Source organism: Vitis riparia, chromosome 1 (assembly GCF_004353265.1).
Source record: "Vitis riparia cultivar Riparia Gloire de Montpellier isolate 1030 chromosome 1, EGFV_Vit.rip_1.0, whole genome shotgun sequence".
NCBI lineage: Eukaryota > Viridiplantae > Streptophyta > Magnoliopsida > Vitales > Vitaceae > Vitis > Vitis riparia.
The window spans coordinates 8,182,415-8,253,268 of record NC_048431.1 but is presented as its reverse complement, the minus strand read 5'-3'; the positions used below and the strand labels follow the sequence as shown (position 1 = coordinate 8,253,268).

Below are 70,854 nucleotides of genomic sequence, written 5' to 3'. Positions count from 1 at the left end.
GAGCTTCTCCATGGTGTTCCCAGAAGGAGAAGGAATCCATGGGGGATGGTTCATAGTGGCTGAGAATTTAAGGGTGCTCAGGGTGGTTCCTTTTTCGGAGAAAAATGTGGAGCCACAGGCTGTGTTTGGGAACAGCCGGAAGGCTGATAGTGGGAAGAATGGAAGTGAGAGGATGTCATATGCAAGTGTTGTAAAAAAGAATGAATGTTTGGAGGAGGAGACTATTTGGTTGCAGATTGGAGAAGGAGCTGTGCAAGGCAGAGAAGAAAAGCTTAGGAGGTGTTTGGTTGGGAAGATGGAGGAGGGACCTTTTTTAGTTTCAGAGGTTCAGGTGTTAGAGTTGTGGGCAAGGAGCACTTGGTAGTTGAGATGTGGCATGCAGGTGCATATTTTTGGGGGGTCTTTAATCCTTTTTGAGTTTGAGGATGTCTTGGAGGCAAAAAGGGTGTTGATGAGAGGAGCTAGAAGATTCAGGGAGAGACTTATCAGTTTGGATAGATGGCATCATGAGACTGGGTGCTTGGTACAGGAGGAGGCTTACAAGGAGTCGTGGGTGAGAGTATTGGGTCTCCCTTTGCATTTGTGGAGCCGTGAAGTCCTCATTAAAATCGGGGACTGCTGTGGGGGATTCGTAGAAGTGGACGAAGGTTCGGAGAATTCGGTCCAAATGCAGTGGGCTAGGATCCTAGTGAGATCGAGCGGGAGAAGACTTCCCGGCTCTTTGCAGCTAGTGATCGGGTCTATATGCTACTCAATCCAGTTGTGGCGGGAAGTCCTCCCGAAATTTTCAATGGTTGTTCCGAGAAGTTTCAGTGAAGGGTCGCCTGAGTCGAAGGTTAAAGGTGACGGTGGTGGTGATCCACGCGCGAGCAAGGGAGTGGAGAAAGACCCTGGCCAGGAGCAGACTGGTAGAGAAGACGTGTCAAGCTCTGGAGGGAAGAGTGGTTGTTTCGGTGAAAGATTGGACAGCCATCTCCAAAAGGGAGTTGCAGGCGGGGTCGTTTTTGGAGGCGGTGGCAGGAGGGCCTGTTTGGAGATGACAGGGGTCTCTAAGGGGGCAAGCGGGCCGGTGGGGGAAAGCCCAGTTGAGAGGCAACAAGATAAAAGGGGAGATGGGCCTGTGTTTGAAGTAAGGGGAGGATTGGGCCTGGCCCATTTCGGGGGCCCTTCTCTTTTAAGTGAGGGGGGCAGCGTGGGGGTGGAGAACCCGCTAGGGCTCATCGCGGGGGACGATCGCGCAGCAGCGACTGTCCCGCTTGAGTGGTTCGAGCCGCCGGATGCTTGGAACTCAGGCGCCGACGAGGTTCTCCAGGCTGAAGCGTCAAGGTACTCCTCTTCTCCCTCTCCTTTGGTGTCTCGGGGGGTGCGGGCATTCTCTTCTTCTTCTATTTCTTGTCGGAAAAGAGCGGTGAAAGGGTCTAGGGGGGTGCAGGCCCTCTCTTCTTCTTCTCTTTCCTGTCGGAAAAGAGCGGCGAATGGGTTTCGAAGACGCAGCTGTGGATCGGCGACGGAAATGGTTGGAGTGGAGGGGGACATTAGCCCCCTGAACATGGTATTGGCTGACGGAAGGGATGAGGCGGTCTGTTCCGGGGAGGAAATGGCCATGGTTTTGGTCGGAGAGACGAGTTTTGATGAAAGAAACTCTTTGAGGCAGACTGTGGGTGGAACGGAGTCAGTTGAGGAATGGAAATCCTCGTCTTGTTCAGTTTAGTGATTTTCTGGGCATGCCAACCACGGGATGTGAAGAGGAAATTTTAAATATGCTCAAGAAATGGATCATGAGGAAAGACCAGAAGAATCAGAGGAATGGGACTAAAAGGGTCAAGGTTGAAACCTCAAAGTCTGTAAGGGAACTTAAAAGGTTGGAGTGCTCCATTAATTTTAAAAGTTCAAGGCATGGAAGAGCTCTATTTAGAGAGAGTGGGGGGTCAGTCTCTGAGGGTAAATGAAGTTAAGAATTATCTCCTGGAAAGTGAGAGGGGCAAATGATAGAGATAAACGAAGGCTCATCAAATCTCTAATCAAGACTCAGAAAGCGGATTTGGTTTGTTCGTAGGAGACCAAAATCCAAAGAATGTCGTCTAGTCTGGTTCGGTCCTTGGGGGTGGGAAGATCATTGGAGTGGGGAGCTCTTGATTCTCGGGGTATGGCAGGGAGAGTGTTAGTTTTTTGGGATACTAGAGTTCTAGAGCTATTGGAAATGGAAATTGGGAATTTTTCGGTTTCTTGCCGATTTAAAAATGTGGAGGATGGTTTCTGTTGGGTCTTTACAGGGGTGTATGGCCCTGCTATTGGGAGGTTGAGGGAGGATTTCTGGGAGGAATTGGGGACAATCAGGGGTTTGTGGCAGGACCCGTGGTGTTTAGGGGGTGATTTTAATGTTATTAGATTTTTGGGAGAAAGGAATAGGATATCAAGACTGTCGTCTGCAATGAGAAGATTTTCGGAGATCATTGACGACTTGGAGTTAAGGGATTTCCCTTTGCAAAGGGGGTCTTTCACGTGGAGGGGTGGGTTGAATAATCAGACTCAGTCAAGGCTGGACAGATTTTTAGTTTCAGAGGATTGGGAATGTTATTTCAGTGGGGCAATTCAAAGTCTGTTACCTAGAATTGTCTCTGACCACTGCCCAATTTTGCTGGACTGTGGAGGAACGAGGAAGGGGTCTTCCCCATTTAGGTTTGAGAATATGTGGCTGAAGGAAGAAGGTTTTAAGGATTTACTTAGGAATTGGTGGGTGGGATTCAGATTCAGAGGTTCCTTTAGTTTCATGCTGTCTGAAAAGCTGAAAGCGCTTAAGGCCTGCTTGAAGGTGTGGAATAGAGAAGTGTTTGGGAACGTGAATGCTAGAAAAGAATCAGCTTTGAAGCAGATGATGTTTTGGGATTCAATAGAAGGGGATAGGGTGTTGAATACTGAAGAGCAAAATTCCAGAAAGCAGGCTTTGGAGGAGTATGAGAAGTGGGTGTTAATGGAAGAGACAGCTTGGAGGCAAAAGTCGAGAGAGCTATGGCTGAGGGAGGGAGACAAAAACACTGGATACTTTCATAAAATGGCCAATGCTCACAAGAGGGTCAATTCCATGGTGAAGATCAAGATAAATGGGACGTGGGTTTCTGAAGAGAATGACATTAAGGAGGGTGTGGTTCAGGCTTTCCACTCTCTATTGTCAAAAACAGCTGAGTGGAGGCCAAGGTGCAATGGGCTGCAGGTTGGGGTCTTGGAAGGGGAAACTGCAACTATGTTAGAAGCTCCTTTTTCTGAGGAAGAGGTTCTTGGTGCTCTATCGGATCTCAATGGGGATAAAGCTCCTGGTCCTGATGGTTTCACAATGGCGTTTTGGCAATTCAGTTGGAGCTTTTTGAAGGAGGAAGTGATGGGGTTTTTCAGGGACTTCATGATCAGGGCAAGTTCGTCAAGAGCATAAATGCATCTTTTCTGGTTCTAATTCCTAAGAAAGGAGGAGCTGAAGACCTCAAGGACTTTAGACCTATAAGCTTGGTGGGAAGTCTTTATAAGTTGTTAGCAAAGGTGTTAGCTAATAGGCTTAAAAAGGTGATGGGTAAGCTAGTGTCCAAGTTCCAAAATGCTTTTGTGGAGGGAAGGCAAATCTTGGATGCCTCGTTGATTGCGAATGAGGCAATTCATTCAATGCAGAAAAGTGGGGGAGGGGGCATCCTTTGCAAGCTAGATATTGAAAAAGCATACGACCATGTGAATTGGAGTTTTCTATTTTGGTTGATGGAAAGGATGGGATTTGGAGCTAAGTGGATCAGCTGGATTTAGTGGTGTATTGGGACTGTCAGTTTCTCTGTCCTGATTAATGGAACTTCCTCAGGTTTTTTCAAAAGTTCTAGGGGTTTTGAGACGGGGGGTGGGGGGGAGATCACTCACTTGTTGTTTGCGGATGACACCTTAGTTTTTTGTGAGCCTTCCACTAATCAGGTGTCCTATTTGAGTTGACTACTTATGTGGTTTGAAGCAATGTCAAGGTTGAAGGTAAATTTAGACAAAAGTGAGATCATCGCGGTGGGAAGAGTGGAGAATGTAGAGGAGGTGGCCCTTGAGTTTGGATGCAAGGTCAGCAAGCTTCCTTCTACCTATTTGGGTCTTCCTTTGGGGGCTCGCTTCAAGGAGGTGGCTACTTGGGACGGAGTTGAGGAAAGGTTGAGGAAGAGGCTTTCTATTTGGAAAAGGCAGTATATCTCCAAGGGGGGCAGAATGACCTTGATCAGGAGCACTCTGTCCAGCATGCCTATCTATTGTATGTCCCTGGTTCAGATGCCAAGAAGCGTGAGTTCAAGATTGGAGCGAATCCAAAGGGATTTTCTTTGGGGTGGTGGGGCATTGGAAAGGAAGCCTCATTTAGTGGAATGGTCTATTATTTGCTCAGATAAACGAAAGGGCGGTTTGGGTGTGAGAAGCTTGGCGTTGCTAAATAAGGCTCTCCTATGTAAGTGGAGTTGGCGTTTTGAGGTGGAAAGGGAAGCTTTATGGAGGCAAGTCATAAGTGCAAAGTACGGGGAAGAAAAGGGTGGTTGGAGGTCTTGTGTTGTGAGAGGAAGTTATGGGGTTGGGTTGTGGAAAGCGATTAGGAGAGGGTGGGAAGCAGTAGGTAACAATTTGGTCTATTCTGTGGGAAATGGTAGGAGGATTAGATTCTGGGAGGAAAAGTGGTGTGGAGATGATAAGTTGTGTTCTCTTTTTCCTTCTCTATATGCTATATCCTTGGATAAGGAGGATTGGGTAACGGATGTATGGAGTCATTCTGGAGGGGGGGTGTGGGCTCCTAGGTTCTCTAAGAGAATTAATGATTGGGAGGTGATCGAGGTGGAACGCCTTCTCTTGAGGTTGCAAGGGAGGAGGGTTTACAGTGATGTGGAAGATGAAGTAATTTGGACTAAGGCAAAGGACGGAAGATTCTCAGTTAAGTCTCTTTACAAGGATTTGGAGCCGGAAAGACGTGAAGAATTTCCTGCAAACATCATTTGGAATTCTTTGGTGCCTCCAAGGGTAAGTTTTTTTGCTTGGGAGGCCACGTGGAAAAAGTCCGTAACATTGGATCGTCTTCAGAAAAGAGGGTTCTCCTTGGCTAATAGATGCTTTTTGTGTTTGGTAGAGGAAGAATCTATTGATCACATTCTCTTGCATTGTGGGTTGGCCAGAAATTTATGGAGCTTACTTTTCTCTCTCTTTGGAGTTTCGTGGGTGCTCCCCTCTTCAACAAGAGAGGCGTTATTGGGGTGGTCAGGGCCTTGTGTGGGAAAGGAAAGGAGGAAAGTGTGGCATTCAGCACCCTTGTGCCTTTTTTGGACTGTTTGGAAGGAAAGAAACAGTAGGGCTTTTGATAATGTAGAGCATTCGATTCAGGGGTGTAAATCGGTTTTACTTTGTAATCTGTGGGTGTGGTCCAGGGGTTTTTTTGTTTCTGGCCCCACTTCCGTTGTAGATTTTGTTGATTGGTTAGGCCATGGGTAAAGGTTTTTCTTTGTATACTTCCTGTATACGGTGGGGTGCTTCATTGAAGTGCCTCTTTTTATTAATATACTGTCTCTTTATTCATCAAAAAAAAAAAAAAAGGAGATTAGCTTTTTGTTCCTTTTTTTCTCTTCCACCTTTAACTAAACACTAATGATGATCAACTAACAGAAGTACCTCCTGTTCAAAGTTAACTCGCACACATATGTTTCCTAATTAACAACCATCAATATAAATTCCTCTCAACTACTATTTTACACCACCTTCTAAAACTTGTGATGGTGTTCTTTCACCATAGACCAGATGATCATCTCTGTTCATACTAAAGAAATTCTTGTGTGCATGATCATGAGAAGGAAAAAAAAATTATGTTGCTCTGGTTTAAAAAACAACAGCCCTAAAACCCATAACCTTGTTTCCATGGACTATTTAAATGACAAGAAACTGAAGTTCCTAAGCATTATGTTTAAAAATTGAAGATCAAGTACAGAAGAGAAGCAATGAATTTTAGTGGGTGAAAAATTTAAACATCAAATTTCTTGAAGTAAACAGTTGTCAGGTACCATAAAAAATTTTACAACTGAAATGAATCAAACTATTTAGTAAGTAAAGAATTTAAAATCTGCAATTAATAAATGATACCAAATTAACTGATAAAGATACAGAACTTATAACTACCATAATAAACCTAAACTAAAGACAGGAACAGTACATCACTGAATATCTATTTCTTACCCTTTCCAAGTGGGGGTTAAATCATTAGACTTGATTCCTGCAAGAGACTCCTAGTAACCATCCCCGACTCCTAGTAACCTCTTATAACAAATAATTCAATAATATGCATATACATAACCCTAGGTGAGGATTCTTTGATTGGAAGGTTTAGTTGTAATATCTGAATAATGCACTATCTGAAAAATTTTACTGTCAATTGAATGAGTGAGAAAACTATAGTTAGAGTACATGTGTCCATTTCAGATTGGGTGATTTGCTAGATTTTTCGTCAACTAATTTGAGTTGAATTTGCAACATGTCATCACAATTTTAGATTAAATATATAAGGCATTGAGACTTTGCATGTGGGATTAATGAATTCATGAATGAATGATGTTAGTTCTTTTTTTCATTGGAGTAAGAGAAGTAATGGGCATAAAGGTGGCACATGCACCTAATTGGAAGAGAGAGAGAGAGAGAGGAGGGCAAAGAGAGATAGTCTCCTCCTCTTTTGCAAAGTGGTTTTGAAAAAATAAAATAAAAGCATAAGTTGCTAAGCTCACATGGGTTTCTCAAAGTGAAAGACAACAACTTTGAAAGACAACAAAGAGAGATAGTCTCCTCCTTTGCAAAGTGGTTTTGAAAAAATAAAATAAAAGCATAAGCTGCTAAGATCATGTGGGTTTCTCAAAGTGAAAGACAACAACTTTGAAAGTGTATCCTGCTTGGGTTCTTGTGAAATTTTGAGAGAATACTTATCTCAACACAAGGAACATAGTGGTGAACTTTGTTTTTGAAACTAATTATCCAATATTCGGGTTTGGGAAAGTGGCTTGGGCTTGAAGTGTTAGTGGTTTTATGGGAACTTCTATTTTTTGCCTTTGTTATCTTGTACTCCTTATTCTTCCATGTAAGATATAAGTTGGTTTTGTTTTAGATTTTATCAATGTGATATTATAGTTTTATCAATGTGATATTATAGTTGTTACAAAGACTAATTTTCAGAATAAGCGTCTTGGGATTTTGTTCATAAACATTCTATTTTATGGAATAACTTGTTGAGTTAGAATTGTTGTGAATAAAATAAATTGGTATTGTAGAATTGATTGTTGAGATGTCAATGTTGAACGTAAAATAATATATTGTGTGAATCGGAAATGAAAATAAAAGAAATTGAGAAAATGAAAAGATCCTATAGAGGGTTAATTAAGAAGAGAGAGGGATCTTTGGTGTGAAAGACACAAAAATTTACCTCAAGAAGACTAAGTGAGGAGTGCATTTGGATATAGACATACAATTTGGTGAAAGCTTGAGAATTACGGTGCATTGTGTGAGTGCATGTGTTCATTTTCATTTGCATTTTTAGCAATGATATATATGTTATATGTTAAATTGACACTGAAATATTTATTTATGCATGCTTAGGTTATTTCATTTTATTTCTTTAGGTATGATTATTTATTTTTTATACCCCTGAAATGCAAGGAACCCTATTGAGCAATGTGGAAATGCTCACCTCCCTGTTCCCTAAATTTGTAGATGTAGATGTTAAGATGGTGAGCAACAATGTAAGAAGGGATAGAAAATGCAATCATAGGAAGTTTGGTATGGATTCAATTGAGGACAAGATAAAGAGAGGTTGTAACAGAAGGTTCATCAAGATGGTGAAGAAAAAAATGATTGCCAAGGATTATGTCAACGGCTAGGTGAGTAACATATAGTTGAATCTAGGTCTAGGCCTTTTTCCATGTTGAGCATAGCTTGTGAATCTGCTTCCATGAATTTAGAAAGAAAGTCTACTGGCAGAACATCCACATAAACCTACAGATCATGGCTACTCAAATGCACATAAACAAAGCAACGATTTCGGCATAACACAAAATAAAGGATGAAGGATAGAGATAAAAACTCACGTATTTTTTATGGATAGAACTTCCTCCGTTTGCCTGCCTTTCACCCATTCCGTGGCTGGAAGTGAGACCCAAAAACAAAAATCAGTACATTTCCCAAAGAAGAATCTCCTGGCTTTCAAAAATGTAATAATAAGAGCAAATTACAAATCAACATTACAGATGTGTTAATTATATATATAGCCCGATCAAACATAACCCTAATCAATCAATTCAACCAAAGAAAAGGGGGGAAATTTAACACTTTATAAGGAGAACCATTTCCGTTATCAGGAAATTGATCTCACCCGAGGGAGGGGGAACATTTTTCCTTACATCTGAATTCACCTTTTCTCCATAAACATTTTTTCCTCATGAAAATTTGCCGTAAATAAATAAATAAATAATGGAAAACAACACAAAGACCAAATTGATCGAGATAGAACTACAAAAATAATAATAATAATAATAAAGTAAAATAAAAAAATAAAAAAAAAATGAAATGAGTAACATAAAACCCACCAACCGAAACCATGAAATTCCAAAGAAACCGACCTAAAGAAGAAGAATCAATCCAACAAAATAAAATAACAAAACAACTCCACTTGGATGGACACAGAGACGGAGAAAAACAAAGAAAAAATTTCCGGCACTCAAATTAAGGGCACCGGTTGTATAATTCAGAAAATCCCAATTTCCTTTATTTCATTTTGATTTCACATAAGAAAAAGAAAAAGAAATAAATAAATACGGACCAACAGAGGAAGAGGCGATGGCGGATCCACAACCGAAGGTCTTGAAGCAAGCATCGACGATCTTTCCGGTTTGATCATCGACCTTGATTTGAAGCTTCATGACATCACCGCAAGCTGGAGCGCCAACGAGGCCAGTGCCGACGTCGGGATCGTTCTTGTCGAAGGATCCCACGTTGCGGGGGTTATTGTAATGGTCCACCACCCTCTCATGATAGAAACGAAGAAGGGCCTGCGATTGTGGCTGCTTGCCCTGTTGCCCTAACCCTAGAATCCTGCTGCAGCCGCTCCTAAGCATTTTCGCAGCTCTCAATCCTTTTGATTTGATTAATGGATTGATACCCTCTGTTATCTCTTTTTTCTCTTTAAATAGATAAACACCCTTCTGCCGACTTGGGACTTGAGAGAGGCGGTTTGGGGCTTATGCTTTGTGTGTGGATGACAAATGTCCAATGCTATCGCCTATCGGAGCCTTACAAATGTGATTTTGCCCATGTTAGGAAGATACTTTGCGCAACCACGCCAAGGGTTTAATTACAATTTATGTTTGGGAACTGATACTTTTTTAATAACATTTTTTTTTTATATTTTTCGGAAGTAAAATTACATTTAAAAACTGAATTATAAAAAACAATTTTTTTATTTTTATAAACAAAAAAATTGTTTAGATGAATTAGTATTACACAGTTTTATAAAGCAATTTTTAAAAAAAGTTGTATTTTCTTTTATCAATTTTGAGCTCATTTGATAATATTTTTAAATATATATATATATTTATAGAAAAATCAGATATTTAATAAAATTTAAGAAATATTTTAAAAATTTTTAAAAATATAAAAAATTACTTTTACTATTTTTTTTAGAGAAATACTTGATACTAAAAACACATCTTATAAAAGCACTTGAAGTGAAAATAGTATTAAACATACTCAAATATTATAAATATAAATAACTTTTAAATAATAAAAAATTATATACATTTTTAAAAATAATTTTCATAAATTTTAAATTAATAAATTTATATCCATTTTTAAATAAAGAAATTATTTTTTATTCTTTTTTTCTTGTCTTTTTTAAAACATTTTTCACTCCTCACCCTCAATCCTACTTCCTTTTGGGCTTATTATTCTTCCTTTTCTAAGATATCTTTCTTCCTTTTTTCTTCTTCTTATCACCTTCATTTCTCCATTCTCTCTCTCTCTTTCTCTTTCCCACATATTTTCTCATTAAACATAATTCACAATGGTACCCTTCTCCATAGGAATGGCAACGGGGCGGGTTCGGGACGGGTCGCCCCTATCCCAACCCCGCCCCGTTTAGCAAAATCAATTCCCATCCCCGTCCCATTAAAAAAAATAAACGGGGCGGGGCGGGGCGGGGCGGGTATGGGAAATTCCCATACCCGCCCCGCCCCGCCCCGTTTAGCTTTTTTTTTTTTTTTTTTTTTTACTTTAAAATTTTTAAATTACATTAAAATAAATATATTTTATAAATAATAAAATTATTATATTTTTTATAACTTATTTTTTAAAAAAATTTATTATTATCTATATATTAAAAATATTAAAATTAAATTTTAAATTAAATTAATTTTAAAATTAAATTAAATTAAATTTTAAAAATAATTTTATATGTAAACGGGGCGGGGCGGGGCGGGGTGGGGCAATACCCGAACCCGCCCCGAACCCGCCCCGAGTTAAAAAAAAAAATCCCAAACCCGTCCCAAACCCGTTTAATAAATTTTAACCCCGTCCCATTAGGGGCGGGGCGGGGCGGGTACCCGAAAAAACCCGCCCCGTTGCCATCCCTACTTCTCCATACCCACCTCAGTTGCCCATCTTGTTGACGCGAGGTCAACTGAGATAGATCATCCTTGTGTTATGTCTCTTAGAACTTCCATTTAACAATAGAGAATGAATAAGTCAGTTTAAGCACGCGTACTTGGGTTATGCTTCAGAAGGGCTTTTTATCGTACTCAAGAAAAAGTCACTGTAGTGTTGAATAGACACTTTGACCTTTTCAGTAATGATGGCTACCCTGTAGGTGGCAGGGCAATCATTACAATTTTAGGTGGCCAACATGTGCCATCAGAAGTTGTGACATGATGCAATTGTACGTCATTTCAACTTGCTGGAGGTATGGGGCAATATGTGATAATCCATTGACATGGACGTAAGGATTATTGAAGGTCCCATTAGCCACTTCCATGCCAAATGGAAATGATTACACGTAGTAAAGGGGACTTGAAGGTTGGCCGGAAAATGTTGCTTGCTTAAGGGGCTTAGTGTTATTTGCCGCATGTTTGTATGGTCCAAATGGAAGGCTACGAACACTATAGTAGTTATCCGAGCAGTACTGAAGGAAGTGACACATGGACTGACATGTGAAGGGGAGCCCCCCACAAGTTCAAATCATAGTGCTACCACCATCCTCCACAACCACCACTACAGGAAGTTTATTCCCTCATTTGGAGAAGGAAAAAGGAAAAAAAAAATTACCTTTTTCTAAGTAGTCCATCATCTTCAATAATGTTTAAAGTTTAGATATATAATTTTAATTACCTTTCGTATTATTTTCACTTTTTTGAACTTAGAAATATGTGGTATGAAAGAAAAGAATGAGAAAAATATTTTAAATATATAAAAAATACTTAGATAAATGTATTAAGAAATTTTATGTTTTAGGTTGGGTATGAAAATAAAGTAGATACATAGAGAAATTAAGTGTGTATATATAAGATTAAAAAAAAAAGTATTAACTACTTACCTTATTTTCTTAAAAATTATTTTTAAAAAAAATCAAATTTAAGGTAATAAAATTTTTTTTAATACTTTAATTTTTTTAAATATAAGTCATTAAAATTTTCTGTATCTTATAAAAAAGTTAGTATTATTTTTTATTTAAAAAAAAAAAAAAAGATAGCAACAAATGATTCCTAAAAAACCAATTTCCAATTATAAGAAAGGTGGTTCAAGGATTTTTTTTTTTCTTTTTTTTTTCAATGTTGGGTCTTTTTCTCTTACTTTAGGCACCAATGAAAATGGTCACCTTCTCACACTCAAATAAAGAAAAATATTTTTCAAAAAATATTTACATGTTACATTGCCATGTGGTAAATCTAAAGTATAGATGAATAGAAAAAAACTTCTAAGTTTAAGTTGCAAATATTTAGTAATCAAAATATCATTATGAATTATTGAATGATAAAATAAATAGAAATCCGTAATTTGAATGGATTGTTCTTAAAGGTATGAAAAATCCTTATCTAGAATTAGGGATCCTATTTCATTGATTTTTTTTTTTATCACTTAATTACATCATTGAATGAACAATCATGTATCTTAATAATTTTGTTGAAAATTTATTAAATTGTTAGTTTTCAATTTATTATTTTTTGGAATTAAAATTTAGAAAAATTCCTAAATATCACATCTAGTGACATGTGCTTACTTTTTATTTTTAAAAGAGAGAATTACCAATAAGGTGGATTAAGGTGAAAATGAATAAAAAAGGGTTACCTAATTTGATAATTCTTATCTTATACATTTTATCATACTGATTTGCCCTTTGACTATAATAAAATTATAACTTTTTGAAAAAAGAAAGAAAACAAAAAAGGGAAAAAAGTCATTTGCACTTTTGTCGTTATGGTGCTCCACCCAAGCCTTTCATTTCTCCTCCCAAGCCTTTTGTTTCTCCTCAACATTAGGTTGTCTTTACGGGCGTAAAAGTCATATTTTTCACTTCTGTTTCGCCCTCTTAAACCTTTCTTCATTGGGGTGTCTCTATTGTCGATGTTGTGTCCTCAACAACATTTTCATCCTCGTAGTTTTTTATCGTATGTCACTTATAATTTTTCCATTTAAATTTGAGAAATCTTATTTTATGTGATTTCACTTTCTAGGGTTTATTTTGAATACTTGTTTGTACCAATTTGAATTTCTAGGGTTTTGACCCACTAACGTTAAGTTGTGTTATGGTTTACGGTCAAATGATTGTCAATATTGGATTAGCATTATTCAACAATAATCATGGAAAGACATTTTTGTAGTATGTTCAACAAGTTTAAAACTTCAAACTAAGGCTTTAATTTAAAGTATACGGGTTCAGAATATTAAGAATTGATGGAAGTTTACAAAAATTTTCAAATGTTTAAAAAAAGAATAGTTATTTGGAAGTGTGGTTGTGGAAGTGCTAAGTTAGTGTTGGATTAAGGTAAGGGGAAATTATCATTAGAGGTTTAGGAAGTAATTATGAAAGGGTTTGATGGGTTTGTCAAACATTTGGGTTTCAATGTTTTCTCATATCTCGATTTTCTAGGGTTTCATTAAACAAATAAAGTAACAAAGTTACGTATCCCGATTACAAATACTCCAACAAGGATTGATATCCTTATAGGATAGTTAACAAATGAATCTAAGACACACTTAAATATGATAAACTCGTTAAGCTTAAAGGTTTTAATCCCTAAAAGAAAAAAACACAAGAAACACTCGATATTCTTGAAGAAGCCACAAAAAATGATGATTAGTCTAAAATTGATGAACCTATAGCTCTTGAAGAGATACAAATGAAATAGATAGTCCTTCGAGAGGCTAGCTCATAAAAATGTAAAAAATGAATGAGTAACCCATAAAAAGGTACAAATGCCCAAAACTAGTAAAATCTATATGAGATGTACATATGAGAGAAAAATGGGATTGAAAGAATGTTATTAATAATATTTTTGTTTTCCAAATAGCCTTTGACATTAAAAAAAAATGATGAGATCTCACAATGGAAGAATGTCAACACAGAGTGATTAGTCAAAATGGAAAAAAAATCATTCATATAGAATTGAACTTGTTAATAAAACAAGAAGTATTTGGACTTATAATTCAAACAATTGGATACCAATACGTATTTGTTTGAAAGTGTAATGAGAAAAATGCTACCATGATTAATAGTAAAAAGTTTATCTTAATGATTTGGTTGATTGAGAAATGTTGTAGGTCACCAACTGAAATCAATCTTCTGCATTTTATTTTGTACAATTTGCAAATTTATCCAATTTTAGATTTGAAAAAATAATAAAATTACAAAATAAACAACCAAACTAATATTGATAAACTGGAAGGATAATTATTCAATGTTCTATTATTTTTGGTACTATTATCAATTTATATAATCCTACAAAATTTTGTATCCTTTTTTAGAAGAACTATTCTTAAATTTATTTTGTCAAACATATTTTTAAACAAAAAATTCAATAACAATTACCCAAAATGCTTAACCATTTTAAAATAAGTTGTTTGCTTGAGAACAAACAATTGTTTTTCAATCAAACATGTCCATGCTTTTGAGAACCGTTTTGGTATAATATGATTTCATGCCAATCATCCTTTCAACATTTTCTCATCTACAGGGTTGACTACTTTTCAGTATTCCATCAATTGCTTATAGGAATTAGATTCATTTTATAAACAAACATGTCCTTAAATGAAGATTAAAAGAAAGTAACAATCATAAGAAAAAGGGTAATTCAACATTTCTTAGTTTTGTAAAATATTCATAAAATAGGTTAAATAATCATTAAATGACAAGCAGGATTTCTGAACAGCTTCTCAAATTTGACTATCCAAATATATTTATAATTTTGAAAAAGCATGTAGAATTGCTTAGAATATTGGAGGAGGAATTTGACAATAGAGGGCATTTCCAACAAAATTAAACATTGGCGAGGTATACAATACACTGAAGGAGTCTCAAAATAAAATAAAATAAAAAACCATCCCATGCATTTGAGAGATCATTGAAATAACTGCATGCAATGAATACCTGCGGATTATCTCATCTATCATGCCAACAATTGAAAATTATGGAATTAAAAGAAAACAACGCCTATAATATTATAAAAATCCATTTCAAAATGGGATGTACACCAAATTAGTTTCGGTACCAGCTACAAGTGTGACATCCACAGCCCCCACAAAAACTTGTTAAGTATATGTATATCCAACCAACCATTCTTCTATTACAAATATGTTGTTCTAAATAAACGCTTCCTCATGAAAAAAGCATTACCACAAGCCAACTGTCTCAAGGGAAAATATAAAAAGAAAAGGAAAAAAAAAAACGAATAAAAACGAAGATGACTAGATAATATTCACCCCTGCATCCAGGACCGCCCATCCACAGGAACAGACTCCACAGTTGCCTCAAGCCTGCAACCGTAGGGGAAAATATCATGAGGAGAATGGGGGAAGAAAATAATAGAAACATAAGTCACCACCTCAAGGTTCATCTTTATAAAGTTTTCTCTTGGAAATAGCACTGATAGTTGGTTCAATCTAAGTGAACTTGAGCATCAAAAGGTAGCGGACAGTAATTAATGATGGAAGAGTCCAATAATTAGATGGTTAAATTGAAGTCTCATATTCTGGTCCTAAAACTTTGTTTATAGGACGGAAAGAATTTTTGAATTCATACCTTGTTAGCAATATTGTTGGAGAGCCAATCCAATCCCTCGTAAAGCCCTTCACCAGAGGTTGCACAGGTGCTCTGGATGTACCTGGAAAGACCATATAAGCAACATTAGAAACCAGCTAGCAGTAGGACTTTTAAGACAAGATAGAGACTATAAAATAATAAACTATTAGATGGCAGTACGGCCAGAAAATTTACCAGTGACGCTGCCGGAGAGAGTGGAGGCCAAGCTTATCAGTTATCTCAGCAGCATTCATAGCATTAGGGAGATCTTGTTTGTTAGCAAATACAAGCAGCACAGCCTCACGGAGCTCATCCTGAAATCAGAAATCATTTAACATTATTCTTTTGGTTCCCACTTTATTTTAAGTTTTCGATATGTAACTGAAAACTGGAATGGTCAAATAAATGTTTCTGTTGCCTCCTCCCACTAACAAAGACATGAAAAAAATGGCAGCCATGCAACAAAAAAAAAAAAAAAAGCTTTAGAAATAGTGTATTGCAAGTAAATGATGCCACAAAAAGCCTTTCCTAGTTCCATGCTCTTCTTAACAAGTAATAACACAAACAAATTGCTGTCTAGCACCTGCTTATGCAGCCAGCACAACATCATGGACTGGTCAAAGATTTCATTGGCCAAATCCTCTTGGCCATCTTTTAGCTAAACTACAATCTCTGCACAAACCCCAATATGCACATCATAAGGCATCTGCCACTTGTTTTTGGCCAGATTAAATTAACCAGCATTATTATTATTACTAATGGGTATAATTCAGGTCCTTTTCATTACTTCGTTGTAGAAAAATCAATATGACTCAACAGAATACCATCCAGTAACATGCTCAAGTGATGCTGCAAAAATGCCATTTGCTCTTGCTTCAATTTAATTCCTTCATCCAATATACCCCAATATTCATCAACAGCATATCATGCAACATAACATGTTTCATAAGGTGCTACCATGCTAACAAGAAAATTAAGATGGACCCTAACCATAAAATTGCTACTGTAACCTATTTTGAGAGAGCAAACAGTTATAGCAAACCTCTCCCAGACAAGCCTTTCCAGCTAGCTATATTGCCTTCCAAAATGACAATAATATTTAAAAGTTAATTGAAATTAGTAATTCAAAGATTATTTCAGAAAGCAACAAGCACCTCAAATGGTATTTGAGGTGCAATTTTTCAAATCAAAATTCTGTCTCTGCAATCATTTGCTTTCTAAAAGATAAATACTTCATACTGCCATAGTTCAATGGAGTGACTGACAGATTAACTAATGCTCCTGGCCTCTTGGCTGGCCTGAACATCAGTTCTTGTCTGATGACTATGAATGCTATACACAGATAGATTTTACTAAAAAGTAAGATACCTCATTCAGCATCCTGTGCAACTCATCCCTGGCCTCGACAACTCGATCTCTGTCATTGCTATCCACCACAAATATAAGACCCTGAGTGTTTTGGAAGTAGTGCCTCCACAATGGACGAATCTGTATAAGAATCAAACTGCATTTTTTAGCCATTATATGGATAAAGATTTTAGCAGTAACTTTGTCAATAAGATATGGCATGACAGAAAGAAAGAGAGACAGTAACAATCTTACAGAAATAATGGCTATAAATAAATATATTCTGAAATATGAAATGAATAGCAGAATATGGTTGATAGACAAATATTAATACCTTATCCTGACCCCCGACATCCCACACGGTGAAGCTAATGTTCTTGTATTCCACGGTCTCCACATTGAATCCTGTAAATAATTATGAATATTTGCTCAACCATAGTGATCATATTGTTGAAAAAACCAAAATAGAAAATAACAAATCAGAAACTAAAATATGAGGAAAAAAAATGATTTTTTTTTATAGATAAGGAAAAGTTGTATATAAAGAAAAGCGGGGACACCAAAAACAGTGCCTTCAGAGTATACAAGAAGTATACAAAAGAAGCCAAAAGGCTCAAACCAAAGGGGGAAGGATAGAAACAAAAAACATCATCTGCCCTTACTTAAAACCTAACCAATCAATAAAGCTTACAAGCGAAAAAGGGCTCAAATCTATAGACATCCTTAACCCAAGACCATAGGTTACATACAAAAGAATTTTTCAATCTTTGGAGCGAAAGCTCCTCATTACCGAACGCTAGCAAATTCCTTTCCTTCCATACTATCCAAAATATACATTAGGGGGCCGTTTGCCAAGCCTTTTTACGAGCTTTACCCACAAACGACCCATGCCACCCAAGAAGAGTTTCCTTCACTGAACAAGAAAGAATCCAAGACACACCAAAGAGGGAGAAAAGAAGATTCCAAAGAACCCGAGTCTTTGCACAATGAAGAAGAAGGTGATCAACCGTCTCTACTTCAGAGAGACAAAGAAAACACTTATTTGCCAAGAAGTGCCCCCTCCTTTGAAGTTGGTCCAAAGTTAAGACTTTCCCTCAAGAAGCCTCCCAAGCAAAGAAAGCCACCTTAGGAGGTGCACTCAATCTCCAAATACTACCACTAGGGAACAAAGGAGAAGAAAAAATCAATTCCACCACCTACACCAATTCAGATATTTTCTTTAGCTTCATGCTTTCCAGGGAAAACAAAAATAAACCTCCAGAATTATTGCACAGAATTGTTCCAAGTTTATTATTACTGTTATCATCAGCTACTTTTCAGCAGAACCAGCTTTTCTAAACTTATGGATTATGTTAGTTTCAATTTCCTAACAAAAAACTAGAATGTTGATTGTTTTTGGTTGGCACATTCATTTATGAGTGGTTCTCCAGCCACCCATGTATGCATTATAGCTAGTGCTATCTAATCCTTCATCTACTTTGCAGTACACAAATTCAAAGATGTGCCTGAGCCATATATGCTATGCACCTAATTTAACTAACAAGCCATCATAATCTATTGGGGAAATAAGAGAACTTAACATACTCTTAGTGCTTGAACCAGCTGCTCCTCACTTTCAAACACTGTTCAATTCCTTTCCTTCCAATTGTCCAAAATAATGCATAGAGGGGTGTAAATCTTTCTATGAGCTTTCCCTCACGTTTATTCTTTGATTCCCTCAAGTCTTTTCTCGATGAGCTTTCTATAAGCTTTCTCAACCTTGCATGCCTCTCCTGTTTTGCCCCCTTTTGCTCCTGCTAAGGTAATATGGAACTCAAAAGCTCCACCAAAAGTTAACGTTTTTGCTTGGCTTGTGGTTAATAAGATGGTTAATACCAATGACTTGCTTCAATTGAGGAAGCCCTACAAAACACTTTGCCTAGATCAATGAATTATATGTTTTGAAGAGTAGTGAATCAGCTAATCATATTTTTCTTAACTGTCCCACTGCACTACAACATTGGCATAGACCATTCAGCATAGCCAATCTTGAATGGACTCCTCTTGGAGGCTTAGCCAAAGATGTTGGGAATCTCCCTTAAAGGCTTTGGCAGCCTACCTAGAGATAAGATTCTTTGACAGATGGCTGTTTTATCCTTGATTTGGTTAGAAAGGAAAGCAAGGATATTTGAAGACAAATGGAGATTTGTAGGTGCCATTTGAGATTTGATTTACCTTTTTTTTTTCTCCCTATGGACCTTAGTCACAAAACCTTTTGCAGGTTTTCCTTTATATATGTCATTGCCAGATTAGAAGAATCCTTGCTGCTCAAACAGGTCAAAGAGGAAAGTAATGATAGATTGGTCACCCCTCCAATGGGTTGATAAAGTTAAATTTTGACAAATGTTCTCCAGGCAATCCTACACAATTGGGTATAGGAGGAGTTACTAGATATCATTCAAGTAGTGTTGAGAGTTTACTCTAAGCATGCAAAACAAGGGTTGGCTATTGAGGCAGAGATATTAGCATTATTTAAGGGTTTACACTAGGCTAAAACTTTGTCTATCCAAGCTATTTGTGGAAAGAGATTCTACTATCGTAATATCTTGGGTGTCGAAAAGGGAGAAAGGTTCATGGAAGTTTGCCAACTAGATGCGAAAAATCATAGATATAGCTAGTGATTTGGGTTGCTCTTTTTTCTTGGGTTCCTTGTTAAGCTAATTAAGTTGCTTACCAGTTCACTAAACAAGAAGCAATGCACTTGGCTTCTTTTTTTGGAGACTTTCTTTCCCCTTGAGTGTATATTGTTCTTCCATCCAGAGGGTTTTACCCCTTCTGAGAAGGAAATGATTTTGTTGTAGTGTTGGTTTCTTTTTAACCAACTTTTGTACATCTTTGAAGGTGATAACTGGTGTTTGTTATTGATTGTGGCTAATAGAATGCTGCCTGGACCCATGTCTACAAAAAGTGTTAGCCAAAGTAACCAGGCCCAGCATACTGACTGGCAGCAAAATATCTATCAGTAAAACCAATTGCAACAGGCATTCTGAAAATAGAATGCTCTTGAAAACTTATATTCTACACCAATCGTAGAGGGAGGAACAGTTTTACCGCAAGAGGTATGCTAATGTCACTTAGATGCATGGTTAGTGGGACAAACAAGGATCAAAATATCAGGACCCTTTGGAAACATGGAATATCAGATGATATTTTGATAAAATATTAATTTATAAATTTAGACATACTAATAGAACTTATCATCACCGAATGGAGACTTGAATAGAATCTCAAGGAATGTTACTACATTCAATAATGTATCAATTAAATTCAAACATTATCAGATAATGCTTTCATAATAACTCTGATTCAATAATAATAAATATTTAATACATGGTATCACTAATAATAATAATAATAATAATAATAATAACAACAACAACAACAACAACCACCATAGATTATTATATTAAATCTTCTCTTTCTTGGGTACCTCTTTTTTTTGTCACATGTGAAATATATTAGATAACACGTTTATACCATCTTATCGACACTTTTTTTACAAGTAAATTTTTTTTTGGGAACTTTCTATAAGTAACATTTTAGCATGAAAACAGTTTTGTACTTTCATAACAAGAATATTTTTTTAGCAAAATATTTTTTTTTGGCAAATAACATTTTAGTATGAAGACATTTTTACATCTTCATACTAAAAATTAAAAAATAAATAAATAAATACCAAATCAATAACAAATTTACAAATCAATAATTTTTGTTAGGAGTAAAATTTAGTTATCAAATGAAGAGTCAATAGTAGGGAGAAAAATTATCTAAAGGATAAATCTTATTTAGAATCCTTATTCTTATAACTGAAAAGGATTGCATTAGGTATTTGAGTTGGGTGAGAGACTCAAATCACAAGGATCAGATGCCTCCATGATACCATGTCACCATGTTGACGTGGTATCACCTTGCATTCATGTTGTGTCATCTTCAAACAAGCTAGGGGATTGTAAAAATGAAAAGAAAAATTAGAAAGCTATCTCATTAAGGGAAAAATAATAATCATTTTGAACTAAAAAGGATTTTCTAAACATTCAAAACCCACACAAATTTCACTGTATGCTCTTGAAAAATCTCTAATTTCCCTCTTCCCTCTTTGGTAGTATAAGTTCCTTGGAATTAAAAATCCTACACCTTTAACAAGAACTAGTTATAAGATCAATATTATGCTGATATAGTAATAGACAATATAAATCCTTTGAATAAAAAAGCTTATTTAAAACTTATATTAAACCTTGAAATCGGATCAACTTATTTTAATTGAATGTATTGATGAAGATCTTTGTTGCACAATCCTATAACTCAAATGAGTATTGGTGTTTAATTTATTGGTTTTTTTTCTGTTCCTTTCAAAGTTGGTAATAGTGGTTGACAATTTGTAATAACTTCAATTGAATTCTCCTGCTTTTCTTGATCTACTTCTTTCATTATTTCACAAGTTCATTATTCCACATGCTTTTTGACGCTTGTGGGCTAGCTTAAACAAAAGTTTGCCTCAAAGGATTTACAAGAAAGATTTGTAGAGTGAGCTGTGAAGAATAATAAAGTAAGGGAAAACAGTCATTTGAGTTGAGAATCTTTAAGGAAACTGATAGCTGTTAAGGCAAAGGTTTAGTTTTCCTTCAACAATAAACACTTCCCAATTTTTCATTTTTGGCATCCAACTCCTAGTGTTGATGTGAGATGGCATGAATGGCAAGGTTTAGTTTTAGTAGAACAATAAATACTTTACCAATTTTTTATTTTTGACATCCAACTCCTAGTGTTGAAGTGGTTCCAGATAAAACAGAGGCACTGAATATTTTCTCATCAAGAAAGAAATGCAAAAAAGTTCATTTAATTTTATTTATTTTAGTTTAGTTTTTACAGGAGAGGTACAAATAGGAAATTGCAACACAGATTCTTAGAATATCCCAAAATGTCATTGCATATTCCATAGCATCCACACACAAACATTTGCATGTATTTGAGGCATTTGCTAATTATACATGTTATGAGATACTCATGGAATGAATATTTTATGGCTTTTGCCATAACTCAACAAAGACAATATGTTCTTTAATTTTTCCATGGAGAGGGACACTTACAATAAAAAAAATTTGGTGATATTTCATGAAAAGTTTCATAATTTATCTCAGTGGTTGCAACTCACAACACAAAAGCTTTCATTTAAAATTAATAAATAAATAATAAAAATTAAACAGCTAGACATAAAAAACCCCAGGACAGTCCACAATTCAACTGCTATTCACAGAATCACTCTTCAAGTAGTAACAATGTAGAAACCAAATGGACCAAACAAGATATAAGTCATTTTACAATTGACATCGAACTATACACATTAGCTTGGTGCGATAAAAGGACTCACCAATGGTAGGAATTGTTGTCACGATCTCTCCAAGCTTGAGCTTATACAGGATGGTTGTCTTACCGGCAGCATCAAGACCCACCATCAGAATGCGCATCTCTTTCTTGGCGAAAAGCCGACTGAACAGCTTGGTGAACGTCAGCCCCATATCTCTTTCAGGCTATGGATCCCTACACGTCCAACCGTAACATACTAATCAATAAAACATATAAATATCATAAATCGATTAAAATCCAAAATAAGCTTATATGAATGCTCAAATCGTACGGAAACTAAAACAGATCGGACAGATCTATAGCGTAGAGGCAAGAACGTCAACAATAAATAAATAAACACAAGGAGATCATCTCATGAACGACGAAATCGACCTCGTGAAGCGCCCTTGGAAATTCAAATTTGATTAGTGATGTTTTAGACAACAGATCCGAGACATATTTGGAAGATCTTCAGATCAGAAGACAAGAAAACAAGACCCTCCAAAAATCTGAAGACAAAACCTAAACGCACGGAGAGAACCCTAATCATCCGTTTGGCTGCTCGGACATCGGAGGAAACGGTAAGGAAATGAAAACTAATAATGCAGAAAGAAGATTGTAAATCGTAGAGCGATTTTGGTTAGGGCTCCTAGCAAACCAAACAAAAAGCAAATGGATCTCCAGAAGCATAAGGTGGAAATAAAAGCAGAAATGGTTGAGGAAATGAGAAGAAACAATGATAGGAAATCATAAGAGGAGGAGATCGAAATTCACCTTTGAAGAGCTGGCGCTTTGGCAGAGGGATCTGAGAAGGAATGAAAGCTTGGAAGCAACGCGCAATATATGAATATGGGGTGAGGATCGTCAATTAGAGAGCCAATTTAAAGGACACAACCGCCGGTGTTTTCAATTTAATTTGGTTTACCCAGATGACGAAAACGCCCCTCCTCCTAAGCGTAATTTCTTCGCACCTCACCGCCCCCGTGCTGCAAGCCTCCGAGAAGGACCAATTTCCAAGTCAATATTTGCACCCAAATGGGTTCCGATCAATTCAATTAACACATTACAGAGGGATTTTTTAATATATATATAGTTCTTCAATTTAATATTTAAAAAATGTTTTAAAATTTAAGATAAAGAAAAGAATTGTGAGCCGTTGTATTTAAAATATATATATTAGAATATTTTCGTGGCAATGTGAAGTGAATGGGATGCCGATCTGTTTAATAATATCAATGTGTTGCCCTAAAGTAATTGGTTAAATAAAGTGGACGTAGTGCATGTAAAATGCCACTGTCCTCTCGTTGACGTGTCCAAGGCATCATGTTTTGGGCTTTTTGATTATTTGACCCATCATAATTTCTGTCATGTCACTAATTTTTGTTTTCTAAATATAACACAAATTCACCAGATGCTTTCTTCACAGCAGTCCCTTACTGTCCGCTTGAAGTAACTTTGACAAAGAAAGAAACTGAAGAAGAAACATGGCAACAAAGGGGGTGGTTAAATTGGTTATGGCCAATGGCCAAAAATTGATGGAGCAGAGGTTATACCAACTTCGGCCTCTAATGCTGCATTTGTGTAACCACACAGCATGGAGGCTTGGATCTTGGCCTTTGTCGCATCATGCTTTCAATTGAAAAAATGTGTTTCGATATTTACTTTTAAAATAATTAAAATTCCGTATATTCTTTATATATCATAAATACAACCTTTGTGCTGATAGTACATAAAATTTTAATTATTGAAAAAAAAAAATATGTCCTGAAAATGATGAAACTGGTCTAGATGACAACAGTGGGGCCATCATGGAAGTAGCAAAAAGGACCCAGCAAGAAGGATAGAAGCGCCCCAAATATTTCAAATTGATCAAAGCCAAATTGGCAATAAAATATACAAATAACAAGATATATATATATATATATATATATATATATATATATATATGTAACAGTATCTCTGGAAAATAACTATCGAGCTTAAGTCTACATAAAAGGAGATTAAATAAATTTATATACAGTTACACAACAGCTCATTCAAGTTCCTTCCATGCTCTGAATTCTGAACAAAAAAGACAACAGATTTTCAGATATTAAATTAACAGCACAAAAAGAAAAGCATAAATCTTCTTTGTTGGGGCCAATCATGCAATAGACCTGCATCATCAGTGCTTTTGTCTTGCATTTGAAGGCATTGAGGTTGTAGTATGACCTACCACTAGATTGCATCCGCAAGCATCCATTAAAAACAAAATAATAATAACAGTAATATAATAATACAGAAATCAGATGAAAAGGCAAACTGAGAAAATGAGATCCAACATTGAAGTGCAATAACCATCCATGTTGGTTGGTTCCAACATAGACCCCCAACATGAGTCGGACCATTGTATCAACCAATATAATGACAGCACAAGAGAAGAAAGTGTTAGGTTTTCAAATGGTTTCTTGGAATAGGCTCAACGCATAAATGCTTATAATTTTACCAAAAACTACAATGCACATTACAAAGTGTATCAAAGAAGCAATTTGAAAGATCATCATTCTCATTAGAACACACTGCATAATAAAGAGACAGAATGAAGGGTACTCCCATAAAGCTCCATACAATTTCTAAGAAGATAGTGTTGCAAGTTTTTCAATACTGTTGTCCAAAACCGTCTTATCAGGAACTAAAATAGAGTACAGGGGCTTCGAGAATCTGTTAAATCAGGCCAAGTGTGTCTCAGACTTGATTGAACTTTAGCTGAACCCCCAACCCCAACCAACAATAAATAAATAATACAAAATCCGATCTAATTTAAAAAATTTCAACAAAAAACTACTGAGTTTAACTTCATCAACCAGTTTTTGCAACACGTGCCAACATGCCTAAGCAACAGAAATTAGAAATTACCTGGCTATTTACAAAGGTGTAACTGACACCAACAAACTTGTGGGATCAGCGCCAGTATTGAGCCCACCGATGAATTGTTTCAACCATTTGAGGAAACAATGCACTCACACTCTCATTGATAAGATCCTGGAAAAAGTGAATGCAGGCCTCATCGTCCAAGTCCAACTTAAACTTCTCTTGAAGCTACAAGCAAAGCAGCCAAAGTCATAACAAGAAACAGAAAACAATTTTATACTTGTGGACAGAGAACGTACGATAGAAGAAGGAGGTCACCTTAAGAATGCCTTTCTCAGGATCAGAAGCTATGTCAGGAATATTGGAACCCGCCATCAGATGGAACAGATTCAAAATGAGGTTACTAGATTTGCGGAGGATATTGTATGCTTCACAACAATAGGATTTGAACCTGGTATAGTATGGGCTGCAGAAGAAAAGTGTAATGAACCATTTGCATTTGGCATGGTAATATTGCATTGCCACAAAATAAGGTTCCCAAAATCATGCAGTGGTATGTTAACATCTAATGGAATCTCATCCAGCAAAGGTGACATAAAACAAAAGACCAAAGGCTCAAAAAAGGTTATTTTCTCCCATAGTAATGATACCTTTCTGCTCCACCCATAGCCTCAACCATTTCTTTGCAAAGCTTCATTGGTGGTGGAAACGGCTTAGGATCTCGGCCTAAAATAAATCCAAAATCAACATGGAACAGACGCCCATCATCCCTAAGGAGAAGGTTGTCTAGGTGCCTACAAGCCAAGAAGATTTGTATTCAGAAATATACTTCAGTTTGACATATTCAGATCTACCCCAGGAATCAACAGAAAATTAAAAAACACTAGCTAATTTAAGTAGGTACAGTAATATGTAGATAGTCTTGATGTACATTGTCAAATTCAATAGTCACCTGTCTCCAATGCCCAGAATATATGTAATAACTGAGTAGCCAGCACAGCTTTTTATAAATGTTTCAAGACAGGTGGCTGTGATTCCAAAAGGCCCATGCTCATCCGGATGAAACTTCTGCAGATAGCTTATAATACTACGATGTTCAGAGAGAATCTGGATACGAAACGAAACGAGTTTATTAAGTGTTCTGAGAGCATCTAGAAACATATATATTAACCACAAGAAGTAGATAGGTGTCTCAGAAGATAAAATTCGGCTGCATGTATAATCCAAAAAACTAAATAGCATGAGAAAGAGTGAACAAAAATACTGAAAGTAGGTTATAGATATTTCATATTGTCATTAGCAAAAGGATTCAAACAGTGTCATCAAAACACCTTTGGCAATGAGCCTAGCAGGTCGCCTAAATGCCTAGGTGGTTGTCCAAGTGACTAAATTCAGAAGTCGCATTTGCCTAAGATTTGAGATTGTGTACTTTCTCATTTGACAAAATATTACAAACACTTTTTCCCATCATGAGGCATTAACTTACTGTTCTAGGAAGGTAACCATTAACATTACAGTATGGATATAAGAATATTGTAAACAAACAATGAATCAACAAAAAGCATACACATGTGGACATGCACACTAAAAAATTAATTAATATACTGTCACCCTCTTAGATCAAATCACTTTCATTAGAACACACACACACACCCTTAAAACTAATGAATAGAACACATAATAATTTGTCTGTTTTCAAAAGACAGAACACAAATGATAGAAAATTTCATTTACTAGATAAAAAGTTTTCCAAGCAAATCTTTCAAGGGAGTAAGTGGGAGAAATAATGGCTTAGACTTCATCATCTGAAATTTAGTGTAACTCTTCTTCTGGATATCCTGAGAGACATACCCTTGAAATACCATATTACCTTTTAAAGTTTCTCATGTTGATGTGTGCAATGCACATAACAGTAACATTGGCAACCTGACCCACAAGGTATTGTACTATATCTAGTGATTATGACAGTTTGTTTTTGCCCTCTCTATACCAATTGATGACAATGACTCTCCCTTGTTTGGGTAAAAGAAATGCAAGTGAAGGAAGTTATCCTCCTCTAACATAGTAGATCAAGATTGTAACTGATAAAAAGAGGTTTCTCTTTTCCTCTTTTTGTATGCACACTCGCATATGAGGGACTGTTCATTGGAGGTCCATTCATATTTAAAGAGAAATCAGTTACCTGGCTAATCCTTTTGGGTTGTCTCCCCCAATTGGATCAATAGATTGGCTAATTGTTAAGTGGATCATCTAGTCAAAAACAAAGCCAATTGTTAATGTATTAGTTTAGAATGACAATTTTATTCCAAAGATCACTGGTTCAAAACAAATTCACTAACACTAAGAATTATTGGCTCCAAGAGTAAGATTGAAGACTCAAGTGAAGCAAATGAAAGTATGAAGTTTGTGAAAGAGAACAAGGAAAAGATATTTTAAACTTCCTATTCTATTCTACCTAGGGTTTTGTTCTTGTGTGTGTGTGTGTGTGTGTGTGTATCTTTTTTATAACCCTAGAAAGGGGCACACACACCAAGACAACAAATATTTTGTGATTACTTCACCATTGATCCTAAACCCTCAAAATTAAGCTTTTGACTGGAAAAGATTGACACTTCTTTCCAAGAGGAAAGACAGAGGTCAAGGATCCGAGATCCCAATCCTCAATACAGTTCTGAGGTGATCCATTAAGAAGCATGATAGTCTACTACATTGTGGATATGAAGAAGACATATAGATGCTAGTTGGTATAAGTCTAGTGGGGTAGTAGTGTTATATCCAAGTAAAAATATGTATGTTTCTTTCATTATTAATGGACTTTTGCTGCAGTTGATAGACCCATGGTTTTTGCATCTACAAAGATTCCAGCAATCAATGTAAGTGATTTTCCACATATATCTGGTGTTTTTGTGTTAACTGAATATTTACTAATTTATCTGGATTGATGTTGCATATTTGCAGGGCTAATAAAAGGGATAGATTAATTAAATTAATCAATTAGAGTTGGGCCTAAAGAGAATTGAATTGGGACTTTTTTTTCTCTTCCAAAAGATATTATGATTCTTATCAAATAAAACATTAGAGGAAAAAAAAGGTGTCTTAACTAGAGGGAAGAAACATTGAAGTTTGTGTACCAAAATGCTTTGATGTCATTTCTACATATTCTAACATGTTAGAAATCTATGGAGATTTGGGAATTTGGCAACTAAAGCTGAATATCAGGGGGGGAAAAAGGGAAAGAAAAACAGAAAAGAAAGCTCCAAGACTGGTGAAAATTTTCAACCAAATCTAAAATTTTTGAGTGAAAATTAGCCAAGAAATTAAGATATTTACCAAAAGAAACTAGAATTTCATGTCACCATTGAAGAAGTTCTCTCCAAAAATTAAAAAAAGTTTTTCCCAGAAAAGCTTCTTGTTGCTTTAACTTCTAATGTTGTTTTAGAGATAAAGCCGATGCTTTGCAACTCAGTTATCAATAGAAACCAAGTAAATGCCCATTATAAACGTTAAACACACTTCTCTCATCAAAGAAGCTTCTTACAGAGGATATCTACCTGCGCCAAAGAGCTGGATGGTATGAATTCCAGCATGCCTTCATCCTGTCCAGTTGCTAGTACTCTGTATGGAGTTAAGTGTAGATCAAGATTCTCCAATTTAAGCAATCGATCCATGAGAGATACCATTTGAACAACCTAAAAGAACATATCAATATACAGCCAGTTTACATCCTCTCTAAAAAAATATTCCGTTAGTCCAATCTGGAGTTTGCATGTGAGATTAATGCTTAGCATTTACCAATTGGTCTTGTCGAATATCATCCCCCTTCTTAAATATGATCTTGCAACTTCCACCACTTGCTGTTCGGAAAGTCAGGCGTAAAGGATGAAGAGCACTCTTGAATATTGATGATTCTGAAGGCACGATACCAGTGATAAGCACACCTGGTGCAACTGGTGATCGTATTGGCTGAAAGTGTAACAAATCAAACACATCTCAAATTATAAATATTTACAATCTGAAAGCTATATCCGATGCAACAAAATAAATGTCAGACAAAGCTCAGAAAGTTAGCAGATGACAAGATCAATAGTCAACTTTGAATCAAACAAATACCTCTTCAAAATAGGTAAGCTCACTAAGAAGGCCAGAAAGAAGCTGTCTAAGCTTTTCAATTTTCTTCTGGGTTCCACCACGCACAGTTCTTACATCTCTCATTATTAAACACAACTGAGCTGTCAGTTCTGTCTGACGCACCAAACTCTGCCATAACTTAAGTCCGTCTTCATCTCCATTTGCACCAGCTCCCAACTGTTACAAAGTGGATGTTAGTATCGAACTGCCGGAAACAGTAATCAATCAAATATACCACCTACCCATGAAACCCTTAATTTACACATAATCATGCATGATTAATGGCACAATTTCCCTGTCATTTGCTTCACCCACAGATGTTAATGAACCAGGCAGCCATGCCTATAACCATATAAGACAAATTTCCCTCTGCTGTTTCCACATATCATCAGAACACTGGCAACTATATTTCTTCTACACGTTTGGTGTAACATAGATGTTTTTTTACTACAACAAACTTATTCCTAAGGAATTTGCATTCATATTCCACAATTTGATTACCTTCCAGAATTGCTTTGAAAATAGCTGCCTTTAGGATACATAAAGGACAAACACATTTTATATTGTTAGAACATAGTAATTAAATCCGAACAATGGTAGGATTTCCCAAAGTTCTGCATTATCACTAAAATAGAGAAGGGGCATCTATTATTTACACTGGGAGCTTGAAAATATAACACAAATAGACATTGCTATGGCAAACAAGTGAAAAATGAGGAACTCACACCTTCATCATATTGTCTTCAAGGATCTCATAGGTACAGTAAAAACGCTTTGCATATGCAGGATCATTAAGTTCCACGGTAACATACCATCGGAGAAAGCTAGCCAACTCGATATTGCTCAATGCTATAAAATTTAAAGGGTGCATTAAGATGATACCAACAAACTGGATGCAGAATAGAGTAAATTATACCACTTGAAAAATTATTCACGTAGAGTGCAGTAGGCATACATCGTTGCACAAGGAAATGGCAAAGGCGAGATTTATCAGAGCGCTCGAAACGAAGAGCCTGAACCAGTTGAAGTAAGTAACATTGAAGCTCTTCATCATCAGCTCTTTCAAGAACACTGACAGCATATGCACGAACCTGTTGAAGGGAGTTAAAATAAAGTTTTATTCATTCAGAATGATGTGTGGAACATAACAACACAAATTAAAGATCAAATACAACTAGTATAAGGATAAATTGCAAACAATCTCCAATGCTAGTGAAGATCAACAACCTCCAAAACATTTCTCATGTCAAAAGGCACATGAATCAATCTCAGAGTGGTTTATAGTTCTATTTTTTTTTATAGATAAAAAGAAAAATATATTAAAAAGGGCCACAAAAATAGCAGCCCAAGGATGCTTATAGTTCTATTATTAAGTCCAACAAGCTTCCAAGTCAAAAAGTTCTCAAGTCCATGACTTTAAAAACCATGCACACTAAGACTAGCCTTTCCTGCAGATCACGCATGCCTCTCCTAACTGGACTCCTCAGTTCATACTGCAGTTTACATATTTACATCAAATGTAAACACAAACAAGAACAGTACCCACCTCTTCACTTTCAAAAACGGGAGACAGAAGCTCCAATGCATCGCACACATCTATCATTTCCCACTTGCCCATCAGTTCTAATGCCTGCTTTGCTTCCTGCATGTAAGTCAGCAAGAGAATCTTCAGAATTGATAATGCATAATTTCAGTAGCAATAAAAGGAATATTAAACGACAAAGAATCCAACTCAAACAAAAAAAAAAAACAAAATAGCACAAAGAAATATTTCTAACTAATACATATGTACTTCAAATTTTTATGAATTATACAAATTACATTCATTTACAAATTACAGGATAATCCAAGATTTTACAGTTTGTAGTCATGTCTTGCTCAATATGCAGTATGCATATTGCAGAAGAGAAGATGTGCTAACCTGAAGATCACTCCATTCAACACAGCGGAGAAACTTCGTGAGAGCCCTCTTCTCAGACATCAATGAGAAACGGAATTTCCACAAAAGCTGCTTCTCATCTCCACTCAAAATCCTTGTTGGGGGGTATTTCAATATCCGTTGTATGGACCTTAAAACCAAAGAGTGCACCCAAATATATATATATTATCTCCCACTCATGAAATTCAATCAACAAACCCAATAGGATGGCAATGAGGCAGAAAATTTTTAGAAATAGCTGAACAATAAAATCAATTGGCTATCGCATAATAAGATTATTAAAAGGAAAATTAAAAGAAAAGTCCTGGATTTATCAAGTCTTATAGAAAACATTACTAAATCCAGTCATAAGAATAATTTCGTGTTGCAGTGGGTCCAACTGTATAATTTGAATACTAAGCTATATGCGTTTGGAAGCAGGATCCTTACGTTGTTTTCCTTCTAGGTAGCATTCTTTTTGCTAGAATCCATGCGACCGATATCCTTGAATTTAACCACAATAAGGGTGTTTTTAAGATAAAACCCTTGTGATTGCAACATATCATAGAGAATTCCTAATCACGCATTTAGATGAATTCAGAAATATACCCTAACAGATGAAATTCCTCAGAACCTGAATTTTATCCATCATATGGATTCTTCTTAAACCTTGTATATTTTGCACACCCTTCAATCTATTACAATTAGGGATAGCCAGGTCAAGCCCAGATTCAGAATCAGTACTTGGTACTCAGTTGTATTCCCATTGAAAGATTTGTGTGCATTAGGTTAACCTAAGGGGATGAAACTTTGTTTCTTGCCTCTGAATCTGAATTTCAAATAAGACTATTATGCCTAAACCCTGTTTCTCTGAGAAAAAAATATGCTAATTCCTATCCAAGATGATCCACCCTAGAGTCCTAGACCAAGTCCTCCAACTCATTAACTCATTTTTATCAAAATATTATTTAAACTATTAAAAAGGAATCTCAAAAAATATTTAAAAAATAAATTTCCTTTAAAATAGGGTTAGATTTAGGTCACTTGAACCAAGAGACAAAGCAAACGCATTTAATTTGAGTAAATTTGGGCCATGTCTCACCCTCTTACAATCAGGAAAGATCCATTTTGAAAGGGTGAAAATGATTAACATACAAACAACCCACTTATCAACCCAGTTAAGAAAATAGAAGAAAAGATGTATATAAAGACATGCAATTAAATTGTTTCCCTCAATTATTGAAATTATATAAAACAATAATAATTTTGACAAATCACGTTTGTTTTTCCATGATAGGAAGAAGCCTAAACGATTTTCTCTCCAAAACAGTCATCATTTATTTTATTTTTCGTTAGATAAAATACGCAAATATATTAAAAGCACTTGGAAAAGGCGCACAAAGCACACATGGAGTATACAAATAGTGTCCGAAGGCAAACAAAAGGAAGAGAGAGACAACAACAAACCACAACATGATACAGGCCTAGAAAGACATAAAGACCCCAGACGGCCTTTCATGCTTACAAACCAAATCCAATTATTGCAATCCTATTGAATCCTTGGATAAAAATTTAAACTTCATCTACCCATTGCTGCCAATTCCACCCACCCTTGCCACTCCCTAAAACAACTATCTTCAGCCCCCTTAGAAATTACAAAACAAACCCACTTCTCTAAATCCCTTACCTTGAGACCAAGAGATACAATTTTGGCCCCTCTCCTCTTCTCTATCCTTTCTATTTCTGAGGAGAGGCAAACACCCAGCCTCTAAACCAATTAACAGCCGTCCAAAAACCTCAAATTTCATGATCACTCGCAAACCATATCCCACCCACTCTTCTTTCTCATCTCTTTTCTGCTTGATTTGCTATAATTAATCGAGCACTCCAATTTGCATAGCTCCCTATCAAAATGGAACATAGAGGAAGGCTTCCTCTTTATACTCAAGGCTGCTACCCTACAGCCCTTTCTAGCTTCCAACCTTCTCAGCAAGGACACGATTTTTTTCTCATACTCTTACATTGGCAATCCAAAAACTTTCTGAAGGAGACAAATTTCATGAAAGACATCCGGGAGGCTTTCATCTCCCATCGAGTCCCTACTGGGTTCCCATTCCCCAAAACAAAATGTGTTACTTATACAAACCCACAAGGAATATCAACAAGGAGGGTTCAGGATGGGTCTGGCAGTCACCCCTATCCCAACCCTAACCCTATAATCTAAACAATCCCCCATCCATAGTCCAAGCCCAAGATGGAGCCACTAGCCCCTGTCCAGTTGCAAGCTGGCCATTATATTAGAACAAAAATGGTTAACAAATAAATAAATTAAGTATTGCATTATACTTTATATTTAATTTTTATTTTCAAAGTCCACCTGCGTTTTTCTCTTTACATATGCTCAAAGAGGGAAAAAAAGTTCAAAAATAAAAGAAAACAAAATATGAATTTAGTTGTACTCTCATTTTATACATAATCATGATAAAGTGGGGTGGGACATTATAAAACTTAAAACCAACCTGAAACTGACCCAAATTTTAAAAAAGAAACCGAACCCACCCTGCCTTGATTATGCCGAAACCAAACCTGTCCTATTAGGGGCAGTCCCCAAGATACTAGATCTATTGTCATCCCTAAATTCAACTCTTTTGTCATATTTGACTGAGACACTCAACAAAAGATAGATAGAAAATGTGAAAAAAGACGGAAAGAAAAATAGATATAAAATTTTATCAACTAAAATTTAAAAGCATCCTATTTATTCTTACTTTCTTTCATTATTGCTTGGTTTGAGATCTCTGTCAATGATACCACGAGCTAAACTCCTTGCTAGCTTTAGTTGCTTGTGCTCGGAGGGATTCATTTTCCCCACTTCTGGATCCCACACAATAACAAGTTCATTTGTAGAAGCTATAGGAGGGGATGGCAAGAAAAAGTTCGCTCCCGACTCCTACATCACAAACAACTAGAAGTCAAACACATACAACATTTGGATCAGTATACCAAAAACAAAACCAATTGCTGCAACAGTATGCATAAGCATCAAAACAAAAATTAAATTTGGATATTGCCCAAAGAAAGTTCAGCTTTTGAACCAATACAACATCTGCCACCAAGCACCCAGTAACCTACTGAATCAGGCTAGAATGCTATTCAACGACTTGCTAGGAATATAGACCATCCTTTGATAAATAGAGTTTTGCCTACCAGTAGTCTGCACAGTAACACTGCAGGCTGTAAATGCAGTGTTGATATCAAATTCATCCTAGGAATCAAAACTAACAAACAGGGAGGAGTGAGACTATGTAAGCCCAATATAAATAAAGAGGGCAATTATGAGAACTGGGATTTTATTCTGTAATTGTCGAATTGTGTGTGGTTTGGCTACAAGTAGGGGAGATGGATCCATCCACATATTTCATCAGTCAGATCATCAGTTCTTAGGAGCAGGGTTCTAACTGGCTTCTTCACAAGCAAAAAAGGTCTCCCTGACAAAGGGACCCTTTTTCACCATTTCACTTTTAATGCGGGACACTGAGCAAACAGGGAGATAAGGTCGTGCAGGCAGGTGAAAATGGTGAATTAAGGACAACAGACGAGGAGACCCATTTCACATTAGTTATATGCAGATGACAACCTTTTCCCATTGTGGGGCAGACACCAATCAATTGAGATATCTTGTATGCAACATTCAATGCTTCAAGGCAGTGCCAGGGCTAGAGACAAATTCGTGAGTGAATTTGTTGTTGTGGGGGTAGAGCATGTGTATGGAGAGAAGGTTACAGTGCAGAGCAAGATCATTCCAGTTAATTCTATATTGGATAAATAAGGATCGGTCTTGGGACTCCACCTTCGACCTAGTGGGCCTCTTTCCCTTTCCAAGTCATGAAGATGTCCAAATACCAAAATGGGCCCCTCACTAGGGCACGCTTATAAGTCTAAGCAGTTGGGACTCAATGACATTAAGGACATTAAGGACAGTAAGGATTAAGAAAGGATGACTACCTGAAAGAGAGTATCTTCAAAAAGTAGGAGCTAAGTTTTTCAGACTTCCTTTATCACACTGGCTTCAACGATAGATTCTAAAGAGGTTGCAAAATAATTCCTTCTTTCTTTTGTTTTTCCCCTTTTTGTTTTGTTTTATCTCTTGAGCAAGGTGAGCCCTACAGAACAAGTGGCTGAGAAGGCTCATAGGTTAGGCTCTTGAGTCATAAGGTGTAAAGCTTCCAATTTCCTTTCAGAACTTTTATCTTTTTATAAAACTATATAAAAAACAGTGAGTGAGAGAAAAAGCAAATGATCAAATGACGCAAGATAGATGAAAGTCTAATGTCCCACATCAACTGATTACCAACATTGGTTGAACCTTACCAGTAACGTTACCTCTATCTCCCATTAGCTTAAGCTTTTGGGAGTATATGGTCCCGCATCATTTGATATCAAAGCAAGTTTTGGCTTGGCTCACCCTATGCTCATTGACACGGGCTTCAACAATTGAGTAGGGGTGTTTGACATGGGATGAAGGAAGGAAGTCCAATATCCCACATTGGTTGATTACCAATGTTGGTTGGCCTTACATGTGGGCCTACGTCTAGCCCCCATTAGCTAAGGCTTTTGGGAGTGTATGTGGTCTCACATCATCAACAAAGGTGTAGAGCAAGATCATTCAAGTTAGCTCCACTTTGGATGCACCACGGGTTGGTTTTGAGGGCTCTACTTTCCACTTCCTTTAGTGTCTCACTAAGGCGCTCCTTTTTTCTTTTCCAAGTCATGAGAGATATTAAAGTGCCAAAATGGGCTTCTCACTAGGGTACTTTTCTAATTATAAGGCAATTTGGGACTCAATGGCATTAAGGACTAAATGGAGGCATCTTCAAAAGGTAAGAGCTGAGTTTTCATTCTTCTTTCATCAACCTAGCGTCAATAAGTAGCAAAGGAATCTCTCTCTCTCTCTTTCTCTCTCTCTCGTTATTTTTGTATAAGTTCATAAAAATATAAAAATTGTACAAATACTTGAAAGTTTTCACCTTGTGCTTGAGGATCCTAACCCATAAGTCTTCTAAGCCCTCCAACCTTGCAATGCACCCTCTAAAGAGAGATAGAGAGAAGGCGAAGGCAATTGGCTTAGAAGGCCTATGGATTAGCTTGCTATGGCCTATGGTGTAAACTTTGCAAGATTTTTCAAACTTTTATATTTCATAAAATTACATAAAAATAGTTAAGGGTGACAAATTTGAAAATGACACAAATCTTAATAAGTTTAGGTTGAACATAAATGTGTTTGTCATAATCATGTCAATTTGTGTAACTTGTTTAATAAATAGATATTGTTCAAGTTTGATTGGTCAGCCCATTTATTTAATCGTGTCAAAATGATGTGTTTATAACTTACCTCGTTTATAACTTTTTAATCCATTTAAATTTATTAATTTTATATATGCAAAATTTTAAAAAGTATCAAATTGTAAATATCATATAATTATGAAAATTAAATTGATCTTCTATCTTACAAATATATCAAAATAAAAATTTAAATAATTAAGATTTAGAAAAAAATTAAAAGCTAAAGCTTAAAAACAACTAAAAAGCATTTTAAAAATAATAATTTATAAATTGAAAATCTTAAAGAGGTTAAATGGATTGTATCATGTTAACGAATTTAACAAGTTAAAATCATGTTTAATGAATTAGCCATGTTAATCTGTATATAATCCAATTGAACCTATTTATTAAATGAGCTTCACAAACACAAACCCAACACAACCATTAACACTGCTCTCTCTCTCCCTCTCTCTCTAGATATATAAGAGAGAGAGAGGGAGAGGGAGGGAGTAAATAAACAAGAACCAAATAAATTTGGCACTTGTAGATGAATCCACTCGAAACAACTTGGTGTTCAAAACTGCCGAAATCAACTATAAATAAGCAACAAACAAAGAAATTTGGTGCCTGCAGATGGATCTACCTGAAAAACAACTCGATGTTCGAAACTGCAGAAATCAACCACCAGATATAAATGAGAACTTCCACTTTTACAGCTTTCTCGTTCCTTGATTTTCTCCATGGCTTTGAATGTGAGGCGATCCAGCCAATCAACACGCTGAATCTGTCCCCTTTCATACTTGTTCACAAGCTTTTCTAGACGCTCCAATTCTCCACGCTCATGCCTAGGGACCTATAGGAAGTTAGTCAGTAATGAGCAGATGAGAGAAATCCAACCATTTCAAAATAATACAAGGGCATAATCCTTGAAATATCAGATCCATAAACACTGATACAATAATAACCAGAAACCTTTCCAGGAGTAGCTGTTGGAAATGATCCATCTGCTTCTTTTCCAGGCCAAAGCCTAAGCTTCTGCTTCCCTGTTTTGAGTTGCTTTTTGCTGCTAAAGAGAAGAATGGTAGCCCCACCAATCAATCCCTCATCTTTCCCACATGAAACATCCCAAACCTAAATTTCCATCAAGATCAGCAATAAATAAAAGCACAGGTCCTAGGGAATTTAACCAGTATGACAAAGAATCTGATTACAAAAAAATGCAACCAATAGTCTTATCAAAAAAGAAAAAAATGCAACCAATAGAACTTCATTCATTTACATAATGAGGTGACATTTTTTTTTTTTATAGGTAAAGATAAGTCATTAAAAAGAGGCGCCAGAAAAGCGACTCAATGTAAACAGAACTATGAAAGGTATACAAACCTAAACACCCACCACCAAAAAACTAAGCACAATAAAGAGGCCCAAAAAGTCACCTAGCCCAAAAACAACCTTAATAGGATCCCAACCAATCAATAAAATTAACTATGGTTATAGGACAATCAACTATAAACAATTTAGCCTCAAACCAAAGAGAGAAAAGAAAGGAATATTTCAATCTTTGGATTGACAGCTCGTCATCCTTAAATGCCAGTTTATTTCTCGTCTTCCACACCATCAAAAATATATGCAGAGGAGCAGCTCTCCACACCTTCTTGTGCTTTTTGCCCACAAAAGAACCATGCCAACTAAGGAGAGTCTCTCTAATTGAGGAGGGCAACACCCAAGACACCCCAAACAAGGTAAAGAGTAGCTCCCATAAGGCCCTTGTTTTTGAACAATGAAGAAGCAAATGATCTATTGTCTCCTCTTTCTCAAGACACATAAAGCATCTATTTGCCAAAGACCATCCTCTTTTTTTAACAAGGTCTAGGGTTAAAGCTTTACCCCATGCTGCCTCCCACGCAAAGAAACTGATTTTGGGTTGTACCCACCCATTCCAAATACAACTAGAAGGAAACAAAACAGGGCAGTCCGCTTCGAGAGCAAAGTAAAGAGACTTTGCAGAAAATTTTCCGCTCTTTGTTTCGGTCCAAACCACCATATCCTCTACATCTCCAAGCACTCTCTTCCCGTGAAGATGCTCCAAAAATCTTTCCGCCACCCAAGCTTCCTTTTTAGCAAACAAGGCAAAGAGGGAAGGAAAAGACTCACACAAGGGGGAATCCCCACACCATCTATCGCTCCAAAAGCTCACCCTCCTCCCATTGCCAACTCTAAAAGAGATTCGAGCACCCACCAACTCCCAATCCATCCTTATTCCTTTCCAAAGCCCCACACCGTGTGCCTCTCTCACTTCCTGAGAGCTCCAACCCCCTCTATCTTCCCCATACTTTCTTCTAATCACTTGATTCCACAAAGCATCTCTCTCATTTGCGAATTGCCAATTCCATTTGGAAAGGAGAGCCTTATTGAGAATGGAAAGACATTTGACCCCCAATCCCCCTTTCTTTTTACTTAAGCACACCACCTTCCATCTTACTAAGTGTGGTTTTCGTTCCAAGTTGCCACCATCCCAAAGGAAGTCCCTTTCGATTTGCTCTAGTCTTCGTCTAACTGAACTTCGTAACTTCAACAAGGACATAAAGTAAATAGGAAGATTCGACAAAGTGCTTCGAATTAGAGTTGCTCTCCCCCCCTTTGATAAGTATTGTCTCTTCCGCATGGCCAATCTTTTGCGGAACCGCTCTTCCACCCCATCCCACACTGATACTGTCTTAAACGGAGCACCTAAGGGGAGGCCCAGATAAGTGGACGGGAGACTACCCACTCTACAACCAAAGTCCAAGGCAAGATCATCGATATTCTCTACCCTCCCTATTGGAATGATTTCACTCTTCTCCAAGTTAATTCTCAAACCTGATACGGCCTCAAACCACATAAGCAACCAGCTTAGGTAGGTCAGCTGGTCTTGGGAAGCTTGGCAAAACACCAAGGTGTCATCAGCAAACAGCAAGTGTGAAATCTGAACCCCTTCTCCGTTCCTTCCCTTCACTTTACAACCCGACATAAAACCTCCATCCACAATCCTTTTAAGAAATGAGCTAAAAACCTCCATGGCTATCACAAAAAGATAAGGCGATAGAGGGTCACCTTGCCTCAATCCCCTTGAGCTTTGGAAAAAACCCTTAGACGTTCCATTAATCAACACAGAGAAACTTGCAGTGGATATGCACCACTTAATCCACCCTATCCATTTCTCCCCAAAGCCCATTTTCTGCATAACTGTGAGAAGGAAAGATCAGTCCACATTGTCATATGCCTTCTCTATGTCAAGTTTGCACATAAAACCATTCTCATTATTCTTCAGAATCGAGTCGATGGCTTCATTCGCTATTAGCACTGCATCTAGAATTTGTCTACCCTCCACAAAGGCCCCTTGAGCCTTAGAAACCACCTTTCCAACCACCTTTTTAAGTCTGTTGGCTAAGACCTTTGCCAACCACTTGTACAGGCTTCCCACTAAGCTTATGGGCCTAAAATCCCTCAAATCTTCAGCCCCCACTTTTTTTGGGATTAAGACCAGAAAAGTAGTGTTTAGACTTTTAACAAATTTGTTGTGATCATGGAACTCCCTGAAGAAACTCATCACATCCTCCTTCACAAAGTCCCAAGCAAACTGCTAGAAATCCATAGTGAAGCCATCAGGCCCCGGGGCTTTATCCCCACTACAACCCAATAGCGCACCATGCACCTCCTCTTCTGTGAACTACGCCTCCAAAGAATCAACATCCATATTCTGCAACGTTTCGCACTGTAGCCCGGATAAAGGAGGGCGCCAGTTCCCTGGATTGGACAACAAAGATCTAAAGGCATTCACTATTCCTTCACTAATCCCATTCTCCTCCGAATACCAAACACCATTAATCCTAATTTGGTCCACATTGTTTCTTCTTCTGTGAGCGTTTGCCATCCTGTGGAAAAATCCCGTATTTCTGTCCCCCTCTTTCAGTCACACTTCCATAGATTTTTGTCTCCAATTCATCTCTTCTAATAAAACCCATTTTTTGTATTCTTCCCTCGCTTCTCTTCTAGCATCCATCTCTTCCAAGGACAGTCTGATAGTCTTCTCCTTTGCATCCCAAAACTGTAGCTGATCCAAAGCCAAATTCTTCCTATATTCCACCCTCCCAAAGACATCTCTGTTCCACTCCTTCAGTTTAGACTTTACAACCTTTAGTTTTTCGGCCAAAAATGAAGCTTGCAGAACCAGTATAATTGTCCCACTCCCACCAAGCCTTCAACAGCTCCTTAAACCCCTCCACTTTGAGCCACATATTCTCGAATCTGAAGGGAGATGGTCCTCTTCTCAACCCCTCTCCTTCTAACATAATTGTGAAGTGTTCAGACACTGGTCTCAGGAGGATACATTGCCTTGAACCACTAAAATGGTAATCCCACCCCTCATTGACCAAAAACCGATCTATCCTTGAGAAAGACTGGTTATTCACCCCTCCACTCCAAGTAAAAAGGCCCCCTATCAGGGGCAAGTCCTTTAGCTATAAATCTTCTATTACATCTGAGAATCTTCTCATGTCTGAGTTCAAGCTCCCTCCTCTACTGCGCTCTTCAGGGCTTAAGATGGCATTAAAGTCACTAGCAACACACCACGGCCCATTCCAAAAACCGTAGATGGCCCCCAACTCATTCCACAAACATTTCCTGTCTTTCCTCATGGTTGGACCATAAACACCTGAAAAAGTCCACATAAAGCCATCCTCACAGTTTTTAAAATGGCAGGAAATTGAATGTTCTCCCTTTTCTAACTCTTTCAAATCCATCACCCTATTATCCCAAAACACCACTATACCACCCGCTAAGCCCCTTGAATCCACAATTCCCCAATTTAAGAATCTTCTCACTCCCAAGCTCCTAATTAGGCCCATTGACATCTCCTAGATTTTTGTTTCCTGCAAGCAAACCAGGTCCACTCTGTTCTTCTTAATCAAGGCCTTGATCACCTTCCTCTTATCACAATTATTAGCCCCTCTAACATTCCAAGAAAGAAGACGTATCTTCATTTAAACTTAGAGCAGTTGCCCTCCCTTCTCCTCCTCCAAGATAATTCACAGTCCATTCCAGCTTTCTCAACTCCCTTTTGAACTTTGAAGATTTCAATTTTTTCTTTTTCCTACCTTCCAGCTTCCCCTTCTTCCCCTTCCGAATTTTCCTTTCTTTCATTCTTCTGAGCAAAATCAAGATCTCCCCTTCAAAGCCCTCCGTCGGCATTCCGAGGCATCGGCTAAACTTAGCCAAACAACTCGACTGCCAACTCAACCCACCCCCTTCGTCCCCTTCCTCCATCATCTCTTGAGGAGCCCTGTCCAAAACAACCTCTGTCCCCTCCTCGGTCCTCTCATTTTCCAAACCCGACACCCCGGAGACCTCCGCTTCCCTACCATCCGCCAATATCATTCTAAGAGGACCCAACTCTAATCCCCCAGCTATTTCCGATCCACAACCCCGATTGTAACCTCTCTTTGTGGCGTCAAAAAACCCATCCAGCCCAGAAAGAGAAAAAGAAGAAGAGAGAACCCGCTTCCCCAGCGAGAAAAGAGGTCGAGAAGGAGAACCTATGTACCTGGACACCTCCTCCATCAAAGCTTCGTCGGTGAGCATTCTAGTCTTTGGCGTTAGAGGAGACAAAGCCTGCTGGAGTCCAAAAACAGCCCCGTCTGGACTCCCCCAGATCTCCTCTCGGCATCCCCCACAAGTCCTAGCCTCAAGAGGGTCTTCGACAGTGGGTCGTCCCACAGCTGGGCCTTTATGAGATTCCAAAGTGGGTCAGCCCACTTCCACGCAGCTCTTTAAGTGCGTTTTTGGTAATGGGCCTGATTGGGGCAACCCACCATCCTCCATTGATCTTGAATGGCCCTCCTTAATGGGCCTCCTCTGGAGATTTGTCTCCAGCCTGAAAGCTGTTAGGCTTAAGTGAGATGGCCCACCAACTTCTTTGCTTCCAAACAGGCCCTCCACAATGGGCCTCCTCTCCACTTCCAGCTCCACGTCCCAACCCAAAATTCCCTTAGCTTTAGCTGCAGGCCCAGCTTTTGAATTAATCCCCCGATCAGACTGCTGCCATCTCTTGGTCTTGTCTGTATCTGCCCCTCTTGTCGACATCAAATCAGAAAGAGGAGCCTCCATGTCTGTCCTACAAAGATTTTCACCATCTTCAGACAGCACAGCCCCTTTTGCAGGCTGTTCGTTTGGCTGCATCTACTTCCCCACTTTGCCAGCGCATGACGTCCCCCCTTCTTCTTCCCTAGCCACTTGTTCCTTCCCCGACCCATTTCTGATCGCCGGAAGCACTTCGGACACCCTTGGCAGCACCTCCCACCACAGTTGCAAAGCAAAACAAGTATTGCCGATTATCACTTGCAGGGAGCTTGGCCATTCCGTCCCCTCCGACTTCACTAGCAATCTGGCCCATTGGAGCTCCTTTAGAGCAACAGTGCTTTCATCCACTGCAACGAAGCCCCCATAGCAGTTTCCAATTTTCTTAAAAACTTCCCAGTTCCAAAGATGCAATGGTAATCCCATCACTCTCACCCAAACCTCCTTAAGATGCTCACAACTTTGAGAACAACCCGCTTTTGGGTCCCACCTTTCCAAGTGCAGAACCAAATCCTTAAAACATCGGATACCTCTTAATAACACTTTGTCTGCCTCTGTTTTATTCTCAAACTCGATCAAAATAAAGGGGCCCCCCATTCTCGCGAACTTGACTCCTCCTTTGAGTTTCCAATGACTTTTTCCCCATCTTTCCAGATCACACAGGTGTGGAACTGAAACCAAAGTTTCTCCCCATCTCCCAACAAGGCATAGGTCCAACAGCTCCCTTCCTCTTGACACATCTTCTTCTCCAAGCTGTAGCCATGCTGCTTCCCCTAGCCTTCTCACTCTTGAAACTCCTCTAGTATTCACCGCATCAATGTAGGATTTTTCTTTCTTCCCCTTCGAATCCCCATCTCTGCTCTCAGGCTTAGAAGATGCAGAAACTTCCCTAGGCTCATCACATGTCGATATTCCGAGTGAACAAAGTTTTTCAGCCAACAAAGCCCATCCTTCCAAGAAACCTTTTCCTTCTAGGATCACTAAACAATGTCTCTTTGCATCCGAGTCAATCACTGAACACAATAAGAATCTGCCAGCCTCATTTGCTCGACATTCCAATTTGTACCCCTTCCTCCATCTTCCTAGCTTTTGACGAATCTCTGCCCAAACTCCCCCCTACAGTTTGCCTCCACTCCCTCCAACAGCCAACACAAACTAGACCTTCCAAACCTTATCCACGAGGTGAAACCTCTACTTTTTTCCACAATAATCCCCTTTAGTTTCTTCCCAAACACATCCACAGATATTTCAAAAGACTTGGAGTCCACTGCAAACTAGCAATTCCCTCCTCTTTTCCCCATCTCTCAGTTCAATTAGAAGTGATTCATAGAGTAACATATTGGTGGTTACTCCATTCAAATTTGCTGACTTTCTTTCACAACTATACGTTCACTATGCCTTTATGAAAACAACTACTTCTTAGCAGTTTCAAATCTTTGCTTACTTGTGAACTTAATTAGATACCAGCAACATGAAAAGGAAAAGCTAGTTCATCAAAAAGGAGCAATCCATAATTTCAATGCTTGCAAGAGCAGTGTAAACTACCAAACTTCCTTTTGATCATCATAATGAGGTGACATATTCCTCCATGCTTGCACCATGGCCAATTTCTCAATTATAGGTTAACAATAAGCACCAACTTAGGATTTAAAAAAAGAAAATTAGAACATAACTTCATCATACATAATGATGAAAAGTAAAAAACTAACCATGTTTAGAAACTGGAAAAAGAGAAGGTTATCCTCACACTACAGTAATTTCTCAAAAACCAAGGCATCTATGTTTGCATGGAAAACTTTCTAAGAGCACCTTTATAGACAAGGTGAGCACAAATATCAAATTCCCAGTACAAGTAGCTATATGTGAAAGAATACTTCCTCCTATTGAGGACAAATCAATTAACCAAGTGATTCATCACAGTTGAAGTTATTTTCTAGTTCCCAATACTCTTAACAAACAGATGGACAAGATGAAGAAAAATCTTTTTGGTTCAAGCCAATGATAAAAAACCAATTTTTCCAGTTAGGATCTTGTTCATAATTCCACAAGGACCAGGGATACAGGTGAAAAATGGTAAGAAGTATTCAAAAAGAGGAAAGATTCAGAAAGAGATTAGCTATGTGGAAGCGACAGTACATTTCAAAAGGAAGAAGGATTACCTTAATTCGGAACACTCTGTCCGACCTACCGATCTATTTCATGTCCATCTTCCAATTACCAAGGGCAGTTAGAATGAGATTGGAAAAGATACAAAGGGATTTTTTGTGGGAAGGTGGCGCTCTTGAGCAAAAACCTCACTTAGTAAGGTGGCCGATTGTGTGTAAAGACAAAAGTATAGGAGGTTTGGGGGTTAAGAGCCTTGGTTTGTTCAATAATGCTCTCCTGGGCAAATGGGCATGGCGTTTTGCAAACGAAAAAAAGGCCCTTTGGAATCAGGCAATTAGAAGGAAGTACAGGGAGGAAAAAGGAGGATGGACATCTTGTGAGATTAGGGAAGCATATGGAGTTGGCTTATGGAAAGCGATAAATAAGGTGGGACAACCTGTAACCCCTTTTCTTGGCTATGAGGTGGGGAAGGGAAAGAATGTGAAGTATTGGAAAGATAAGTGGTGTGGTACCAGCCCTTTAAGCGAGGCTTTCCCTTCTTTATTTGCCCTAGCAACGTCAAAAGAGGCTTGGGTAAATAAAGTTTGGACAGCCAAGGGGGAAAGGAGGGGAAGTTGGACTCCTACTTTCAATAGGCCGTTTAATGATTGGGAAATGGAAGAAGTGGGAAGGTTTCTTTGTTGCTTGGAAGAAAAGATGGTAAGGGTGGATGAGGAGGACAAGGTGAGATGGGTGGAATCAAAGGATGGGGTTTTTTCGATGAAATCCTTGTATAGGGTAGTGCAGCCCGTGTCCTCTACTTCGTTCCCTTCAAAAATTATCTGGATGTCCCGTGCTCAGCCCAAGATAAGCTTCTTTGCGTGGGAGGCTTCATGGGGTAGAGTTTTAACTTTGGACCGTTTGCAAAAGAGGGGTTGGGTTTTGGCAAATAGGTGTTTTCTTTGCCAATAGTGTGGGGAGTCGATTGACCACCTCCTCCTTCATTGTGAAAGAGCAAGGGAGGTGTGGACTTTGCTCCTCTCTTTTTTTGGAGTCTCTTGGGTTTTTCTGCTTTTGGTTAAGGAAACTCTTATAGGTTGGAGAGGCTCCTTTGTGGACAAGAAGAGGAAGGTGGCGTGGCTTTTGGGACCGTTATGCTTGTTTTGGGTTATTTGGAAGGCTAGGAATTCTATTGCTTTTGAGGATGGGGTGTTGTCCATCCAAAAGCTGAAAATTTCTTTTGTGTATTTACTATGGTCGGAAACCAAATTGTGGATAAAAAATGGTCCTTCGACCTTAATAGATTTTATAGAATGGGTGTGTATGCGTTAAGGGAGAGGGTTTTTTTCTGCTTTCATAGTGGCTTGGGTTCTTTTGTAAGGGGGTGAGTTGTTCTATATTGTAGCTATTTGAGTCACTTCTTTAGCGCCTCTTTTGAATATACATATTACTTACTGATCGAAAAAAAAAAAAGCTTAAGTTGTTTTTTTGATAAGCAATGATAAAACATTAAAAAGGTCAATCAAAAAAAGGCGCACACATAGTACACAAAGCATAAATCTAAGAAGTAAAATGAAACAACAAACGATCAGAATCCTAATTTTATACTTAGTGCACAACCACTCAATGAAATATCAAGGATCTGGAACCAGCTTGAACATCATCTTGAAGAGGCCCACAGGACCACATATATAGATTAGAAATAAAGGAGTCCTTAAGAGATTGGTTTTTGCATTGCACCCCTTCAAAAGTTCTTTGATTACATTCCCTCGAAATTGTCCAAAATAGGCAAAGAGGAGCTATTCTCCAAGCCAATCTTCTCTTCTTGCCCACAAAAGTTCCATTCCAACACATTAACAAGTCTTTCACTAAATAAGGAAACCCACAAAATGCCAAATAAAGAGAACTGGAAGTGCCATAGCGTCCTAGCTTTCCCACAATGGATGAGGAGAAAGTCTATTGATTCTTCTACTTTTTTACACATACAACAATAACTTTCCAAAAACCAATCTCTTCTTTGAAGTTGGTTCATGGTTAGAATCTTTCCCCAAGCTATTTCCCACACAAAGAAACCCACTTTGGTAGAAGCCTAAGAGGCCCACACTACTTTTGAGGCGAAAGACACTTCTCCCTCCATCTCCAAGGTAAAGGAGCAGGACTCACCAAGAGTTCCCACTCTTACTAACCATCCATATCATTTTGTCTTCCTATCGACTATTCCTTCCTAACACAAAGCTTTTGAAGCAATGCATCAATGCTATTCACCTCCCACTCTTAGAAACGTCTCAAGAAGCACGAGTTCCACAAGACTGACCCACCCTCTCCTCTACCACATGAACATCATCCATCAAAGCTTCCTTGGAAGTTGTAAAGGAGAATAGAAATGAAAAAGAATGCATCTAGCATTTGTCTTCCTTTTTTTTTTTTTTGATAAATAAAAAAAAATAGCATTTGTCTTCCTTTTACAAACGCATTCTAAGACTCTAGTACCACTTTCCCAATCACTTTCTTTAGTCCATTTTCCAAAACTTTAACTAGAATTTTGTACAAATTACCCACAAGGCAAATGGGTATAAACTCTAAAAAGCTTAAATTGTCAAGAATGGGTTAAATGTATATCAAAATAAATGTAGATCAAAGCCCTTCAAACATGAAAAGCATATCAAGTTAAATACCTTTTTTCTTTTATAGGACATATCAGATTAAAAACAAAACAACTCTCCCCCTCTAATTCACATGGCCCCCTCCAACATGTGAAGTGACAATCACATAGACAAAAAACTGAAAGAACAAAATTCTTTCGAAGTGGTTAGGATTGAAGGCCTCGGGGAACCAAAGTTTTAATACCATGTCAAATTACCACTCACACCAAAATCTTGAACTGTTAAGGAAACAATAATACATATCATGTCAACACTAACTTCTGTTTTGAACAGTTAGGTTTGAAATTCAACGGAACCATACAGTATTTGTATAAATATTTTACGGATAAAATACCAATCAAAAACTAATATTCCACATGCTAAATGCCTATTTAACACCTCAAATATGCATAAAGGTATTCTTAAGAACAGGAACCTAGTCTTTAGGAGAATATGATTGATTATTGTCATTAGTAAAGACATTTCTCTCCAGAATGAAAAATGCACCTTAGACCATTGGTAAGGTTCTTTTCTTCAACATTCTTGACATTCACCTTCATCCCTGAGACAAGCTCAACTTTGATGGCTCAACCTAATGATAATTGGTGGCAAAGTTGAATATAGTTGTCCTCTTAAAGCTACTCAAGGAGTATGGCTCATAGACATGCATGAAGGAGATTCTAGAATGGCGATTGATGACATTATGGACAAGCCTTTTAGCAGCATGGAAGCTTTGGAATACTAAGTGAAACTAAGGAAAATCTAGACAGCATAAGTGCATGAAACAACTAAACCTTTGTCCTTACCATTTGGGCTTAGTTACATGAATCCTTCATGATGATGCTTGCAGAGTGGGCATCCATAGATGTATTTAAAAAAGGTTCCATTGTAAATCTATCAGTTTTTCACCCAAAGAAAAATGCTCAAATCTGATGACCTGAAGGTGGACCAAAAAGATAAGCATAAGAAATTGCTACTGCCAACTTACTGTTAATGCAAGTTGTGAGTGAGCAGTTAGGTCGCGATATTTTGTACTCAAAGTAATGAGTTCATTCCAGCAATATGATGGCCCTGTAGATTCCAACCTGGCAAAAAAACAATTCCAATAAAAATCAAATATGCCAATATATCAAAATTTGCAAGCCACATAAACATAAATAGATGTAGTACTCAACAAAAACATGGTAAAAAAAATTTTAAGGTTATGTTTGGTTCCCAGAAAGTATCAAGGAAAGAAAAAAAAATGATTTTATCCTGTTTGGTTGACCGATAGAAAATACCAAAAAAAAAAATCAAATATAATTAAAATCGGTTAAAAATTTATGTATTTTTAAATTATTTAATCTTTGTATTAAAGAGTTAAAATAAGTGAAATGAGTTTAAAGTAACATATAAAATTAATTTATTGACTTTAAATCTATTTTTTATTTTCCTTCACTTTTAATTTTCTTCTACTTTTTCTCTCTATTTTCTCTCTTTGCATTTTCCCTCAAATTTTCTGAGAACCAAACATAGCCTAATAGGATCATCAATACTTCAAGAGCATGACCTTTAACCCACATGCAATCTCCCATCACTTTCACATGGATCAAACCAAATTTGGTGCATTTAACTATATGCACAAGGAAACAGTAACAACTAGCCATTGTTATTGAGACTAGAACTCATGGAAGCAGAAAATAGATTCATTGATGGAATCAAACATGAAGTATTTCTAACAAAGGCATTTGGTAATTGGGGAAAAATCAATATGCTTAGAATGTTTAATAGTCTACATAATTAAGCACTCTAAGAACCATACTAGTATTTCCTGTACTCATTCACCTGGAAGGAAGGGAAAGGGGAAAATAAAAGAAGAAATAACGTGTGCAAGGATTCATGATATGCGTGTGCATGTGTTTTGATCACATTTAGATAGCTGAGAAACACAATAAGCAATGTTGGAAAACTTCTTCAAGAACTTGAAACTCATACAAACAATTAGATCATATGGCAAGACCTTGTTCTAGTGGGAAGCCCGAAGGGAGCACCATCAATGAATAGTGCACATTCAACATATAGCTCAGCTCTTCTCTCCTCTGTAGTGTAATCAAATTCTGCAGGATAATTGAATTAGGCGCGTGGTTAAAAAATTTTTAAAAAAAGGGCAAGCCAAACACAGAGCTAAAACTTCTTTCTTATATCACCAAATAAAATGTATATAACAAGCAGTTCACAGCCACCAAAAAAAGGGAAAGAGAATAATAATGTATCCGGGTATAGATGCGTTGCTTGGGGATATAGGGATTCAGAAGGTGATCAAAACAAGGATGATGCCAGATTTAGATGGTCATCATACAGACGCATGAGTGAAATTCCAATCAAAAATTTAAATTTTTCGCAACAAAACATAATCGCCAGAAAATTGTAAATCATAAATTGCGATTTGAAATTACAACACTTTCAGAATACATTTATTTTTCATAAGTCCTAGTTATAGGTTCTTGTTTTGAAATTTATCAGTGCAATCAATTTGATCAACCAGTACCAGTTTCGAACTAAGTTTTCTTACCCCAAACTTGCAGAATAAAACACTCAAAATAAAACTCCAGCCATCAAAAATTGGGAAAAGGAAAAGAAAAAAAAAATCCGGCCTCAAAACCCTAACGCGTTCCTCGGTGAGAAAAGACCAAGAAGAAAACAACACAAAATATCACGAGACTTTTACTTTCCCCCTGATATAGTTTCCAGGAAAGGAAAACTTACAGTATGCTGAATTGGGCGCTTCAAACAAAAGGGATTATAAAGTGGAAATTGAAACTGAAAACTCACCTGAGATAGAGGACTTGACAGAAGGCAAATTGCCTTCCAACCTCTCGATGCGAAAGGTAACTGGAAGATTGATGTCGCATGACAAAAAGAATCGGAACTCGTTGCCGCTCATCTCTTTCATGCTTCAGAAATGCTCATAATTAGGGTTTCTAATTGCCAATTTGAATTTGAATGAAACCGAATCTTACGCTAAGAAACAATCCAGTTTACTTTTTCTACTACCGATTAACGGCGCCGCTCAGTCGCTCCGGACCGGTCTCCACAAATCATCGGCGGAAACGTGTTTGAGTTGGGAAACGGGAAGGTCCCACTTTAGATACGGTCCCTCTTTTTTAACTTATTTAATCTCAAAACAAGTAAACTAAACTAACGTATAAAATTAATTTATTGATTTTTTTTTTTTTCATCTTATTTTTCTCTGTAGTTTTTTTTTACCATGCCATTTCCTTCAAATTTTTTAAAAACTAAATTAATCGATTATTCATATTCTTTTTTTAGAGGAATATATCATATAAAATATTTTCATAATTTTTATATTCTATCTCATTTTCTCTTGTCGTCCACATGGAAGAGAATGATTTTCTTTACTAATTTTTTTTTTCTTTTTATACCATCTTCTTATAGCCAAACATACTCTTTAAATTATGTTTAATTATAAATTAAAATATAATTAATTTATTTAAGTCAAAGGGTAACCATCTAGAAATTTTTTTAAATATTTATATTTTCCAATAAATGATGGTTAAAAAATAGTTGTTGCATTTGTGTAGAATAAAAAAATGATAATTCTTTTTATAGTTTTAGCCATATGTTTCACTTAAGCAATATAGTTTTATCCCTATAATGTATTGTTGTCAAATTAAACATCACCCAAGTTATAGCTAAATCTTAATTAAAGTTGCAAAAAAAAAAAAAAAATTAAAGTAAATATCTTAGGTTTCATTTTATACATTTCCTATGTTTTGTTTTTTAAAAATAAAAAATAGTAGTAATTTCTATATAAAGTTTATTTACTCTTATACAAAAACTATAAACTTGACCTTACCTTATATTCTTAAAAATTACTTTTAAAAAAATTTAAATTTGAGATCTTAAGAAACTTAGTGTTTGTTTGATAATTGTTTTCTTAAATAGTTATAGAAAATAGTTTTTGAAAGTGATTTTTGAAAACTATTTTATGTTATTTTGAAAAACAAAAATTTGTTTGGAAACTTATAATGTTTATAGCATATTTTTAAATATGTTTTAAAAATAAAATTATATTTAATGTTTTATTTTTAGTCATTCTACATGTTTGTATAATTATGTTTTAAAATAAAGATAAAAAACAAGTGAAAATAATAAAAAACAATTTAAAAAATGTTATTTGAAAACACCATGTTTTTTTTGTTCTTAAGAATAGAAAGCGGAAAATAATTTTTGGTTGTCAAATATGTTTTTTATTTTATTTTTTTGTTATAAAAAACATAAAATTATTCTCAAAAACAGGTACTAAACAGACTCTTGATCCTTTAATAATTTTTATAAACCATTAATCTTTTCAAGATAAATCTTTAAGAATTCTGGTAGTTTGTATAGTAGTTACTATTATTTTTTGCTTTTAAAAAATGGAAAACATGATATGTATCCAAACAACTTCTTAGTTTTTTCATAAAATATATTAATAAAGATACCAAGAATGACCAAAGTACCAACATACAAAACTTATGACCATACGAAGAATAATATAATCAATACAAAAAAACATACTTTGGATATGAAAAATACAATTAAAGTATAGAAAAAAATATGATCAAGACACCAAAATCATGAGTAGAGTATAAGTAATTTGATTGAGATACAAAAATAAAAATAAAAAAATTGAATAGGGTATGAAGAATGTAACCAAAGTGTGAAACATACGATTAACATACAAAAAATATTACCAAAGTACAAAAACTATCTTTAGGGTATAAAAAAAATCTAACAATCATTTTAAAAAATGTGACTAAAATAACATGCAATGAAGAATAAGATCAATGCATGAAGAATGAGATTGTGGTGTAAAAAATATAAGGATTAGAGAGAGTAAATAGAAAAGGCTTAGTTTGATAGGAGACTCACTTTGAGATGAATCAAACTCTCTCTGGGACAAAAAAAATAATAAAAAAATAAAGAATCCCCTACCCATTTTTGCCCACCTAGGGATTATTTAATTTTTTTCAGGAATTACAATACCTATTTGAATTATTTCAAAAAAAATTATCAAATAACAATTTTTTAGAATAGTCTCGTGAAGAGGAGGAAGTCTCGTGAAGAATGGTTTTATGAAGCTTTCGGAACAAAAGTTTGTTTGGTAACTTAAAATATTTTCAATGTATTTTTATAATATTCCATTTTAGGGATGTTTATGTATTTGAAAATTTAAAAGGATGCACTTAATTTATAGGAGATATAGATGTATTTTAAGAATATATATATATATATATATATATATATATATATATATATATATATATATAACTTGACCACTATCTTTATTATTATGATTTCTTTGTATCATCAGAAAAATTGAAAAGTTAAAATATAGAAAAGAGAGAGAAAAAGAAATGTCTTTGGAGAACTTAATTTCAAGAGATAGAGAATAAAGTTTTAGTATTTGTTTCGATTTGCAATTTGATTCAAAAAGTGTGGATAAATTTTTTCAAGGAATTGATTTCTTTGAGATAAGGATTAATAGTGTAATAAGTCATTTTATAATTCTCTATTTATTTTATATTTTTTCATGATCAAAAAATAAATTTTCTAATATACATTCTTATTTGTTCTTTAGTTTCTTAAATAAATTTACAATATCATGTGATTTGTTTATTGTTCTATAAATGACTTTTATTGTTTAATTTATTATAATGATTTTGAAAACTTTAACTATCAATGTGGTTTTGATCAACAAGGGATAAGTTGTTGATCTTCATTTTTTGGGGGGTCTTAGTGAACCTGAATAAAGTGTTTGCTTATGAAATTCTTTTAAACATGAATTGATTATACAAAGTATATTATTTGGTTTTATTTTTAAATTGAAAGTATTGAATTTTCAAAAAAAAATATATTTAAATTACGGAATTAAACAAGATTACTTATTAATTAATTTTATAAAGATGTGGTATTTGCCATGATTTACCATATCATATTTAATTTTTTTTATTGAACCATTTTTCTTTATTAAGTTGTCAAACTCATCATTTTCTATTATTCCACATCTAAAAAATAAGTGATATCGTTGAAAAGAGTTCTAGATAGGATGAGTGACTCTTTACAAAAAGATTTAGATTTGTTTAGTTAAGAGTTTTGACTTAAAAACTCTCTTCTGTCATGGAATATCAAATTTTTTTATCAAAGTGTTTGAGATATTTTATTTAATTTTTTATTTGTTAATTAACGACATTCTTGTGTTGAACTCTAGAGTTTTATTTGTGAAATGATCATGATGCTCGTAACCTTAGGGTTCAGAATGTCACAGTTTTTTTATGTTTTTAGATAATTTTTTATTTATAATACTTTATTTTCAATTATTCTTTTGACTTGTACAATTATATTTTGAATAGCCTTTCAAAAGAAAATAATTATAAAAAAGATTAATATATGTTATATGAAGAAACTCTATTTTCAAATTCAATTTTAAAAACTATTTTATAAAAAAATTGTCAAACCTATTTTCTAGTAAAAAAAACAATTTTCAAACAAAATCTATATCTTTTCATCATTTCAAATAGAGTTCAAAGTATATTATAAACGACTATTTATAAAGCTGAGTGGGGTACCCCTCGTATATTTTCATCGGATGACTTGGTCCCCAACTCATCTTAAGTTCACAATCTATTAATATTTACAATTAGGTATATTTACCCTGGCTGCAATTAGATATCATAGCCTCATACTGTTGCCCTTAATCTGAACAACTTATTATCACTTAACTATCTCCTGTTTCGTTCATATATGAGGGGATGAAACAACAGTTCTACAACAGAGCCATAGTTTACTGCATGAGGCTTTATTGGTTCCTTTACTGCATCCGAGGTTTATGGTTAAATCACTCCATGAGATGCAAATAAAACTAAAGGTACAATAATGTTGGACAAGCTCATTTGAGCCATGGACTTCAGGGGATTGTTGGACAAGCTCACTAATGGCACAATAATGTTGGTTAAAGCACAAGGAACTAAACATCAAGGTCGTCGGGGAAATTTTGAGAAGTCTGGGGGCCGTCGTTCCAAGTATGCTGTCTTCCCCTCATTACCTTCCTCGGTGCCATAAAATATGAAGGTAGCATTTCCACCAAGCTCCTGCAAGGAGATGCATGGAATAGTAGAATACAACCGGTTTTCAGATACATGTAAGCATCAAAGGGATTGGTGGGAGAAAAGAGTTTTATTAACAATCTGCTCCCAACCATATAAGTATTGTCTGCATTTTAAAATGGTTCTCATGGTTCTAAAACATGTCTTTATGGTTAAGAAGAACTCATACATTGTCAAGAGTTTTTTCTCCTATCAATTATCCTCCGCATGATGTCCTCATCATGTCCCACAAGACTACGGGGTTAAATAGACAAACATTGCTTGCAAGTCCAAACTCCTACATTGGGATTGAAATCGACTCTAATATCATTTTATAACGATCCACTCCCTCCCATGTAGATATTTCCCACTCTATCCTCAATGAACTCTCATGCCTTTTAAACACATTTAGAGGAACTCATACATATGTAATGTCAAAAACTTTTTCCCATATCCAATCACAATTTTAGCAATGCAGGATTGAGGGTGGTGGATCATGACATTAATGGGCTTATTTTCACAGCCATTTGGTTAGTGTAGGCCTTTATAAACATGATAATTGGAACGGAAGGTACCTGGAGTCCAGCATGACCATCATCAACTGCATTAAGAGCTGATTTCAGCACCCGGATTGCAGTTGGGCTGTTCCTGAGAATCTCCCTACACCATTTAACTGTCTCTTTTTCTAAATTCTCCAACTGAAAAAGATAGAAATCGTTAGACATTAGCTAATGGTTGAGTGAATGTTCATGCAAGTTTGGTTCTTAGACAACATCCAGCCTCATGACTCCAGGTGAAAACCAATGCTCTTGGAGTGAAGATAAGGTCAATAAATATGACATACATAACCCCAAATAACCTAAATGTATCTGTGAGAGAGGGAGAGCTTTTTATTGATTGAAAGAAACAAAAATAAAATGAACTCACTGGTACAACAATATTGACAAGACCCATTTTCTCTGCCTCTGAAGCTGTGTAGAACCTTGCCGTAAACCACATTTCACGTGCTTTCTTAGGCCCAATCTGTTGAATCACAATACCAAAATAATTATCCCATCACAATCTTCCAAATATTGAGAGGATCTGTTTGACAAAGTGGCTATTGATGATGCAACAGTAGCAATCTGTTTTACTTGTGGAAACTATATTTTGGGTTCTCTAAGATACCAAAGAATAGTATTAAAACCTCCTTGGAAAATAAATAAGACAGCTCCACCTTCGACTTACCAAACGGGACATGATGGAACTTCCATACCCAGCATCAAAGCTTCCAACCTGCAGAGTATGTACAGATAAGGAATAACCAAGAATATGGGCTATCAAAGTAAGATAACCCCTTTTGAACCACCATTTCAGGCTTTGTTAATTCCAGCATACCGGTTGAGGGGGTTGAAACTATAAGCTTTAAAATGACAAAGAGGCAACAAAAAAGAATTGAAACATTAAGCACCTTAGGACCAGTCTGACCAAAAATGGCATTATCTGCAGCAATTGTGAGATCACAGACCATGTGCAACACATGTCCCCCTCCAACGGCATAACCTGCTACCTGGTTTTGAAACAGAGTAGAAATATATAGTGAAGAACAAGTGAATTAAATGAAGAAGAAATAAAAATGCAGAGTAAGAACAAGAAGAATACACCATTGCAATGACGGGTTTTGGAAGACGCCGAATCTGCATCTGTACAAAGATAATGACATACAAAAAGTCTTTCAGAAAATGTATATCACGGTGGAGGAAAAAAATTGATAAATGTATTGGCTATTGAATTTTCTACAAGAGTCAATGGTAGTTTGATGATCATCTTGAAGAAAATTTCCCTGCTCAAATGACTTACAAATAGGGCAACAGCAAGTAAGACCAGATTTCATAGGATAAACTCGTTTACCTGTAAATCTAGAACATTGAGGCGACCAAAATCATCATGATCAGCATAGCCGTCTCTGCCTCTAAATGCTTGATCCCCACCACTACAAAATGCCTTGGTCCCCTACAGCAACAAATCATCAGGAATATTAAAATCCATAAAGAGATCTTCTGAAACAGAGGCATCAAAGAAATTCAAAATATATAAAAGAAAAAGGAAATAATAGGGCACTCCCATGAGCAAAAGAAAAAAAACGATCAGATTCATATCATTGGAATCAACCCATTCGCAACCGAGCTCCCAAATTGAGGATTGCAAAGAAAATTAGGAGGGCTTACAACCCATCTGGTACTCAAAAATCACTGACATAGTGATGAAACAGGCATGTACCTTCCCAGTAAAGATGATGACTCCCACTGAACTATCATCTCTGGCATCATTGAATGCGCGAATGAGCTCCTTTACCGTATTGGGTCTGAAGGCATTTCTTCTCTCTGGCCGGTTAATCGTAATCTGAAACAGTAGAAGCAAAGAACTATCAGCAAACGTCTAAGCATCTGTTTAATTGTTTCGAATGCAAATAAATGAAAGCAGACCTTGGCAATGGCTTCTCCGACGGCTTTCTCGTAGATAATGTCGGTGAACGCCTTGCCGGACTCATCGCAAGCGGGATTCCAAGTAACGTCGTGAGTGGGGACCTCACCGTGTACACGGCGGTAGCTGTCTGGGGCGGAGGTGGTATGGAACCCAAGCGAAGCGCAATTGGGAGTAGTGGAATGAAGCGGAGTGAGGTGGTGGGCGACAGAAGCGAGTCTTCTGCGGGCGTTGGCGTTGAGGTCCTCGTTGGCAATTTGGGCCATTGGAGACGGCTGACCGGCTAAAGGATCTGAGCACTGATTTGATAGGAAGGTGACGGCTGAAAATGAAAACCAGTCATGATTTGTTTGGTGTAGTAAAAATGCGGGGCGGATATCTAGGATAAGATAAGGCCACGAGTCAAAAGATCATAAAACGATGCGTTCCGGGAAGCGCAGCCTGTTTTGTTGGCCATATTAAACAGGAGCTTGACGTCGAAGCGACACTTGTGGATTTAAAATAGGGAAAATTATGTTTTGAGCCCCGAATTATGCTTTATTTAGAATTTGGTAGCTTAATTTATGGACATTCGACCCTAAAAGCCCAACTGAAAAATAAAAATCCCACAAAAGTCCAAGCACAGCAAACATTACTAGCACCCTTTCGTCCTCTGCTGCTCTTCTTCGTTCCATTCAAGTGAAAACACTTTGTCTCGTCCAAATGAAAACCAAAATTTCTTTTTCATTATTATAGGAGATAGAACAATAGGAACAATATAGAACTACTTACCCTTCCTGACCCTTAGACACAAGGGTCACTCACTCGTTTACCAAAAGGGAAATATATATTCTAATTTCTATAGTCGTTCCTTACCATTTGTGCTCCTTAGGAACAATAAATATATATCTTTATTTTGATTAAATCACTATCATTGAAATTTCGGTTTTTACTTTTTATAGATGATATTTTATAAATTAAAATTAATTTAATAAAACAAATTATTAATATTTTAATTATTTAAATAAATTAATGTTAATAAAAAAAGTTGTTACCAAGTATTTTTAATAAAATTTTAGAAATTAAATCTCAAAATGAATATTTTATATAAATTAATTTAAATTTTCATTTAAAAGGTAATAAAACATGTTTTAATAAAAATATTTTAAATTTTTAGATGACTCCCTTCATCTAAAAATATGATGAAATTAAATTGATCTTCATTTTGATATAAAAAATTATTGCAATGTCATATATATTATATTTATATATAAATTATTTTTATTTAATAAATCAAATATTTCTTAATTCAATTATAACTTTATACATTTCCAAAATTCATATTTATTATTCTTAAAATTCAAATATTAAATCTACTAATATATCTATATCTGCCGATGTTTTTATTTTTGATCATATCTATGTCAATTACATTTACAAAATAACTTTAAAATGTGTATTCTTATTTATTTTATCATTTTTTGGAGTTTTTCTAAGCATTTTTATGAATTTTAAATAATTTTTGCTCCACTAATATTTGTGAAAAAATATCAACCGATATTTCTTCAATATTTTCAATATATCCATAAAATCGAAATACTGATGTATGCGTAATTACCAATATTTTCATTTTCCTCATAACTTGAATTATTAATCTTTAATAGTTTTGTTGGGGAAAAAGTCATGAAATATCATCAATATATTATTAAAATAATTTAAAATTTTTGGACAATTTAGATGTTCTCGATTTTTTTTTCTATATGATAATCATATGCATGAATTTGATTTATATTAATTTACCTATTTTTATATGATTAAAATTAAATATTTTATCTCACAATGCTCAAATTATGAATTCATAATAGCATAAAAAAATTAATTATAATTCATTGTTACCTTTCCCTTTAATTTTCTACTCTAAAAATCAATAATTTTAAAGAATTAACTTATCATTACCATTTTTGACAAAATAATTTTTTTTTATAGAAACTAAACAAATGGAAAGATATTCTTATATAAAAAATAAAAATTTAATTTAAAAAAATATATTCTTATTTCAATTATTATTTTATCATGGAAGGTCTACAATTTTATTTATTTTTAAATAATATTTTAATCTCATTTAACTTTGACACAAATAATTTTTACTAATATCTCTTTAGAATTATAAAATAAAAAAAAATAAAAAGATAAAGATACAGAATTTACCCCTGAAAGGAAATTCTATCTAAAAACTTTTGATCAAATCCATTCCTTTTAAAAAAGAAATTTTGGGATTTTGGGACTGAATTATTCTCTATTTTTATGGAAATTGAATGGAGAAATAATAAAATTTAGAAAATCGGGAAACTAGGATGGGAAGGAAAGAAATACAATAAAAAGGGAAAACGAGAGAAAGAAACAAAGGGTGGAGGAAAAAAAAGAAGCTTTTTGGAGTCTTGATTTTTCTTCTGCTTTCAGAGTAATCCTTCTTCGTTGTCGCTGATCATCAGCCCCGCCGCTGCAATCGTTGTTCATCAGTAGCACCGTCGCCACTGCAGCAGAAATCCAGCCGTGACAGGTTTTGTATTTGGTTTTTAGTTGTTATTTTAAATAAAATCCACACAATGGAGTAGTCCCAAGAACGTATTGATACGTAACAAACATACTTCTTGCTCTTTATTTATTTTTTATACTCGTTTCTTTCTCTTTCCACAGAATGAGTTATACTGATTGGAGTAAGTTACCAAAAGAATTAATAGAGCTAATTTTCGATGAGCTACAACATGCGGGAGACATAATTCGGTTTGGAACTGTCTGTAGGTTTTGGGGTTTGGTTGCTTTGGAGGCAAGGCAACAAGTCTTCAAGCCTTTGAGACCTTTGAGTCCGATGTTGTTACTGCCTCCTAATAAGGATGATGAAGCCCACAAGCTCTATGATTTCTTTAAGAAGAAGGCTTATAAACTTCAAATTCCAGCTATGCGCGATAAATGGTGTTGCAACTCATGGAATGGGTGGTTAATCACAATCAATCACACTTTCCCTTATGAAATATGTTGTTTAAATCCGATTTCAGGTGTGCAAATCGATCTACCTCCGGCAATAACTTTTGAAGATTCTCCCCCTGACCTCGATGAAACACCAATTGAGGCTTTCTTGAACAAGGTTGTTCTGTCTTCTACTCCTTCTCCTTCAAATGCCAATTGTGTCATTATGGTTATTCATAGTAATTATAACAAGTTGGCATTTTGCAAACCGGGTGATAAGCGGTGGATTACTTTAAAAAGTGAAGATATTCAATATAAGGACCTCTTATATTATAAGGACAATTTTTATGCAGTAGGAAGGTCGAAAGTTGTACAATGTGATATTGGCGATGATCCAAGGGTTATACCATTTGCACTACTCCCTAAGATGGGATACTATCAGTATAGATATTTAGTAGAGTCATCCGATTGCCTTCTATATGTGTTGAGATATATGGATTTGAAGGATCAAGAAGATCCTTTAAAGTTGCGGTATGAAACAACAGGTTTTAAGGTATTTGATTTGGATTCAGATAAAAGGAAGTTCTCATATCGGTATGAAACAACAACATTTAAGGTGTATAATTTTGACTTCGATCAAAAGAAGTGGAAGCTTTTAAAAAACATAAAGGAGAAGGCCATATTATTAGGGCATAACCAAGCTATTTCAATATCTACTAAAAAATTTGATGGATTTAAAAGCAATCATATCTACTTTTTGGATGACTATAAGGAAGGTTACTTTGAAAATACATATGGTTGTCATGATATGGGAGTTTTTAACATAAAAACTCATCTCTTTAAGCCCATTTTTCATCGTACTCAATTGTGGGCATCTCCACTATTTTGGATGAGACCTGAACTTTCTTTACATTGAAATATTGTACTACCGTTGTTATATCTTATAATAATTCTTTTTTAACCTTTTATATTTCTTGTAATAATTTTTGTCTTTTTATTTTAAGTATCTAATCTTGTTTTTTTTTAGTGGGGATTACCCTCTTATTATGTGCGTAAGGTTTTTGGAACTCAAAAACCCAATTATGTCATAGACTTCAATGTTTGAAGGTTGAGAAAATTTGTGGTGTATTTTAGAATTTGTATGACTCTATGATAAATGATTTATTATGTATTCAACTAATTTATAATCATAAATTAAATTTTTATATGATAGCTAATAAAATTAAGAATGTGAAATCCAGTGCTTGTGTCAAATATTTAGCAATACATATTATGCATATGCATATAAGATTTTATCAATTCTTAATATAAAATATATATATAATATAAGATTTTTGTTATGCAATTTTTTTTTTAAGTTGAAAACTATGGGTGCAAATTGGGTGAATTGGTCTAATAAAACCTGAATTAGCCTAACAAATTAAAGATATTTTACATTATATTTTTGAACATAATTAGAAGATGCATCCTAAAAATATTATCATGGTTAAAAATAATATTGTCTTTTACAAACAATTTATCTTATACACTTGCATTATACAATAAAAATTATAATGCTAGAGAAATTATGAAATTTTTTTTGAACTATTTCATCAAGAAATGGAAATTTTCTAAAATATACATATAAAGGAGTGAAATATAAATTGAATTAATATTTATTTCTATAATTTGATATAAAAAATTAAGAAAAGATTAAATAATTATGTATAAAACATTTCAATAATATATTAACGATGTTTTGTGATTTTCTCTCAAAAAGCAATTATTAGAAAATAATTACTTTCATATGTTTAAAATATTTCAATAATATATTAATGATGTTTCAAAAAGCAATTATTAGAAAATAATTACTTTCTTATGTTTAAAATATTTCCATAATATAATAATGATCGGTTACAATTTCAAAATGAAGTATTAGAAAAGGACTACAAAGTACTAGAATGTTTGATATATTACTATTAATAAAAGGCATTATGTGATATGGTATAAGATTAAAAATTCTAAAAATATTTTAAATTATATTTATGAACCGATATATTTATGCAAAATTAAAAGTAATTATTTTTGTAATCAATTATGTTGGTAGATATATTTATTGTTATAGTGGTTATTGGCAAAAAGTTGTGTACTTACAATAAGAAATTTTATTTGTAACAAATTAATTCTGTTAAAAGTTTTTTGGTAGGATTGGATTTAATTTCAATTGTCTAATTAGTTTTCTCTAATCTAACCTAAAGTAATTTCAAATGTGATGGAATTTCATTATTTTACAAGTAATATAGTTTCAATTTTTAATTATGAGATTTTACTATTCTAAAAAAAAATATGATACTTCTAATCTAAATTTTTTACTTTGCCAAAATTTTCTTATTCTAGAATAATGTCATAATTTTTGCATTATTGCATGTTACCATTTTATTTTATTTTTAACTATATATATCTTGTGAAAGTCACATTTCTTGTTACAACTTGAATATGGAGCATATTGAGTTTCCTAATCCTAATAATAGGTACAAATGTCTAAAATGTGGTGATGAATTTAGAAACTCTAATGGTATTGAGCACCACAATTCCTACCGGCATCGGAAAATGGCACCATGTTTGTTCTAAATGCTATAATGCATTTGCAAGAAAGATTAACTTGCTAGAGCATTATTCCAATAATATTCATGGTATCAATGTTGATGATGATGAGGAGGAAGAAGCGGAAGAGGAAGATGATGAGGGTGGTAATGAGGTTGAGGATGATTCTGATGTTGATGAAGGTGGTGAAAATGCTGAGCATGGTGATGAGGAGGAGGCTGACGGTGGTGAAAATGGAGAGGATGATGATGGCAATGAAGTTGGGTAGTTTGCTTAGGTTGGGCTGCTGGTGGTTTTTTTTGTTGCCGTGTAGTGTTATCTAATCAGTGTTTTGCAGTGAGTAGTTTAATGTTTTACAGTGGTTGTGTTTGGAAACATGTGTTGGTGTGTTGATGCATCGCATGCTCCTATAGGCATGTATTTGCCTATTTGGTGTTTTAGTCATAGTTATATATTTTGTGTTTAATTATTAATAATTTCTAAAAAATATGTAATATAATATATATAATTATTTAATTAAAGAGTTAAGTCCAATCCCAATTCAATTTGTTAATTGCTTTTTCCCCAAATCCAATCCAACCCAAATTGCAAAAAGGAATGTTCAAGTCTATCCAGAATGGGGTTGGACTGAAATTGCCCAAATTGAACATTTCCTTTATTTCATTTCATCATTAAACTTTTATCCAAATTTATACAATTCGAATACAATTATACAAGGAATCAATTAGTCAAATCAATTTGCATTTCTTACCCCAAAACTTTACCATTTCTTAACTAATCATCTTCCAGACTCTACGGTACACTTGTTATGGTAATAATGAGGAACAAGATATCCCAAGCCAACCGCACCACATCTTTCTCTTCACCTTCATTCCTCGCCAAGCTGCTTAGCTAACAGATCAACAGGTAAGGAACCCAGTGGAACTGGTGATTCCATCTCTTCCAATGACTCATTCACCAAGTATTCATCATCATCATCATCATCATCATCATCATTGTACATCTCATCTTCACTATAATCCTCACTATTATAACCTTCATACTCTGCCTTTGTACCACCAGTTCCATCTTCACTTGACATCACTAAAGCTGGATAGGAGTGCTCAGTGGCCTGTGAAATGCCTTCAAATTCCTCTACTACCTTCAAAAGAGCATCCGGACCAAGACCAATCTCATCCAGCAACAATGCTTTGCTCGACTCAATTGCACTCTTCCACAGAGACATCATTTTAGGGCTTGCGCTCACTGCTTTAGTATCCAGTCTATGATGGTTGCTCTTGGGAACGCCTGCCAAACAAGCAAGAAAATAAAAAAGGGAACATGGAACAATCAAAATGGAATCCAAGCTACAACATGGTAGTATGAGTCATCTGGTCGTAAATATTATCAAGCAGTGGCATGGAACAATGGACAAAGGCAGCTTGACAATCAAGCATGATTGACAAGTGTTACTAGAAAAAAAAAATCCTTTTGGACTGAAAAGGATGAAATGCATGATTTCTAATGGTATGTTTTTAATCTCCTGCAATTCTTTGCTGCAATTATAACAACACACCATATCTTATTGGGAGTGTGAGAACAATTTCTATCAAATGAAAAGAAGTTTTCCCCAGATACAAAAGTTTAAAGTTATGATTCAAAAACTTGATAAATAAAGAAAAGGAGAATAAAGGAGCGTTCCATAGAGAAAGTGCCCTGCTAGCTAGGATCTTTTAAAGAAAAACAGTCAAATTCAAAAATATTATCCTTGGGAATGCAATTTCCAGGAAACTGCTTCTCTTGCAAGTAGTGACACCTGACAAGAAGCCCAAAAAACAGGAATTAGGGCATACCTGAACCTTCCAAGCCACTTGCAACATCAGCAACAACAGGAATGAGGAAAGAAGGAGCTCCTTGGTACATTGATTTCCAACCATGTCCCCTCCATGTTAATATCTGTTCATCATCAAAAGAAAGTAGCACACAAGGAACCAATTCCTGTCCAGGGTTGAGAGGAAAAATGTTAGAAGACAAAAGACAGCGGCAACCATGTAAGCTGAAAACAAAGCATAAATAAACTACTGCAACTATGGGGTTCAGAATATAAGTCTTGTCCAATCATTCCAGTCAATCATGTGAAGAATTAAACCTTCAGTCTAAACACTCTGATGACTTACAAGAACAGAAAGTTAAACAAACCTTAAGCTTAGCACCTATCTTTTTGTAATCACTTGCATGCATCCCTTTACAGTCAATCTTCACCAATGGACTTCCTTCAAAAGCATCCCTCACATCTTTCACTAAGGAAATATATACTCCATTTTTCACTGCATTCTAGAGAAATATGTAATCAGAATGCACCTACTAGTAATGGACAATATAACATAAGCTGAGCCCAGTAAGGGTGCATACATATTAGTAGGACTGGAAAAGAAATTTTGAGCAAAATGATTTTCCACATGATGGTGCAAATTCATATTTTATTTTATTTTATTTATGTTTTTATAGGTAACTCTGTTTCATTCCCTGCTAAGACCTGAAGTTGGAACCTCTCACATCCCCAAGCTAGGCCCTTGCCACTTTTAACATGGAACAAATTTTAAGCATTGATTTGATATGTAAAAGTACATATAACTGGGAGAGAGCATGATTGAATTCAGAAGTTTAAAGTGTCACCTGAAGCAAAAGGGTAGCTACCCAGAATAGAATATGCCAATCAGTTGAGACCATGTCTTACATGGTGCAGTGACAATTGAAAAAGTAAGGGGATATTTGGCATTGGTTTCCATTCCTGCTTTACTGTTTCCGTTTTCAAAAGAGTGAGAGTTTTGCTAAAAACATGTTTGGGTCCACCTCTTTTGTTTATGTTTTTCTGAAAACAATTGCCAAATATGTGGCAATTTAAGATAGTAAAAACAGATGTTTAGGAAAAGGAAAAAGTAATATGCTTGGAATATGGTACTCTATCAAGTGTGTGAGAGAGAGAGAACAAAATAAAATGGTATTTGAATTCTTAACATGATATTCAAATCCAGGCAAAATAAATTGGTAAAGAACCAGTGGTGGATGATTTACCTAATCGACAGATTGGTATAAGATTTTTCCCCTTCATTCGCAACTCGTCAGCTTCAAATTTTGTCAATCCTTCTGGGGCTTCTTGTATGAGTTTTGGATAAACAGGAGCAGCTGGTTTCCAGAGCATCACTGGGTACTGTGGACGAGTACGATAATTGTAGTTTCTGCCACGAAAAAGATAAACTACACCACCAACTCGATGAATGATTTTACCCCCAGTCTTTTCCTGGAATTGTGAAGAACACTTAAGTGCAAACCAAACAAAATTTTTATCTAATTTTCATAGTTAATAATGGAGATGTAGGATGTTGTTTCACTCTGATTATTAGCTGGAATGGCACATTGGCAACAGAAAAGTTAAAAACTTCAAACAGGGTGTTTATTATGGGATTTTTTTCAGGAGACCTTAATCACATGTATGGTGAGGTCTTCTAGTTCAAGGGAACAATGGAATGGAGTGAGAATTGAAAGGGGTTGGAGAGAATGACAATAGACCCAAATGGCAGACTCAAAGAATGAGCTTCTGAAATGAAGAGTTAGTTATACCAAAGCCAATTAGTAGGAGTTTCTTGAATAAAAATCAACTACATTGATAAATCATATGAACCAATATGACAACACCATGTGTAAATGGATTAATAAAATGACACCATGTGTAAATGGATTAATAAAATGACACCATGTGCATAATCAATTGATCTTTCAGGACGAAGATCTGGTGGTAGGGAAACATGTCCCGAGAGATAGTCTACCCCCTTCTCTTGTTCCCTTTGAGACCTACTCAATAATATATGGCACAATCCCACTTGGGGGAACCTCCAACTCTAGCCACCAAAATAAAAACCATCCCATACACTCGATGGAGCCCACTGCAACCGGGCAACAAACTTAACTAGGTTTCCTTTGGCTATGCTCGAAACTTAAGTAAACAAGAAGCATCTAGGTGTTATGCCACTAGGCATTTTCAATACGTGTAAGAGATATTTTTCTATGATGATAACACACTTGGAGTCCACTTAGCAGTGCTTTTAGAAAACATTTCTAGTATAAAAAGTGCTTTTGGAAAAAATAAGGCATTTGACAAAATTTAGAAAGCACTTTAAAAAATTTGAAAAAATCACTAGTACTTCCTAGAGAAGCACTTGATGATTAATCCTCCCAAAATTTTCTAGAGAAAACACTTCAACTAAAAGATTTTCAAATAGAAACACTCTCAAACATACTCTTAGGAGTTAGGATCATTTTGGGGGAGTATGAAGACAACTACTGGAGATATCTTTTTAATGGAATAAGAAGAGGCCAATGAAGCCACCAAGATGAAATGGTGGAAATGGGGAAGTGACCTCTCATGCCACATTAGCATATTGGAGCCCTCCTCTATTCATCCCATGATGTGAATGCTTTTACCTTGAGATGAGTAGAAGATATTAGGGGCCATCTCTCCTTTGTTAGAGTAATAAAAGTAGTGGCAGACTTGATAAAGTAGCATCAAAGTAGCCAAAACAATCAACACAAGGATTACTAGAGCATGTATGGCATTAATATAAGTATGGTGCTACTAATTGCATGACTTCTACAGGTCATTAATCTTGTGTATCATGACAATTTAAGTATTTAACCATAGGACCATAAGTCTCAGTCAAATTAGGTATCAACAAAGGAAATACCAGGTGAGTTATTACGAGTAATTCTTCGTGATGCAGAAAGTAGCATCTTAAAGTAGTACTCTGTAGGATTCAAGATCCTTACAAACATTTAGAATCCATTTATTTGCAGGAAAATATACAAGAAATATTATCCTGCAAGACTTTGGCCAGGTGAAAGAACAGGGTTTAAGAGGAACAACTGACTTCCTACCTCTACAAGAAATTTCAGAAAGGGCTCCGCTTGTGCCACAAGTGGCTTGAAACATTTATTTTAGTGACATATACCATAGAGAAGTTCTTACACAGAAGCTTAAACACCAAGAGCATGCATACATGGCTAACACATAAGGAGCATTGCAGACATTCAAGATAGAACAATTAGATATAGTGTTGGAAATGAAAACCTCAAGATGATGGCAAACATTATCCATGTCAATTGTCGGAACACCTTTGCAACGAACTTTACAAACTCGTTGACGCTTCCAATGTGAATGTATCAACTCCAACATATTATGGGTTAGCCCATCCCTTCCTACACCATTCAATCATAAACAATCAACAAAACTCCAACATGTATACATCGTGCATACTCTCTTTTCTCTTTAATATATTTTCATTTATTTATAATAAAAAAATCAACAAAACTCCAGCATGTAATTAAGCCAATGGAAGAAAAGCAACATGAATCACTGAAATTGAAGTTCAAAATACGGATAACTCACCGAGATTAACCTGGCGATTATGAGACAAATAGGGTTTAACAAGCATCCGTATTTCTGCCTTGCTCAATGGCTCTCCGAGTATCTCCTCCCTCGTCCTCCCTTCCACGGGAAACTTCCCAAGCGGAAACGGCCCTGGCATTTCCACACGCTTCACCCCCTTGGTTCCCGGCGGAGGCGGATTAAAGGAATCAAAGAGTGGAATCTTCTTCTTGGATTTCTTCAATGGCGCCTTCCCAGTCCACGGCCTTGGCATTGTGGGCGGAGCAAAGGGCAAGAATGCCGGCTCCCGGATTGCCAAGGGCTTAGCTTTGGGCGTCTCGGAGTAACTGAACTGGAACTCGAATGGTGCTCCGGGGAGGAGATATGACACGCCGGATTCGCCGATGACGACGGAGCGATCACCATCCGATGCGATAACGCCATCGGAGACGGGCTTGTAATATTTGGAACGGTGATGAACGGTTTTGAAGGCGGGAGTGGAGGGTTTAGTTGGAGGTCTTGGGGACTTTTGGGATTTGAGAGGTGGTGGGTATTTGGGAATTGGGATGGGCGGCTGAGGAGGTGTTGATGTGGTGGAGGCATTTGGAGGAGGGCCTTGAGGGAGAGAGGAGAAGAGGCTAGAAGAACCTGGTAGTGTTGCCAGAATCACCATCGAAGAAGGCTTAATTCATCTGATGACACTGAAAGTTCAAGTTTTCTTCTGGTTTTTCAGTTTTGGGGAGCCAACAGATATTTTAGGCTGGGACAACAGTGAAACGACGTCGTTTTTCCCAGTTTAAAGGATATGCCAATTATCTTATCATCGGAGGTGTCCAAAGCCCGCATCCGCATCAACCCTCGTAGACTCGCAGCTCAGCGCTAGACAAACTCCACTCTATAGTAAATGGCTCTGTTCAACATGATTATCGTCTATAACCTTCCTTTTTCTGTTGACCTATTCATACTTAGATGAAATCCACTGTGAATTTGTCATCATTTTGTTTTCATTTCATTTTCGACCATGGACGTTGTATTTTTTTGAGAATAATGTTAAAAAGTGTGATTAACTTTTTTCTGTCGTATTTTTGGGTGTTTCGTATGGTGTTGGATTAATTTTACCTTTTGTGATTGGATTTCTAGTCTGGAAAATCTGCCATTCCCATTCCTCAAGGATTTTGGAATTTATATTCACCAACCCAATTTGTCTAGGATTGGTAATTCCTGAATGGACTGTAAACACCTGTTCATGTTGCTCTTTGACTCATCTTGTCCTGTCAATTCCTTTGCAGTGAAGATGCTTAGAAAAATAGCTTATCTTCTGGTGGGGAATCTGCCAAATTATTTTTAATCAGAGTAGTCTTTGTTTTAAACTAGTACAACTTCTTGCTAGTAAGATTTTTTTCCACTTAGATGTGGGTGGAAGACTACCTGGTTGATCAATATTTGTCATTATCCGATACCTCAAAAGCACTTATCATCTTCTCTAGTAATCTTCAACCAATTTTGAATCCAAATTGCCAATACACAATGGGAAGTGTATGAACTAAGAGACATAATGAGAATTTATTGATTGATTTGGCTTGTGAATGATATTATAATTCATCATCAATTAGTATTGTATAAGTCCATAATATTTGACCAGGATAGAGTGGTAAAATAATTTATATTTTTAAATAATGATTTTGTGTAAAAAGTTTATATTAAAAGTTACATTTGCAAAATATTATGAAATATTAATTGAAGTTAAAGAGTAGTCTTTAATTAGACGAGTAAATCCATATTTTACCAGCTAAATGGACCTATGATGACACAATTAAATAAATTACATCATAAAGTTAAAATTACAATCAAATAACATCATTATTGGCAAAACTTCAACTAATCATTTTGTAATATGATCAAAATTCAATATTCATTGGCTATGAATGTCGTAAAATAGTTATATATGATTGACTATTTAACTTTTTCATATGGATTCATCTTCATCCTTTTATACCAATTTAAATTAAATACTTGAAAATTTGTTATTTCATACCATAACTTTGAAGGATCTTCGTCTTCATTGAAATCCACATATCTCAACACATATAGAAGGGTATCTCAACACATATAGAAGGGAGTCGAATGACTCTACTAAATACCTATGTTGGAGGCAATCCTTCATAGGCAATGACACAAATGGTCTAACCTTTGGATCATCACCAATATTGCATTGTACAACTCTCAACCCTCCTATTGCGTAGAAATTGTCCTTATAGTATAAAAGGTCCTAATCCACCTCTTATCACCCGATTTGCAAAATGCCCAACTTATCATATACATGCTATGAATGACCATGATGACGCAATTGGGATTTGAAGGAGTAGAAGATAGAACAACCTTGCTTAAGAAAGTCTCAATTGGTGTTTCATCGAGGTCAAGGGGGAGAATCTTCAAAAGTTATTGCTGGAGGTAGATGGATTTGCAGACTGAAAATCGGATTTAAATAACATATTTCATAAGGGTAAGTGCAATTTATTGTGATCAACCATCCATTCCATGAGCTAATTTGAATTTTATAAGCCTTCTTCTTAAAGAAATCATAGAGCTTGTAGGCATCATTATCTATATTAGGAGGCAGCAACAACATTGGACTTGGAGGTCTTAAAGGCTTGAAGACTTGTTGCCTTGCCTTCGAAGCAACTAAACCCCAAAACCTACATTCAATTCCAAACCGAATTATGTCTCCCGCATGTTGTAGCTCAAAGAAAATTAGCTCTATTAATTCTTTTGGTAAGTTGCTCCAATCAGTATAACTCATTCTGTGGAGAGAGAGAGGAATGAGTAAAAAAAAAACAGAGAAAAAAAGAGCATTCGAGAGAATATAAAACATAAATAAAGAGCAAGAAGCACGTTTGTTACGTATCTACTAGCTACCAAACGAGTTCTTGGGACTAGTCCATTGTGTGAATTTCATTTAAAATAATAACTAAAAACCAAATACAAAACCTACTAGGGCTGGATTTTTGCTGCAGTATTGATGGCGGCGGTGCTATTGATGAACAACGATAGCGGCGACGAGGCTAATGAATTTTCTTTTCCTATTTCATGTCTTTCTCTCCAACAAAACTATTAATTTTATATATAGGAACAATGACTTGTGAAAACTGAATGTCAATAATTGACCACACTTAGAGGGGTGAACATATGTTGTTGAACAATTTTAAAAAATCCCTCAATAAAAATTACTTAATCTTAGAATTTAT

The 70,854-nt window shown here is 35.9% G+C and overlaps 6 protein-coding genes across 12 annotated transcripts in view; 1 reads left to right on the top strand and 5 right to left on the bottom strand.

The window, feature by feature from the left end:
• LOC117930667 (iron-sulfur cluster assembly protein 1-like) overlaps positions 1-9,230 on the bottom strand; it is a 13,540-nt gene extending 4,310 nt beyond the window's left edge. Inside the window, exons 1-2 of the mRNA XM_034851336.1 lie at positions 8,837-9,230; positions 8,106-8,160 (exon numbers count right to left, since the gene is read on the bottom strand). Of these exons, the coding sequence (XP_034707227.1) occupies positions 8,106-8,160; positions 8,837-9,131 (350 nt within the window). The 5' untranslated portion in view covers positions 9,132-9,230. The remainder of the gene's footprint in view (positions 1-8,105; positions 8,161-8,836) is intronic.
• Positions 9,231-14,696: 5,466 nt separating this feature from the next.
• LOC117918395 (ADP-ribosylation factor 2) lies at positions 14,697-22,911 on the bottom strand. Of its 3 annotated transcripts, XM_034835024.1 has the most exons (7): positions 22,805-22,911; positions 22,056-22,225; positions 16,983-17,053; positions 16,670-16,789; positions 15,497-15,615; positions 15,302-15,383; positions 14,697-15,036 (listed from the first exon to the last, which is right to left on the bottom strand). In XM_034835024.1, the coding sequence occupies exons 2-7, from the start codon at positions 22,201-22,203 to the stop codon at positions 15,031-15,033; spliced, it is 546 nt and encodes a 181-aa protein (XP_034690915.1). In that variant the 5' UTR covers positions 22,204-22,225; positions 22,805-22,911; the 3' UTR covers positions 14,697-15,030. The 3 variants fall into 3 exon arrangements, with proteins under 3 accessions (XP_034690915.1, XP_034690923.1, XP_034690930.1); XM_034835032.1 differs by lacking the exon at positions 22,805-22,911 and having other exon boundaries at positions 22,056-22,244; XM_034835039.1 differs by lacking the exon at positions 14,697-15,036 and having other exon boundaries at positions 15,296-15,383.
• A 1,079-nt stretch (positions 22,912-23,990) lies between these two features.
• LOC117915042 (phosphatidylinositol 3-kinase, root isoform) lies at positions 23,991-50,193 on the bottom strand. Of its 5 annotated transcripts, none has more exons than XR_004651359.1 (19): positions 49,901-50,193; positions 49,089-49,185; positions 48,078-48,174; positions 37,221-37,379; positions 36,892-37,101; positions 33,695-33,876; positions 30,930-31,077; positions 30,555-30,650; positions 29,964-30,099; positions 29,736-29,857; positions 28,991-29,185; positions 28,673-28,843; positions 28,432-28,569; positions 25,833-25,987; positions 25,531-25,674; positions 25,199-25,346; positions 24,926-25,108; positions 24,187-24,247; positions 23,991-24,091 (listed from the first exon to the last, which is right to left on the bottom strand). XR_004651359.1 is itself a non-coding variant. In XM_034830603.1 (19 exons), the coding sequence occupies exons 2-18, from the start codon at positions 50,019-50,021 to the stop codon at positions 24,971-24,973; spliced, it is 2,457 nt and encodes an 818-aa protein (XP_034686494.1). In that variant the 5' UTR covers position 50,022; positions 50,111-50,176; the 3' UTR covers positions 23,991-24,091; positions 24,926-24,970. The 5 variants fall into 5 exon arrangements, 4 of the variants coding, with proteins under 4 accessions (XP_034686494.1, XP_034686486.1, XP_034686504.1 ...); XM_034830603.1 differs by lacking the exon at positions 24,187-24,247 and having other exon boundaries at positions 49,901-50,022; positions 50,111-50,176; XM_034830595.1 differs by lacking the exon at positions 24,187-24,247.
• A 3,638-nt stretch (positions 50,194-53,831) lies between these two features.
• LOC117916252 (1,4-dihydroxy-2-naphthoyl-CoA synthase, peroxisomal) lies at positions 53,832-57,060 on the bottom strand. The gene is made up of 9 exons (XM_034832231.1): positions 56,682-57,060; positions 56,476-56,598; positions 56,107-56,208; positions 55,860-55,898; positions 55,667-55,765; positions 55,444-55,491; positions 55,144-55,239; positions 54,792-54,914; positions 53,832-54,222 (listed from the first exon to the last, which is right to left on the bottom strand). The coding sequence occupies exons 1-9, from the start codon at positions 56,943-56,945 to the stop codon at positions 54,106-54,108; spliced, it is 1,011 nt and encodes a 336-aa protein (XP_034688122.1). The 5' UTR covers positions 56,946-57,060; the 3' UTR covers positions 53,832-54,105.
• Positions 57,061-59,356: 2,296 nt separating this feature from the next.
• On the top strand, positions 59,357-60,730 carry LOC117915209 (putative F-box protein At5g55150). Its single transcript, XM_034830776.1, has 2 exons — positions 59,357-60,178; positions 60,653-60,730. Exons 1-2 carry the CDS (start codon positions 59,357-59,359, stop codon positions 60,728-60,730), a joined length of 900 nt encoding a protein of 299 aa, XP_034686667.1.
• A 2,100-nt stretch (positions 60,731-62,830) lies between these two features.
• Positions 62,831-68,333, bottom strand: LOC117924281 (CRS2-associated factor 2, chloroplastic). Its single transcript, XM_034842882.1, has 6 exons — positions 67,631-68,333; positions 67,313-67,440; positions 65,263-65,488; positions 64,387-64,514; positions 64,041-64,185; positions 62,831-63,495 (listed from the first exon to the last, which is right to left on the bottom strand). The coding sequence occupies exons 1-6, from the start codon at positions 68,280-68,282 to the stop codon at positions 63,077-63,079; spliced, it is 1,698 nt and encodes a 565-aa protein (XP_034698773.1). The 5' UTR covers positions 68,283-68,333; the 3' UTR covers positions 62,831-63,076.
• Positions 68,334-70,854: the final 2,521 nt, after the last annotated feature.

Bases quoted from the DNA above. Each gene is read 5' to 3' on its own strand.
- LOC117916252 (XM_034832231.1), bottom strand. From the start codon at position 56,945: ATGGCCCAAATTGCCAACGAGGACCTCAACGCCAACGCCCGCAGAAGA. The intron at 55,899-56,106 runs GTAAACGAGTTT...ATCTTTGTACAG, and splicing joins TCAATGTTCTAGATTTACAG to ATGCAGATTCGGCGTCTTCC. The intron at 55,766-55,859 runs GTGTATTCTTCT...TTTCAAAACCAG, and splicing joins CAAAACCCGTCATTGCAATG to GTAGCAGGTTATGCCGTTGG.
- LOC117915209 (XM_034830776.1), top strand. From the start codon at position 59,357: ATGAGTTATACTGATTGGAGTAAGTTACCAAAAGAATTAATAGAGCTA. The intron at 60,179-60,652 runs GTATTTGATTTG...GTTTTTTTTTAG, and splicing joins ATGAAACAACAGGTTTTAAG to TGGGGATTACCCTCTTATTA.
- LOC117915042 (XM_034830595.1), bottom strand. From the start codon at position 50,021: ATGAAAGAGATGAGCGGCAACGAGTTCCGATTCTTTTTGTCATGCGAC. The intron at 49,186-49,900 runs GTGAGTTTTCAG...ATTATCCTGCAG, and splicing joins TGTCAAGTCCTCTATCTCAG to AATTTGATTACACTACAGAG. The intron at 33,877-36,891 runs GTAGATCCATCT...TTTGTGATGTAG, and splicing joins AACATCGAGTTGTTTTTCAG to GAGTCGGGAGCGAACTTTTT.
- LOC117924281 (XM_034842882.1), bottom strand. From the start codon at position 68,282: ATGGTGATTCTGGCAACACTACCAGGTTCTTCTAGCCTCTTCTCCTCT. The intron at 65,489-67,312 runs GTTTTCATTTCC...TCACAATTCCAG, and splicing joins ATGTTTGCCATCATCTTGAG to GAAAAGACTGGGGGTAAAAT. The intron at 64,186-64,386 runs GTTTGTTTAACT...AACCCTGGACAG, and splicing joins AGATAGGTGCTAAGCTTAAG to GAATTGGTTCCTTGTGTGCT.
- LOC117918395 (XM_034835024.1), bottom strand. From the start codon at position 22,203: ATGGGGCTGACGTTCACCAAGCTGTTCAGTCGGCTTTTCGCCAAGAAA. The intron at 17,054-22,055 runs GTGAGTCCTTTT...AATTATTTACAG, and splicing joins GACAACAATTCCTACCATTG to GATTCAATGTGGAGACCGTG. The intron at 16,790-16,982 runs GTATTAATATTT...ATTCTTATACAG, and splicing joins ATGTCGGGGGTCAGGATAAG to ATTCGTCCATTGTGGAGGCA.